The sequence below is a fragment of the Puma concolor genome, chromosome B1 (assembly GCF_028749965.1).
Source record: "Puma concolor isolate L17-30 chromosome B1, mPumCon1.1.hap2, whole genome shotgun sequence".
Taxonomy (NCBI): domain Eukaryota; kingdom Metazoa; phylum Chordata; class Mammalia; order Carnivora; family Felidae; genus Puma; species Puma concolor.
The window spans coordinates 143,018,911-143,076,888 of record NC_141670.1 but is presented as its reverse complement, the minus strand read 5'-3'; the positions used below and the strand labels follow the sequence as shown (position 1 = coordinate 143,076,888).

The 57,978-nt window shown below is 40.8% G+C and overlaps 1 protein-coding gene, 1 non-coding gene and 1 pseudogene across 3 annotated transcripts; 2 read left to right on the top strand and 1 right to left on the bottom strand.

Moving 5' to 3' along the window:
• Positions 1–3,342: 3,342 nt before the first annotated feature.
• On the top strand, positions 3,343–55,833 carry ANXA3 (annexin A3). 2 transcript variants are annotated; one of them, XM_086704781.1, is made up of 13 exons: positions 3,343–3,543; positions 6,743–6,794; positions 23,021–23,108; positions 27,840–27,934; positions 31,069–31,182; positions 34,873–34,963; positions 38,821–38,900; positions 42,014–42,070; positions 42,488–42,581; positions 44,469–44,564; positions 45,492–45,550; positions 47,599–47,721; positions 55,268–55,833. In XM_086704781.1, the coding sequence occupies exons 2-13, from the start codon at positions 6,780–6,782 to the stop codon at positions 55,325–55,327; spliced, it is 972 nt and encodes a 323-aa protein (XP_086560907.1). In that variant the 5' UTR covers positions 3,343–3,543; positions 6,743–6,779; the 3' UTR covers positions 55,328–55,833. The 2 variants fall into 2 exon arrangements, with proteins under 2 accessions (XP_086560907.1, XP_086560906.1); XM_086704780.1 differs by lacking the exon at positions 3,343–3,543 and adding an exon at positions 3,633–3,824.
• On the bottom strand, positions 11,169–11,641 carry LOC112858750 (large ribosomal subunit protein eL28 pseudogene; annotated as a pseudogene).
• Positions 28,366–28,472, top strand: LOC112859121 (U6 spliceosomal RNA). Its single transcript, XR_003223440.1, has one exon. It is a non-coding gene; the product is annotated as a U6 spliceosomal RNA (small nuclear RNA).
• Positions 55,834–57,978: the final 2,145 nt, after the last annotated feature.

Sequence of the window (57,978 nt, the reverse complement as noted above, 5' to 3'; positions counted from 1 at the left end):
CCAACCTCTCCTCAACACCTCTCTGTACCCTGCTAAGATGGACTAGGTTACTGTTCAGAATTATCCCCTGCCCACCCCATCCATCCCACCCAATAGAATTGGCCATCTTATTTGTCCAATAAGTTGTTAGAAGTCATGATACAAGCAAGGGCTTCAGAAGTGTCTGTGCAGTTGAGTGTGTCCTCTTGTACTCTGACATGGCCAAAAGACCTTCCTCCAGGAAGTTGTTCCCCCGCCCTGCCTGGACCCAGAATGAACACAGGGAGCAGAGCCATCTCAGCCATCCTGCAGTTCTGAGAAAATAAATGACTTCTTTTAAGCCCCTGAATTTCAGGATGGTTGGTTATATAGCATTATGGTGGTAGTAGCTGATACAGTTGCCCACCCTCTTATAATTTTTCACAATGTCCCATTTAAAAACTAATCTTTCAAGTAATCTAGTCTGTAATGCTATTCACACCTTCTCCCAGGAGCCTCCTGCTCCTTGTACCCAACATTCTAGTGTTTTCTCTCTTTCCTTTCCTCATTTCATTTTCAAATGATAATGTCATCAACCCAAACACCTGTGAACAAGAAGCTATGTATAATAATGTTCACCAAAGAATTATTCATGGTAGAAAAATATTGAAACAATGCAATGTCCATCCTCAGAAGAATGATGAATCAACCATGATATAGTCATAAAATGAAATACCATACAGCAGTTAAAATGAATGCCTAGCTACTAGAGTAGCTAGCCTTGAACAAAAGAGCCAGTGGAAGTACATACATCACCGTATCATTATTTAAGTTGAAAAGCCTGCTATATAGTGTTCTATAATACTTACAGCTATATCAACATTTTGAAACAAGTATAACAACATGCAAAAAAATAATAACAGTTTATTGTTGGGTTATCTCTGGAGAAAGAGGGAGGCAAATGGATCAGAAGGAGCACAAAAGGAATATCAATTGTATCCATTTATCTTTTAAAATATCTCAAAAACATTCTCAATGAATACAACATAACATTTAAGCTTTGGTTAATCTGGGTGTTGAGTACACAGGTAGTCAATATTACTATAATATAATTTATTCTTGTTGGTATCTTTAAAATATTTCACAATTAAAAATTTTATATAGTAATTTTTAAGTTTATTTATTTTCAGAGAGAGAGAGAGAGAGAGAGAACGAGTGGGGGGGGGGGGGCAGAGAGAGAGAAAATCCCAAGCAGAATCTGCATTGTCAGAGCAGAGCTTGACATGAGCTCAAACTCACGAACCATGAGATCATGACCCAAGCTGAAATCAAGAGTGAGCTCCTTAACTGACTAAGCCACCTGGATGCCCCTATATAGTAACTTTTTCAGAGGAAACTATGGGAGTTGTTGTAAGCTGCTTGCTACGGTCTGAATGTTGGTTTCCTCTCAAAATTAGTATGTCAAAATCCTACCTCCCAAAGCAATGGAATTAGGAGGTGGGACCTTTGGGGTGATTAGGTCATGAGGGCAGAGCTGTCATTAATGGGATTTGTGCTCTATATTTGTGCCCCAGAGAGCTCTCTTGCCCTTTTGGCCATGTGAGGCACAACAAGAAGACAACTGTCTACAAACTAGGAAGGGGGCCCTCACCAGACATGAAACCTGCCAGAGCCTTGGTCTTGGACTTCCCAGCCTCCAGAACTGTGAGAAATAAGTATCTTTGTTTTTATAAGCCATACAGTATATGGTAGCCTGTTATAGCAGCCCGAACAGACTAAGATACTGCTCTTCTACCTTAGGCTGTTCCCAGCCCTCTTGGTCATTGTCTAATGTTGCCTCTTGAACAAATCCCGGAATTGGCTCCACCCTAGTGTGGCACCTGCTTCTTCCTGGGAAAGGGTGCCTGTTCTATCCTGACCTCCATCCTTGGCTTTTGCCCTCAGGCCTTTGCTGTAAAGTCTTGCTCTTTCAGGGGCGTTTCACTAAAGGCAAAGAGACTAAAGACTGTGAAATCCCACTGGGAAGAGCCAAAACCGCCACACTGCCCTCATTCCACCTCTCATTAACTTCATTTGAAGTCCAAATGGCAGAGGATCTAGAGTCTCCCTGTAGGATTTTAATTTTCTCTTCTCTCTTTTGATTCACAGTTTATGGAACCTGCATAACTGCCTTTTTAGAGGATGAGTTGGATCCCTAGACCAGTCTCCCTCGAACATGTTCAGTGCTTCCCCACTACTAAGTTGTGCCCAAACACTCGAAGTGTGTCATTCAAGATTCAGCCCTGCCCAGAGGAAAGGTACATAAGCACTGAGGCCAGCGCTGAGTCCCAGTTATGACACTTTTTACTCCAGTGGCTCTGGATAAATCACTTGGCCTTTCTAAGCTTCAGTTGCCTCTGTTGCAAATTGTGATAAAAATAGCACCTCCTAGAGTTGCCTTGAAATAAAAGAGGGGTTGGGATCAGGCACTTAGTCCAATGCCTGATACCCAATCAGCGGTAGCTGCTAGTGTTCTGTACTACATTCTTCAACACCCAACTCACGATTCCCTCAATGCAACCAGGGCCTTCATTTTTAGCCTCCTTTGTTTGTTTTGTTGTTCCTGATGCCTAGAATGCCCTTCTACCTTCCTATCTCCCAAGTCTGTGGTTCTAATCCTCATACTAGAGAGCCAATAAGCTTAGCAGAGGGATAATACAATTCCCCGGGTTCAAAAATGAAGTTCTGTCGTTTCCTCCCTGTGTGACTTGCTTAAATCACTAATCTCTCTGTCTAGGTTTCCTCATTTATAAAACGGGGGACAGTAACAGTACAGGTATCCCCGGATTTTCCAAAGTTCCTGTGAGGCCACTTCGCTTTCACCAAATGCCGACATCCTTAGTACCTGTTTTTCCTAACTGAAAGAAGAAAGGAAAAAAGGCAAAACCAAAAACAGTCTTCAGCATTTGTTTTGCAGCAGCCCTAATGGAGGGAGGGGACACACCCAAGCCAGAGCGCCCCCCCCCTCAAGCTCCTTCCCCCAGAATTACACTGAGCATCTCATCAGCAAGTCTCCATAGCTTCGAACTATATCTATGAGCACATGAGCTTCCTCTCCATTTGTTTTGTGCATCTGTTGGCAAGATGTTTCTAAGATACCAGAAAGGCTTACGAGAGGTTATTGGGGGAGGGGGGGGGGGAGAGGGGGGCGGGGCAGAATCTGGGAGCGCTCAAAAGCTTTTCCATATAAATTAATGGTGATGGCTTCTTCACTTCCTGCCATTTTGGCTTAGGGAGGGTTTCGCAGGAACACTACTTCCAAATACCTGGGAAACCGGTATCTACCCTATAGGGCTGTTGAAAGATTGGTATTACGGCATCCTCCTAAAGAATTTAGAACAGTGCCCGGCCAAAGTCCATGCTAGAGAAATGTTATGGGCTGCCACTGGTGTGGAGTGTTCGCCCTCCGTTCCAGGCCTGAGCTTCCTGGGAGCCGGGACAGTGTAATCTTTGAATCCACGCGCCTCGAACGAAATAAGCACTGCAGTTAATCTGCAGAGCTTAACGCAAGAGAAGGGGACGTGGAAACCGAGGAAATGGGTCTCGGTGCGAGGGTGTTGGGAGAAGAGGGCGGGAAAGCGTGGCCACCCCGGAACGCGGAGAGCTGCGGCGCCACCGTGCAGAGGTGGAGCCCCAGCGGCCGCGGAGCGCGGCTGGCTTTTCCCAGGGCCTCCGGCGGCGGTCAGGTGGGGCCCGGAGGCCGGGGGAGGGGCGGGAGGAAGGGGTGCGGTCGCGGTCGCAGACCCAGCGGACGCGGAGCACCGGCGGACGGGCGCACTCCCTCTCGCGGTTCTCCCGCACCCCGGGTCCCCGCGGCCCCGCTTCAGGTAAGTTCAGCCTCCCCGCGCCTCGCGCGCGGCTGCTCGGCAGCTGGCAGAGGTGGGCGCGGGGCCCGATTCCCCGCGAGCGCAGCCCACGCCGCATACCAGCGGGCCGCGGGGGTGCGGGGCCTGAGAGGCTTCAGGGAAGAGAGTCCACGACTCCTATTTCAAATTGGAGGAAACTGAGGCCCAGAGGAGCAACTATGGGGTGTTCCGGGGAGTCACCCAGCGGTGGTGAGGGCGGGGCGCAAAGCGACCCCCAGCTGGCCCTGCGCCCTCGACCCTTCAGGTTCCATCACAGCTAGCAGCTTACGGATCCAGCTGGCCATCTCGGCCTCCCAAGTCCCGAACGTGTTGGGGACAGAAAAAGAGCAGGGAGTCACAAATGTCCTGTGGGTCCCTGGGGGCTCCGGAGGGGCTGGCTCGAGCTCCGTTCTGAGGACTTGGAACCCCACCCATCCCTGTGAGCAGTTTCTCCTCTTTAAGTTAAGCCATTTATCCTACTACACTTAATTATTTTTAGGTGGTAGAAGAAAAGTACATTTAGCTATTAAGTATTGGGAATCGGAGGAATTTGCTTTTCCTTGAAAAGACTCCCCTTTTCTTTGATTGCAACAGAGTCCATTTCACGGCTCATGAATCATCCTGCTGGCATTTAACTCAGCAGGTGGGGAATCTGACTCCTAGATTGCAAATGACCGTATATAGGAAACTGTGGTTTGTGCAAGGTCCCAGGGGCTCTGGGTCCCTGATGGCTCCTCTGGCTGCTGATAAGGAGTTACATACACAGCCAGACTTAAATTCTTTCCCAGGATTTGTGTTCTACACAGACCACAAGTCTACCATCAGGGAGAGCTACATTTACAACTTGTTTTATCAACATCGTAAAAACTGTAACTCATTATAATGTTATTCTGCAAAGATATTACCATTGGCTTCATGAAGGCAGAAAATTTCAGACTGGTGAGAAAGGGAATTTAAAGATGTAAAGAAAACCAGAATCTTGTTCTCAGAGCTATGGTGGTTGTGTAGAGCAATCTGTTGAGAAATAGGAATCGGGGATGAAGTAAAGGAAATGAGGGAGGTACTCTAATCCCCTTCTGAAAAGCATCATTAAAGTTCTGTTGTTAGGTCACATGGCCTCCAGTATGGAGTGATTTCTTAAAACTTCAATCAGTAATAATTGTTAATAATTTACAATTCCCAGATTGTACTGGATCAACACATATTGAACATCAGCTTTGACAGTGTTTGGGATAGGCACTTGGAGAAGGCAGAAGCATGGAAGTTAACTTCATACCTTTGGAGTGTCACTGTCTAGATTCAGGAGGGGAACACTCACTTGCTGTGTGGCTGGACCATTGTTGTACCTTCTCTGTGCCCCAGCTTCTTTAAATGCAAAGTGGATAGTATTAATGACACATAGCTCCCTAGATTATTGAGGTTTATATTAAATCATTCATTCATTCAATAAGTGCTTTTTGGGGTGCTGGGTGGCTCAGTCAGTTAAATGTCCAACTTCAGTTCAGGTCATTATCTCGTGGTTCGTGGGTTTGAGCCCCACATCAGGCTCTGTGCTGAATGCTTGCTCGGAGCCTGGAGCCTGCTTCAGATTCTGCTCTCTCTGTCCCTCCTCTGCTTGTGCTCTGTCTCATTCTGTCTCTCAAAAATAAATAAATGTAAATTTAAAAAAAAAAAGGTACTTTTTTAGTGCCTTCCATGCCCCAGAGAACAAATATGACAAAAAGCCTTGCAGAATTGACCTAGTGCTTTTTATATTACCTGGCACATAGTAAGAACTCAAAATGCTAGCTGACATTATAATACATATTACTTCATTCTGTGCTAGCAGCCCTCCTCTTTTTACAGATGAGGAAACTGAAGCTCAAAGAAATTGAGTTTTAAGATACAAAATCAGGGGATGCCTGGGTGGCTCAAGTTAAGCATCCAACTCTTGTTCTCAGCTCAGGTCTTGATCTCAGGGTCGTGAGTTCAAGCCCCATGTAGGGCTCCATGCTGGGCATTGAGCCTACTTAAAACAAAAAAAAAGAGGCAAAATCAGAACTAGGACACCTTGTATCGACTGTGTATACAGAGGGATGCAGTGTTAGACCTGGTAAGTAGAGAGCCCATTGCCCTAGGCTACAGAGCGCCTGAGAAAATCAGGCTAAATATTTCCAGGAACTAATAGTGTTGATTTCCTATGAACTTTGTTCTGGAGCTATCTTTAAATTTTTAGATTATTTTGTTCCCAGGATCAGTGGGAGCAACTTGTATTTCTAAATCCACCATGGAGATATACCAGCATGTTTGAATAGTGTCTACGTATGAAAAGTGCATGGGTTCCTAAACAGGGCTCCACCAAAGAATTGCCCTTTTCACCTCTGGGCCCTACCAGGAACCAGACTGCCTTCTTAAAGAGCAGGCATGTCTGTTTATAACAGGCTGTAGGCTTGGAGCCTTGTCAAATGTAAATGGAGATATCACAATCAAGCACGAAGAATCAAAGTGAAGCCAGCTAGAATTTGTTGACCATTTTTCTGCTGCTGTTCCTTATGATGGTATGGATTCTGGTTAAAAGAACTCAGCAATCAACATAGTTCTATTGGATTTTCAAATGAGTCAAGAATTTGCTTTCCAGGAAACATATGTATAAACCTCTGAAGTGTAGAGATTTTCTTTTTTCTGTCTTGTTTTGACCCCTACCCAGACCCAGCACAATCCCTTGTATATAGTAGGTGCTCAGCAAATATTTGTTTAGCAAATAAGGTACTTGATGTTAGAGACACATCATCTTACTGAGATGGTTTCTCTTTGAATGTTGACTTCTGGTTTGCGGATTAAAGATTAAGGGTTATTCTGAGATTATTGTGTTCTGAATCCCAGATTTATTCTGTTTAGTAATTTTTTTTTTCTTTTAATAGTTTAGTGTGATCTCAATTCAAGCAAAAGTGGGATATCATGGCCTCTATCTGGGTAAGTAAAAACCAAGCCCTCATAACTTGTCTTAGTCAAATCAAAATATAGAAAGTCAAATCAAAATATTAGTAAAAGTGTCTTGAAAGTTGATAAAATGTTCATTGGAAAATATAACATGCCAAAAAAGCTAGACGATGTCTAAAAATAATAAAATATAAAAATGTATTTGTAGAGGTACATAATTAAAATTATTTTTGATGATACCAAATTAAAGATCAATAACAGTAAATTTCATCTGTGATTTGGGAATTTATTATATGGTAAAGATAATGTTTCATATCAGAGAGGAAAAGATAGCTTATTCAATAAATAATGTTAGGAAAAGTTCTAGCCATTTGGGAAAACAGTAAATCTGTATTCCCTCTCCCTTCTTACATTAAAAAGAATTTCAGATGGATAAAACACTGAAATGAAAGAGACAAGATATGAGAGAATTTTAACAATAATCTTGGAGGGCCATCTGGGTGGCTCAGTCAATTAAGCGTGTGACTCTTCATGTTGGTTCAGGTCATGATCTCAAGGTTTGTGAGATTGAGCCCTATGTTGGCAACACAGAGCCTGCTTGGGATTTACCCTCTTTCCCTCTCTCTCTCTGCCCCTCCCCTGTGTGTGTGATCTCTCTCTCACTCAAAGTACATACACATTTAATAAATAAGTAAATAAAAATAAAAATAATCTTGGAGTAGGAAAGGCAGTTACAACTATGACCCAAATCAAAAGCCTAAAAGAAATACATTGATCTACTTAACTGCGTGTAAATTTATGGTTTACATGCAAACAACACTATTAATAGAGTCAGAAGACAACCACAGGGGAATAATATTTACAGGATAACAGACAAAAAACTTATTTCCTTAACATAACAATTACTTGAATAGGGGCACCTGGGTGACTCAGTCGGTTGAGTGTCTGACTTTGGCTCAGATCATGATCTCATGGTTCGTGGGTTCGAGCCCAACGTTGTTGGGCTCTGTGATGACAGCTCAGAGCCTGGAGCATGCTTCAGATTCTGTGTCTCCTTCTCTCTCTTCCCCTCCCCTGCTCGAGCTCTGTCTCTGTCTCTCAAAAATAAATAAATGTTTAAAAAATTGTTTAATTACTTGAATAAATCAATAAAAAAAACTCAATGGAAACATTTGTAAGGGACATGAATAGGACATGAAAAGAATTACAGATGTAATACAAGAAAATATATGAAAAGATGTTATCTCTCACTAGGAAATAAAGAAATGTAAACAACACAGTGAGAAACCATCTCTACCTAAGTATTGGTAGAAGCGAGGAAAACATATAGTAAGACCAATGTCGGAGAGTATGTCGATAAGACAAGTACTCATACTCTGATCATGGGAGATTAAACCTGGCACACTTTTGGATGGTATTTTGGTGATATCTATCAGTGTTTAAATGCACACCCTCTTTAACCCAGTTATTCCACTTCTGGGTACTTATCCTATAGATATACTTACATAAGGCTGAAAAAAATACAGGCTAAAAGACATTCATTTGTATTCATGAAAATATGCAGGCAGCATAAATGGCCATGGGGTATGAAGTGAGTAAGTGACTCATTTGTAACTTACAGCCATTTTTAGGTGATCATTAAAAAGAATGGGAAAAAAGGGGGTCCGGTCTTTATATACTGATGTAAGAAAATGTCCAAAGAGGAGTGCCTGGGTTATTTGGTTGGCTGAGTGTCAGACTCTTGATTTTGGCTCAGGTCTCGATCCCAGTGTTGTAGGATCAAGCCCTGCATCAGGCTCTGCCACTGACAGCGTGGAGCCTACTTGGGATTCTCTTTCTGTCTTTCTCTCTTATGGGGAGTCTGTGTGGCTTTGTTGGTTACTCTTGATTTTGATTCAGGTCATGATCTCATGTTCGCGGGATCAAGCTTCGTGTTGTCATGCTCTGTGCTGACAGCACATGGAGCCTGCTTAGGACTCTCTCTCTCCCTCTCTCTCTGCCCCTACCCCCCTCTCAAAATGAATAAATAAACATTAGAAAATTCTTTCTCTCTCAAAATAAATAAACATTCACACACACACACACACACACACACACAAATTCTCTCTCCTTCTGCCCCTCTCGCCTACTCGCCCTCTCTCTCTGAAGTGAAAAAAAAAAAAAAATTAAAAAGTAATCAATGAAAAATAATCAATTTACAGAATATATCTACAGAATGATTCTGTTTATAAGAAAGAAAAAAAATATCCATGAAGACTGAATTACATGAAAACTTTTTAGAAAGGCAGAATTGTGAGCAAGGGCACATTTATTTTTTAGTGCATCACCGTCCATGCTCTAATTTTTTTGTGAATCATGAACATACATTATATTTCATGAGTGAGGGGCAGAAAGGCCTAAAGAATAGCTTGTATGGAGATGTACCAGCCCTAAGCATGGGTGGTGCTGGGCAGAGGTGTGCTGCTGCAATTGTTGCTTGGCCCCAAGTTATTCCCTTACCATGGCCAGGAGGCCAATCAGTCCTCTTTCCAGATCTGAAATTCCTGCTGCTATTGTAAACACTTGGTGGAATCAGATGGGGAACAAAAAAAAAAAAAAAAAAAAAAAAAAAAAATCTCTCTAGTCCTAGTCCGTTAGTAATTCAACCTGGGATTAGTTGGTCAGGCTCTCTAATTAGTGGGTCAGCTGACACCTTCAAAGTCATGGCTCATTACTGAAGGGCTGGGAGAAACCCAAATGTGTGAGAGAGGGTGTATTTGTTTTCTGTTGCCACCATAACCAATTACCATAAATTTAACAACTTAACACAACACCCATTTTTTTAATCTCACGGTTCCTGTGTGTTAGAAGCCTGAACTTGGTCTCATGGCACTAAAATCAAGGAGTTGGCAGGGCTGTGTTCCTTTCTGCAAACGCTGGGAAGCATCCATCTCTGAGCTTATTTAAGTTGTTGGCGAAATTTACTTCTATTGACAAATGAATGGGTGAATTAAATGTGGTACGCTGTCCCCCTTTTTCGCGGTTTCACTTTGCATGGTTTCAGCTACCCACAGTCCACCACAGCCCAGAAGCAGAACGTCCTCCTTCTGACAAATTGTCAGAAAGTGAACAGTAGTGGAATACTTTCTTTCACTAGTTTCTAGATCTCAGCGCCTACATCATTCACCTCAGTTCATCTCATCACAAAGGCATTTTATCCTCTCACAGCATCACAAGAAAGGTGAGTACAGTTAAGATCTTTTGAGAGAGAGAGAGACCATATTCGTATAACTTTTATCACAGTATATTGTTATAATTCTTTATTAGTTGTTGTTGTTAATCTCTTATTGTGCCTAATTTATAAATTTAACTTTGTCATAGCTATACATGTATAGGGGAAAATAGTATACATAGGATTCAGTATTATCTGCAGTTTTAGGCATCCACTGGGGGTCTTAGAATGCCTCCCAATGGATGGTGGGGAGGTGGCTACTGTATATCCATACAGTGGAGTCTTATTCAGCCTTAAAAAGGAAGGGAATTGTGATACATGCTACAACATGGATGAACCTTGAGAACATTATGCTAAGTGAAATATACCAGTAATAAAAAGACAAAATGCTATGATTCCATTTCTATGAGGCATCTGAAGTAGTCAAATTGATAGAGACCAAAAATAGAGTTGTGGTTGGACCACATAGAGACCAAAAACTCCAATTGTTGGGCTGGAGAGGATTTGCTGCTTGATGGGTATAGAGTTTCCATTCTGCACAGTGAAAAAGTTCTGGAGGTCTGTTTCACAACCGTGTGAATATTCTCACCACCACTGACCTGTACACTTAAAAATCATTAAGATGGTAAATTTTTGTTTTACCATAGTAAAAAAAAAAAAAAAACCCTCAGATTTTTGTAAATATTCTTATCACTAACTTTTATCTGTTCTGTTTTTCCCCCTTACACACAAAAGCACATTAAACACCTAAAAACAAATAAGCAATCAAGTCCATGCTTTTCTCCTAAACTACAGATCAGTTTGCAGTTACCAGTGGATGGTGAGTTTATTGGAGTGTTATGATCAAGAGAGAAGACTTTGGTTGCTATTTTAGTACATTGCCATGGAAGATGAAAGACTAGCTGGTTTCCTGGGTCTATAAATTTGAGGTGTGTTGTGCAACCATCCATTGTATCAGATGAGTCAACAATCTATGTTGCATTACTGTTTCCTTTGGAACTGTTGCATATCTCTGTTCAGGCATGTGTTCTCCTACTTAAAACCCAAGGAAAGGACCTGATATTGTAACAGTTTGTACTCTTTGGACCCAGGGTCCCTTGTCTTCTGTTGCCTTTAGGTCATAGCAAGCATTCAGGCAACCCACAAATTAGAACTAGTCTTAGGAACATAACTTGTGTGTGTGTGTGTGTGTGTGTGTGTGTGTGTGTGTGTGTGTGTGTGTGTTTGATACCTTCATTGCTTTGGGGGTGGGGGGCAGGTGATCAGGAGCTCTTGGGGGGGGTGGGCCAACTGCCTCTTCACCACAGGCTTCTGGCTGTGCAGGATGGCATTGGCTCTGCCAGTGGCAGCCATGCGCACATCAAGGCGGTACTTGTTTTTGAGGACCACGTACCTGATGCTGCTGAGGGCTGCCTGGGCATTCTTGTTAATGGGCTGCACGTAGGAGGTGTCAGGTTTTTGCTGGTTGGATCCCCGCTTCATGACTACCACTAGACCTTTGCCATCCGCTGCGGGTCAACACCCACAGTCTTGCTGTGAATCACCCCATTGTAGAGGAAGGAATTGTGAGCCTTCAGGTTATGGGCTTCATGCTATGTGTCTGCTCACTCCTCTTCATCAGGAAGCTGGAGCAGTTCGGCACCACCATCCATTGAAAGTGGGAGGACATGGCAGCAGAGTCAGAAAGAGCCGGAACATGACTTTATGAAGATGCCATAGCAGTATATTTCCTATACATGCCTTCTACAATGCTGGCGCTCTCGAGCAGATATTCTGGGGTCTTTGCTCCTTGGTCAATTCTAACTTATTTTTACAGAATAAGGAATGCAATCTGCTATTTGTTTGAATCCTCAAATTACCATTTTTATTATGCTGCTAATTTTTTTCTAAACTCATAACCACTGTAATCCTTATGAGCTAGTATAACATCTTAACTTGCTATACATTCTCCCTTCCCCAGTCCAAACTCTACTTTATAAATGAGGAAAACATGGAGCCACTCAGGAACCAAGGGATAAAAGGTATTTTACAAAAATGTAACTTCACATAAATGTGATGCCTGCAAACTTTGTCTTGAAGAAGTTCATCAAAAGGCAGTTAAACAAAGCAGCAGGTACCTGCCACATTGAGCTCTACTGGGAACAGAATGAAGACAGTCCAGCCACAATCCCAGCTCTTCTCTCACATAACCCTTTAATGGGTTAAGAAGCGGGCTCTTGACTATGACCTTGAGCAAGTTACTCTCAGTCTCTTGCTATCTCTGTTACCTCACCTGTAAAATGGGTATAACAGTAGTACCAACATCATTTAGTGCTTGTAAGCATTAACCCAGTTCATGTAAAATTGCACTAGCCGTGCCTGGCATGTAGTGAGCCCTCAGTAAACGTTAGTTGTAATCATTATCATTCCAACGTATTATTTTTTAAAAATCATCTTCCTAGCTAATTAGTATCCCTGCAACTGTTTTTGTAAAGGAGTTTCTGGGGCCTGATTTTATGACAGATCAACAGCATCCTCTTCCCCATTGGAATGATTCTGAGCCATCTGAAAACAGATGGATTTTCCTCAAATAGATTCTTTCTGACCACTCCTATTTTGAAGATTATTTTTAGAGCAGTTTTAAGTTCATAGCAAAATTGAGGCAAGGGTAAAGAGATTTCCCATATACCCCCTGCTCAGACACATGTGTAGGGTCCTCCATTATCCACATCCCCCACCAGAGCGGTACATTTGTTGCAACTGATGAACCTACATTGACTCATCAGAATCACCAGAGTCCACAATTTCCATTACAATTCACTCTTGGTGTTGTACATTCTGTGCCTTTGGATATTTGTATACATTTAAAGATATGAATGTTCTGTTCCCACTCCAAGTGTGTATACTGCAGAACAGTGCTGACGCTCACTACCTGGAGTTAAACTCCAGGTTTAAGAGCCCTGCCCTCACTTCAGACACCAGCTGCATGCCTCAGAGCTACCTGCACTTCTGACCTATACGTTCAGAGATTTCTGTGACCCTCTAGCTTTCAGTAATCATCTAGAACAACTCAGAGAGTTCACTGAAAGTGCTGTATTTGTGATTACAGGTTTTTAAAAAAAAAAATTTTAATGTTTATTTATTTTTGAGGGAGAGAGAGAGAGAGAGCATGAGCGGAAGTGGAGAAGGGGCAGAAAGAGAGACACACACAGAATCCAAAGCAGGCTCCAGGCTCTGAGCTGAAGTCAGATGCCTAACCAAGTGAGCCACACAGGCACCCCATTACAGTTTTATTAGAAAGCCTGCCTACACATAGAGACATAGAGCAAGGTCTGGAAAGGCCCTGTGTCCGTGGAGTCAGGACACATCACCCTCCTTTGCACATCGTGTGTCCACCAGCCAGGGATCTCCAGAGTTTTCACTGGGATTTCATGACATAGGTGTGATTGATTGAATCACAGGCCATGGGACTGAAATTAATCTCCAGTCTCCTTCCCCTCCCAAACTGCCATCCTACAGCTATCTAGAGGCTTACCCTGAGTCACCTTGTTAGCATGATAAAGACACTCCTCTCTCAGGAAATCCCAATGGCTTTGAAGCTCTGTGCCAGGAACCCAGGACAAAGACCAGAGATATTCTTTGTTAAATGAGTATCTATATATGTATATATACATATATCTATCTATATCTATCTATATATGTATATATCATCATACATATATAACTCACATTAAGGCTGCACAGAATTTCCAAATATCATATTCCTTTATCGTTTACTAAAATTATATTAACAATAAGGTACTGGTTACCTTGTGCTGATCAGAACTTCTGCTTGGAAGTTACCATCTTTAATAATAAGGAACACAGGGGAAAATGAGTACATGTTTTGTAATAAATACAGATTAGCAGGCAAAATCACTCAAAGCATGAGGTCCATGGAGAAGAAACACTTAAAGGGATTCTTGATGGTGGAAAGGTTGGGGAAGGCTTATGTAGGGTGGAGACTTACTAACAGGAAAAATTAATCCCTGACAATGTGTTCTTGTGAGGAAGAGAGCACAACTTTTCTTCCCCACCCAACCCTTCCTCTCTTTCCCCGGAACAATATTGGTGCAGTTTGACACATGAGGACACAATGGTTCCATTTCCGCTGTGTAGCCCGGAGTAATGACACCAACAGTAGGGATGCCTAGGAGAGGTGCCATGTGCTAATGTGAGAGAGAATTAGGGAAAGTAATGCCTTTCTCTTCCTTTCCCATGGATGACACCAGCCCCGGGCTGTTGATGCTACTGGTCCTGGGTACAGAGAGTTGGTGAGAGCCCTGTCCAGTTCATGTATCTAATTTTGGTGGGGACATCCCACCTGACCTTTCTTTCCTGGTGTGTTTTCTCTTCCTAACCACACAGATCTAAAACATGTGTGGGAGAACACCTGTGTGACACACATGTGGTTGTGTTGAATTTCTCCTCTGATCTCCCTGCTTACTGCATCTCAGGGCTGGAGGATCTGGCTCTAAAACTGTTTTCATTGAACTAGACTCCTCACATCCCAAGGAGATGGGCATCATGCCTGATTAGGTGCTCTTCAACACGACTGCAACTTCCTGTCTGGTGTGTGTTTTAAGCCATGTTCCCTAAAGCTTCTTTGGATAAATATTGGCACTCAGACAGTTGCAAAAATGGTCCTCTGCAGGAAGTTAATGAAAAACAGGTAAGACCTGGATTTCAAATCAAAACATTAGAGCCTTGTTTCAGGACAGAGTCTGGAAAGAAACACTGTCTAATCTGAGTGAGAAGAGAGAGGATTCACTGGCAATGAATGGACTGAGCATTAAAGAGCTGTCCTTCGCCACCCCCTGGCCCCAGGTCACCCGTGAAGGCCCCTCTTTCACACTTAATCATAATAAAAAGTGTAATTTGCCAAATCTATGAGTCGCTATTGGAGAAGCCTGCTAAATCACAGGCAAAGAGGAAAAGAAAAAGTTTTAGATTGAGAGCAAGCAATGTGAAGGGAAGAGAAAGAGGGAGACACAGAATCTGAAACAGGCTCCAGGCCCTGAGCTGTCAGCACAGAGCCCGACGTGGGGCTTGAACCCACGGACAGTGAGATCATGACCTGAGCCGAAGTCGGATGCTTAACCGACTTAGCCACCCAGGCGCCCCAAGCACAAGCATTTTAGAGTACAGAGCAAGAAGATTAATACAGACGGAGAGGTCTCACGTGCATTAGAAGAGAATAAGTCAAAAGGGCAGAAAATTCTCAATCTGTCCCTTCCTCCATTATCAGATTTTGCTCCTTTGGTTTCTAACCATTTGTGTTGGAGTAAATACTTCACCTGGGTTCTGAAGGCATGTTTAAATAGGTGTAGTGACAGTTCTGTCTGAACAGCATGTACAAAGCTGAAGAATGCATTAGTCAGATTTTTGAGGTATGACATGGAGCTCTGAAAAGGCACATAGTGGCATTTGAGAGTTATCAAAGAAAGCAAGACTTAGAATAAGAAGACATTTTTAATTCACTTATTCACTTAGCAAATATTTGCTAAGCATCCACTACGTGCCAGATACTTTTTTAGGCTCTGAAAATACAGAGAAAGAGAAATTTAAAAAACATGGAGCTTATGTGCCTCTGATTTTTATTAGGGAAGGTAGCTAATAAACTAAGAAGTAAATGTGTATTATATAAAATCGGTTTTAAGTACTCTGGAGGAAAGCAAAGATGGATAATGACAGTGATGGAGAGTGTGCTTTTTCTGCTCAGATATGTGAGCAGAAGTCAACATGGAGTGAGGGAGTGGGTCAGGAGAATATCTTGGGGAAGAGCATCCAGCAGAAGGAACAGCAGGTATAAAGCCTGAGATGAGATGTATCACCCCCTGAGGTGACAGGAGGGGGACAAGGAGTTTTGGGGAGGCATGACACTTCTGTTTTGGGGATCCTTCAAGGACCACAGAGAATCTCAGTAGTCCCAATAGCCTTTGTATAAACTCTTCAAGGAATTTCCATTATGTAGGTTTACTTTGCATTAGGAAGAGTTCTTAGATCTGTAGCAACTTGTTAGGATTGTCACTTCCCAAACACACACTTGTACAAAACTCATAAAATAACGCATGTAGCCATCATGTTATGTGGGCATTAATGGCCTTGGCCACAGACACAAGAAATGTTCTTTCTGTAATATTACAAACAGTAAACGTCCCTGATCTCGGTCCCTCATGGGTGGATTTCCATTCCCATAGAAGTGATGTGGGAGCAGACTGGGTGTCACCACTACATTCCCAACATCCTGCCAAACCAGTGCCATTTTCTAGCTGGGTACCCATTTTAGAAGATGTAGATGATGCAAGATTCCCCAATCCAATAAGTCAGCTTCCCTGTATCTTCCAGAATCTTCCAGAGTTATACGGCAGGTCCCTTTGACAGAAGTGTCTCTCCTGGAGGATGAAGTCGGATATATACTTCATCTAACTGAGGATGTGGCCAGCATAGCCATACTAGTCTTCCACTCTCTGTGGCTCTTGGCCAAGCAGAGTTTGGTCAAGAACTGTTAGCTAAGTTTAAGTTAAACCTGACTGATTGTGGATTAAAAGTGTAATCTTCAAATACTGCTACTAAATAACTCAAAAGAAGATGAATATAAATTATTTATAATCCACTTCAAATAAGGAAAATTATTCTGAGAAAGAAGTTTGTGTTGATAAAGACTTTTGGGAGGCTCAGTGTTTCAGACTCAATCCAGTTAGTTAGGTTTGCTGCCTTCACCAAAGAACCCCTGAGTGCTTGGAGAGACAGTTAGAAAGACATAACGGAGTCACTGGACACATCCCTGGTTCACCAGGCTTCCACCCTGGCTTCTGGAACCAGCTTTGAAAGATCTGGAATAGCCTGTGGTACTGAAAGTGGCCACTAAAATATTTCTAACATATTCCAGATTTCCTAGGATACAATGGTCACTTTGATCTCTGAACTACTGATGATTGAAGGAAGCAATTTCATCAGGCAGCCAATTGTGTTGTGTACATCTTGGAGAAATTCCACACCTTGGGATGTCATCATCTTGCTTCCATTTTCTTCCAGCAAACTCATTCATAGTTATTTATTAAGCCCCTATCTGAAGACTGGTACTGGGCTAGAGCTGGATACAGTGTAGTGAGTAAAACAAAAGGTCTCTGCCCCTTGGAATTTTATGTCAGAGGAGAAAGAGGTGCAGATATAAACGGTGAGAGATAATACTGAAAGCTGAGTGCCCTAAGCGGGGAGGGTTGCTGAGATGGAGACCAACAGGAGAGGACCCACTCAGGTCAGGTGGCCAGAGCTGGCTTGTCAAAGAAGATAGCCTTTAAGCAGAGGAATGAAGGCAGAAGAACATTCCAGATAAAGGGGATAGCACAAACAAAGACAGTAAGATGAAGAAGAATTCAACACATGTCAGCTGGGCTCTCAGAGAACTGAGGTGTGCTAGACAAAGGGGAGAGTAGCTCTGGGTGGTAAGGATGAAGAGGGGAGTTGGGTCAAGCCACGCAGAGCCATGGGGCTGACTGACACAGAGCCCTTGGCTGCTTGTGGGAGGTGGTGGGAGGTGGGCAATGGAAGGAAGGGAGACCGCTGCAGATGTCCATGTCCAGGGCAATGGTGATGGTGACTTGGACAACAGTAGGGGCAAGGAAGATGGGGAGAAAAGAAGGCAGGTATGGATCTTTCCTCAGTTGAGTGAGACAAGTAGAAATGCATACATGTCCTCTGGACTTCTTGGATGCACTTCAGACGAAGCCATGATGTCACTGGCTTCTCTCAATCACCGGAGGCCACCGATCCCTGCTTCTCCCACCCCCTGCTTCTCTCTGCTGCCCCTGGGTGGGAAACACTCCAGCAGTGGTGATGGGGAGCCTGTTGTTTACAGGGATACCTGCTGTATTTGTTTCCTGGGGCTGTTAACAAAGTTTCACAAACTGGGTGTTTTAAAACAAGAGACGTGTATTCTCTCACAGTTCTGGGGGCTGGAAGTCTGAAATCAGGGTGTCCATAATGCCATGCTTTCTCTGAAATCTGAAAGGGGATCCCTCCTTGCCTCTTCCAGTGCCTGGTGGTTTGCTGGCAATCTTTGGCATTCCTTGGCTTTCAGCTGCACAGCCCCAGTCTCTGCCTTCACGGTCACATCACCTCCGACATGTCTCTGTCTTCACAGGGTTGTCTTCTAAGGACACCTGTCATATTAAAGTAGGGGCCCACCCTACTCCAGTATGACCTCATCTTAACTAATGACATTTTAGTCAGCTTACATCCAAATAAGGTCACATTGTGAAGTATTGTGCACTCGGTCCGACACATCTTTTTGGAGGGACACGATTCAACCCATAATACTTGCCTCCCTTGACCATATTTCATCTCAGGGCCCTTTACAATCAGCTTTCTTTGCTTTTGAAAACCAGCTTTAACTAGAAAAATTGAGTGAGAACCCCACATTTTCCAAGTCATGATTGCTTTATTTATTTATTTTTTTAGTCTACCCCACCTTCCTTTCTCTCATAAATCTTCATGACCCCAGAGACTGTTTTGACATTGAGCAAAGAGTGATCATTTCTCCCCAGCTTTTCAAGAGTTCCTGAGTCCTGGAAGTTTATATGAGGCATTTATTTGAAAGTTTAATTTTAGGATATGGCCTTTACAGGACTTTATGAAGTGATGAGTGATTTGGCTCTACCTCACCCTCAAAATGTACCTTGTAACAGCAGCTGTTCTTGCTCTGAAGCATTTGGCTTTAAATATGTTTCCTGTCAACAGGATTGCTGCCTTGTGTTTTTCTCTTTCATTCATCCTTCTGAATATACATGTTAAACTTCTTGCAAACCCAATACACTGGGTTTGAAGAAATAGGTACAACCGGGTTTCATGGTCAAGGACAGACTGACCTCTCTCGGGGCAGTGGGGGGGGAGGGGTGATGGGGGGAGGTGCCAGCAGACAGCTCTCCAGGCCCAGCTTGGCCACACCAATGGCTTCAAAGAATCAGGTGCTCTAGTGACCTCCAAAGGATAGTTCTAGAAGATCAGACAAGATGATACTGACATGAAGAAGACAGTTTAAATGAGATGCAGCCTAGCCTGGTAATCAGGAGCAGAAGCTGATGAGACTGTCCACTTCCTGGCTGGGTGAACTTGGACAAGTCACTCAACTATCGGTTTTTGCATTATCCGTAAATAGTATGTACTACACCTGCCTTACAAGCTAATTGTGAAAATTGAATGAGCTAATGCAGGAAATGTGCTTAGCACAGGACTGGCACACAGTAGCAGCAATTGTTTTTAATGTCAAGACCTCCTGTTATTTTCCCCCCTTTATTTAGACATTCCTTACTTTAATTTATTTTCCAACTGCTTTCAAGATCATTTCCCCTTTGGGGGAATCCGAAGGTCAAGTTTGAGAAAAGGGAAGAAACTAAATGTATTTAAAGAATGCGGAAATCTGATAAAACATTTTTTTTTTTATAAATAAAAAGACTTTGCTAAGTATCCGTGTCCTACACTAGCATGACACTTGGCTAGGGTGTCAGGGTTAGTGGAAATAAATGAAGTCAAGCCTTGAGTAGTAGTTTAAATATTAAGGAATTAAGCCTGCAAGGAAGCAGGCGATGCAAATAGTTTCGGTTGTCTGTAAAAATGCCAGCATTCCTGAAACAGTGAGCTCATCATCAAATTCTTCTTCCACCTCCCAGAAGAGAATCTATGGCTTGTTTACTCCTTTTGCTTTGGTTTTCTGGGCAGCTGAGAATGAAATAGAGCAGTGGTTCTCAAACTTTAGCATGCGTTAGAATCATCTGGAAGGCTTGTTAAAACACAGATCCCGAGTTAAAACACAGCCCCAGGGCTGACTCAGTGACTGAGGCTGATTCAGTAAGTTGATTCAGTAAGACTGGAATGGGGCCTGATAATCTGCATTTCAAACAAGTTCCCAAGTGGTGCAGATGTGGCTGATCTAGTACCTACACTTTGAGAACGGCTAATGTGGAATACTGTGATACATTGCGATATGGTGGAGAGCACAGGGCATTTTAGACACGAAAGCAGGCAGATTCAGATTCTCCAGCTGTCCTTAGCAGCAGTTATGTTAAGCAAATAACTTCTCTGAAATCAAGTTTCTTCCATTTTTAAATGGAAATACTGTAATAAAATCTACCTTGTTAAGGTCATTGTAAGACTGAAATAAATTGTAAAGCACTTTTGTTCATGGGCTGGCATGTGCTGGTTTAAAAGATTCTATTAATTTATTTTACTGTACAATTTTTTTTCATAAGTCATGTAAATATTCTTGAATGTTCCGGGCAACCAAGTCTATCAAATGAATAATACTGCTTATTTAAATAACTGAGGCATTCTGAAAAATTTCACAAAGCTTCCACTTTAGAATTTCTATGCCATTTTTTAATCTGGTGTGTGTGTATGTGTGTGTGAGTGTGAGTGTGTTTGTGTGTGTGTGTGTCTTTTTTCTTTTAATTAAACAAGCAGTTCCTCCCCATTTAATTCTTACTAGGTGGCAAATTACAGAACAGACTGAGAATTTCAACCTTCTCTGATTTTGCGCATTGGAATTTCAGCATATTTTGATGTGTAGGTAGTAGAGGACAGTGAAAAGGTCAAGGCTAGAATGCAAACCTTGAGTTTTCATGAACAATTAGAATCTGGTTGCAGTTTTGCCTTCTAGTTTCCAGAAGCAGACATGTGTGGTACAAAACCACCAGGGAACTTCTTAAACGCATAGAGTCTACCTTAACACCTCATTCCTATATGGTTCAGTATGTCTAATGAGGGACCTGGTCAAATGCATTTTAAAGAATCACCCCAGGTAATACAGACATTACATTTCCAGAAAGACTAGGAGTAGGCTGGAATGGTCATGTCTGCATTCAAATTCAGGTTCTGCTGCTTAATTAGCTGTGTGAGTTTGAGCAAATTCGCCAATCTTCTTAATGTCTTTTTTTTTTTTTTTTTTTTTTTTGAGAGAGAGAGAGGTTGAGGCGAGGGGGGTTAGAGAGAGAAGCTTTTTTTTTTTTTTGTTTTTAACATTTATTTATTTTTGAGAGGCAGAGAGACAGAGCATGAGTGGGAGAGGGGCAGAGAGAGAGAGGAAGACAGAATCTGAAGCAGGCTCCAGGCTCTGAGCTGTCAGCACAGAGCCTGATGTGGGACTCGAACTCACAACCCATGAGATCATGACCTGAGCCAAAGTCAGATATTTAACTGACTGAGCCACCCAGGCACCCCAAGAGAGAATCTGTTTTTTTGTTGTTGTTGTTAATGTTTATTTATTTTAGAGACAGAGTGTGAGCGGGGGAGGGGCAGAGAGAGAGGGAGACACAGAATCCGAAGCAGGCTCCAGGCTCTGAGCTGTCAGCACAGAGCCTAACGCAGGGCTTGAACTCATGCCATGAGATCATGACCCGAGCTGAAGTCAGACGCTTAACCGACTGAGCCACCCAGGTGCCGAGAGAGAGAGAGAGAGAGAGAGAGAGAGAGAGAGAGAGAGAGAATCTTAAGTAGGCTCCAGGCTCAGTATGGAGCCTGACTCGGGGCTTGATCCCACGACCCTAGGATCATGACCTGAGCCGAAATCAAGTCTTAGATGCTCAACCCCTCCAATCTTCTTAAACATTGGTATCTTATATGTGAAATGGGTCATTCTTACTCATTTATCAGAGCTGTTGTGCAGGTCATATTAACATATCTATTAGGTGCCTAGCACAGTGCTGGGTGTGAAGCACTCAAATGCTCCAATATTGTGGTAGATCTTCTAAAATGCCAGATATTTAGATAAGATCAATATAAAAGTTCCTAGATGGATAGAACTGAAATGAAGCCAATTGGTTCTGTGAGTCCCTAAAATATTTACTAAGCCTTGGAGAAATGATTCTCCAAAGATTATATTGAAGTGACTGATTTCTTACAGGTGCCATTAGATCAGATGCATTCACAACTAGTTTCTAACCTGTTATAAACACTCTTTTAGAATTAGAATTCCTTATTTTGGATGCTTTAAGATTAAATAAACAGTGTTTGATCGTATTGAAACAAATTGTTCAACCTAATGTACTGAATCAGTGGCTTCTCATTTTTTACTGTGCCAGAACATTAATTTTCCATTCACTTTAATGTGGCAAGATAATGTCCAATTGTGAAAATATTAAACACTTCAGGAGAGCCTAAATGAAGTCATGTTAGTACAAGACAACAGAACCAATATTATTCAGTAACAGGATAGGAAAATCAACTTAGAAAGAAAACATTATTACTGTAAAGACACGTTTTTATTCCAAGAGTTAGGAAATAACGTATAAATACATGTTTACTTGGATTTTTCTCAACATCTTTGTGGCTGTTGTACAGTCTCTTAAGCAGTTTTAAGATATTTTATCCTTTCTGTAAAATGGTCTTTCCCAGTTTACTGATGTATTTCTAATTTGTGTGTTTAAAATTAGTATCATGGCATTTTTCATTTCCATGCTATTCCTGAAGGTTTATGTTAATGGCTTTCAGAGTTTATCAGCCACAATCCTTTAAACAAAGCTTAAGAACACACAGTCCTAATGGGATTTTCATTTGTGGATCCTTTAGTGTAAGCTTCCCCAAGGACAGTGGTCAGCATTAATGAAAACATCTTGAAGTCTGTAAACCACAGTTACTTCTGTGTTAGATGTAGTGAAAAGCCTTGAGCTATCACTTGAAAACAAAGAGGATGCAGGAAATTCTCTCTCATTGCTTTCACGCAGATGCCACTTTATAGCAAATATTTTTCGGAGTCACCAGGATTAACATAATTTATTGTTCTAGAGAACAAATGTTGTATATTTCTAATTTGTTACACCAGAGGGGAAAAATGAAAGGCTTCTTTGTATATGTAGCAAATGTCACATTGCCTGCCTGTCTGGGGATGGGAGAGTCTCCTGGACCACTCCTGAAGAGAAAGGAAGTTGTTGCAAATTATGGGTTTGTTATGCTTCCAACGTGCATGTGGGAATGTACATAATACAAACAAAGAGGTCATTTTGAACTAGTGGCACTTCAAAATATTTCCTTCCAGGTTGGACACCGAGGGACAATGCAAGATTATCCGGGCTTCAGCCCATCAGTGGATGCTGAAGCGATTCGCAAGGCAATCAGAGGAATTGGTCAGTACTACTTTGTAATTCCTCTCTTTATGTTGAAGCAAATCAAGAAAGTTACAATTTAAGTGCATTTGTTCAGGGGTGCCTGGGTGGCTCAGTCAGTTAAGTGTCTGACTCTTGATTTTGGCTCAGGTCATGATCTCACGGTTTGTGAGTTCAAGCCCCACATCTGGCTCTGTGCTAACAGTTCAAAGCCTCTCTTGGAGTTCTCTCTCTCCCTCTTTCTGTCCTTACCCCACTTGTGCTCTCTCTCTCTCTCTCTCTCAAAATAAATAAATAAACTAAAAAAATATTTTTTAAGATTTAAAAAAATAAAATAAAAAATAAAAGTGCATGATTCAATTTGCCCAAGTTGGGTTACTTGACTATAGAAATTGTAAAGACTGGAGCACCTGGGTGGCTCGGTTGGTTAAGCGTCCGACCAGCTCAGGTCATGATCTCGTGGGCTTGTGAGTTCAAGCCCTGCATCAGGCTCTGTGCTGACAGCTCGGAGCCTGAAGCCTGCTTCAGATTCTATGTCCTGCTCTCTCTCTGCCCCTCCCCTGCTCAGGCTCTGTCTCTGTCTCAAAAATAAATAAACATTAAAAAAAAAATTTTAGAAATCGTAAGGACTTTTAAAAAATGTGAAATAATAAGGAAAAATGTATGGGACACCCAGTTTTATTAAATCTTAATATTTGCCATATTTACTTAATAGGAAACACTACCATCACCATGGACCAACAAGAATGGTCATCGTAATGAATCATTACAGATACCATCCCTGCTGATTCTTCCTGGATCTCTTTCCTCCTCAGTTCCCTTTCCACACTGATTTGTAATGCCACTTCTGTCTTGTAAGTTTCTCTATTTTTCTGCTCATTTTTCTCACCATCCTAAACTAGAGTGTATTCTCATGAAACTTAATTCTGTAACTACATGTGTATGTATGTATTGTTTTCTGTGGTCTCAAACAGTATAAATTGGAACCATGTTGTGTATTATATGTACATTCTTCTGCAACTTCTTTTTGTCTGTTAACATTTTTTTTAATTTTTTAAAAATGTTTATTCATTTTTGAGACAGAAAGAGAGCGCAAGCAGAGGAGGGACAGAGGGAGAGGGAGACACAGAATCTGAAACAGGCTCCAGGCTCTGAGCTGTCAGCACAGAGCCCGACGCGGGGCTCAAATCCATGAACTGTGAGATCATGACCTGGGCCAAAGTCTGATGCTTAACCAACTGAGCCACCCAGGCGCCCCTCTTAATATTATGTTTTTGAGATTTATCCATGTTGATATGTTTAGCTCTGCTTCATTAACTTTACTTGCATAGTAGTCTATTGAATTATTAGATCATAAGATGGGATATTGATGGAACATGTAAACTGCCTACAATTCTTTTCTATTACAGTATAAAAATGCTGCATTGAATATTCCTGTGTACATCTTGTGCACATTTGCTAGCATTTCTCTAGAACATAACAAATGGAATTCAGAGTTGAAGATGTTCATCTTCAAATTAACTAGAAATTTTGCCAAACTGCTCTCTAAAATAATATGCAAATTAACATTCCTAACTAGCAGTACATGAGACTTAGTCGTGCTCCATATTCTCACCAATACTGCTAAGGTCACACTGTTCTGTTTTCCCAACTGAGTGGCTCTAAAATTGTATCTCACTCTGCATGTATGTTTGCTTCCTCTCTTCCCCATCCCCCAAGACTGATATGATTGAGTCTCCTTTCTTGTTCATTTGCTTCTTCTTTCTTGAATTATTTCTTCATATCTATTACCCATTTTTTCAGTTGGATTGTCTTCTTCATGATTGGCAAGATTTTTTCTTTTTTATAAATTCTGGATATAAACTTTTTTTTAAAATTACAATCCATGAAAATATCTTCTTCCAGTCTGTGATTTTCTTTTAACATTGGTTATAGTAATTTATATTGCATAGAAATTTTAAATTTTAGTGAAATCAAGTTTACCAGTATTTTTTATGATATACTTATTATTGTGCCTTTTCTGTAATGGGCTCATAAAGATATTCTCCTGTGTTTTCTCTCCAAAGTTTTACAGTCTTATTTTTCACATTGGGATGTTCAATCTACCTGGACTTAACGTTTGTATATTTAAAGGTATCTAATTTTATTTTATCTCGAGTGGCTAGTTCATTGTCCCAGCACAATTTATTGAAGAATACATCCTTTCCACACTGATTTGTAATGCCACTAGTGTCTTGTAAGTTTCTCTTTTTTTCTGCTCTCTGCTATGCTCCATTGGTCTGTTTGCCTATCCCTGTCTCAATATCACATTGTCATAGTTACTATTATAATTTTATAATTAGTATCTAATAGGGCAAAAGCTTTTCTTGGCCCAATTCCCTCCCCTCTGAATTTTAGGGTCAATTTGTTAGGTTCCATGAAATATACTGTCAGGTTTTTTTTTATTGGTGTAATATTATCTCATTTCTGTCTGTTTGGCTTTACATTTTTCTTTCTGTTTCTAAATGACAGTCATTTCTTCCTTTCTCTCTGTGCTTTCCCTGTTTATGCTCGATGTTGAGTAGACTGTTCCATTAGGTTAATGTCAAATTGAACAAATTAATAGTCTTTAAATTCTATTGCTTGTCTTTTTTTTTTTCTTAATATCATGTTTCTTCACAAATTTTTGCATTTGGGGTTGCAGAAGCAGAACCATTACCTATGTGTTCTCAGTCCAGAATCAGGTACCCTAATGGCATTTGCATTAGACATGTGTCTGATCCCATCTCTGAACTAGGAGGCAGCTGTTTTACTTTCCTGTCTCGAGCATATGCAAAAGCAAGAGATGAAAAACCTCCTAGCATACAAACTACACACAACTGCGAGCAGTAGCTTTGTCTGGAGTCTAGGGCCATAAGGCGTAGAGATGCAGAGAAGGGGTAGAAAATTAGAACAGAGATGGGAGGCAGAAGCTAGACCCTAAAGAGCAGGTGCATGAGCTACGGGGCTTGAGCTTCATTCTGAAGGTTACAGAGAACCATTAGGATTTCAACCGAGGGATTGACATGATCAGGTCCATTTTAAAGAATTTACTGAGGCAGGGGTGGCTGGGTGGCTCAGTCATTTGAGTGTCCGACTTCAGCTCAGGTCATGATCTCACAGTCCGTGAGTTCGAGCCCCGCATCGGGCTCTGTGCTGACAGCTCAGAGCCTGGAGCCTACTTTGGGTTCTGTGTCTTCCTCTCTCTCTCTCCCTACCCCTCCCCTGCTCATGCTCTGTCTCTCTCTGTCTCAAAAATAAATAAAAACATTACAAAAAAATTTTTTTTAAGAATTTACTGAGGCAGTAATTACAGTATGAATTGGAAGGGGGTCAAATCAGGAGGCTATTGACGTTTCTAGATAAAATATGATGCATGCACAAGGGCCAAGGAGAGGGCAAATTCGAGAGATGCTGATGATTGCTACCCTGTAGGGAGTAAAGAAAAGAAAGGGGTAGACCACTAGGGTCTTTGGTTGGGTGACTGTATCCATAGTGATGCCATTGATGAGGGTGCATAGAATGAAACACAAGTTAGAGAGGAAAGAGAATGAATTCAACCCGGAGCATCTGAGATACTTGTGCAGTTGGGGGTGGCTAGTCGCGCCCCAACACAGATGCCATTACAGGTCCAAATCGATCATCAGACTCACAGGACACAACTAGGCTTTAATTGAGTTCCATGTTTACTTAATGCCATAGAAGAATCCAGGACCAGAGATGTGGTAGGACAGCATCTTTCCCTGGGAGGCCCAGCCACTAACCAAGTACATGGTTTGTTTGCCCTATCCTTGATGTATATAGAGTATGTACCATGGCCACTGGCATATATAGCCAAGGAGCATGTGGGTCACCTCAACACTGAGAAGATGAGCCTTGAGTTCCAACTGATTTTTTATACCATGAATCACATAGGCTCAAGAAACATAAGCCAACTCAGAGCTCCCCAACCCAGGGGTAGTCCTCACTGCAAATGAGGTGGACACAACTCCCCATGTTACTTCATACTTTAATTACCAAGAAAATAGTGACCTTGAGGACATTCTCAAACAGGCCAGCATCAGCCCTTTACTTACAACGGGTGCTTAAGTCTATGGGTCTGGGATGTCTGAAAGTGGTACAACTCAGAGAGGGAAATATATGTTTTGGGGTCAGAGATTTGGTTTTACATTCTTGCTACTAAAAAGCTGCATGACTTTGGCAAATGAGATAACTTTTCTAAATATTGTGTTTTCATCTTTGGAACAGCTGAATCCTACCTACCGCCCAGAGCTTCAGTGAATATTAACTATGACCATGAATAAAAGGTATCTAGAATATGGCAGGTTCTCAATACATGTCAGTTCCTTTTTTTTAGAGAAAAATATTTGACATCAAGTATGGAGATAAGAGAGAGATAAAAGGTGATAGGACAGCAACTGAACCTCATAAGGGGGGAAAAGCCCTAGTTCAAAAGCAACACATTCCTCGCACTACTCCCTCGGTCTGATATACAGGGAGGACTATTTGGACAATAATTGTTGTCTTTCCCCCAAACTCCCCCAAATTAATTTTCTTTTCCGAAAGCCTGGCAAAGAAATGCAGATTCCAACCTGGTAAGAACCTGGAAATTAAAAATTAAAATGCCTTCCTCTCTGCATTTGTTTCAAACCATTGATCATTTTTCCTTTGTTCATAACAGATATTAGGCATCTTTGGGTTGATAGTGAGTAATATTCTTTTTGTCTCGTTTAGGAACCGATGAGGAAACACTCATCAGCATTCTGACTGAAAGGACAAATGCACAGCGGCAGCTGATTGTTCAGGCGTATCAAGCAGCATATGGAAAGGTATGATTTGATTAACATGACAACTAGTAAAGAGCTAATCACTATGGATCAGGGATGCTCCCACATGATTATGCCTGCAGATCTTTTGTTTCAGCCCAAGTGTAACAGAAAGTACCCTGTGTATCCAGTCACAGGTAGGAGTCCTGGTTTTGCTCTTAACTGGCTGAATGGCTTTGCATATGTTATTTGCTCTTTCTGGACCTCAATTTTTCCACCTATTGAATAAGGAGGGTTGCCTTAGACAAGTAACGTTAAACCAGGAATGATTCTGCTCCCCAAAAGATATTTGGCAATGTCTTGAGACATTTTGATTATCACACCCGGTGGGAGAGAAAGGGATGTTTCTGGAATGTGGTGGGTGGAGGTCAGGGATGCCACTAAAGATCCTGCAATGCACAAGACAGCCCCCATAGGTAAGAATTATCTGACCAGTGTTCACGTCGACAGCACATATACTAAAATTGGAACGATATAGAGAAGATTAACTTGGTCCCTGTGCAAGGATGACGTGCACATTCGTGAAGCGTTCCATATTTTTCTTTGTGAGTTCGAACCCTGCATCTAGTTCTGTGCTGACAGGGCAGAGGCTGCTTGGGATTCTCTGTCTCCCTTCTCTCCGCCCCTCCCCCAGTTGTGTGCTCTGTCTCTCTCTCTCTCTCAAAATAAAGACATAAATTTTTCAAAAAAAAAAAAAAGGATTATCTGACCAATTATCTGGTAGATCCTGTCTTCGATGATCTTCAATTTGTCTTCCAACTTTAAAATGTTTTTGTAATTGTAGATTTAATTCATTCAGCAAATGAAAACTTACTTGTATACAAGAACATTTTGTGTCTTTTCCACACAGTGTATTTGTTCAATAATAAACTACGACGTTTCAGGAGTGGGATATTTCTCTGTGTCAGGAGATATCCTTGTCTTTGGAGACTCACTGATCTAAAAAGCAGATCCCTCTTTTTCTTATGAGGTTAAAATTTTATTAGAAAAATTAGAAGTAGGGGCGCCTGGGTGGCCCAGTTGGTTAAGCGTCTGACTTTGGCTCAGGTCATGATCTCACGGTTTGTGGGTTTGAGCCCCACATCCGACTCTGTGCTGGAGTCGTGTCTCCCTCTCTCTTTGTGCCTCCCCTACTCAAGCTCTGTCTCCCTCTGTCTCTCAAAAATAAATAAACATTGAAAAAAAAATTTTTTTAAAGAAAGAAAAATAAGTGAATAAAATAAATTCGGATCTTGGTAAGTGGTATGAAAGAATTAAAATGGGATGGTGTGGTAGAGAGTGACTGGTGAATGGCTCCTTGAAATAGGGTGGTGAAGACATATCAGTGACAGGGTGTTACCTTACTCTCAGCTGAAAGTAAACAGTACTAAGGATTCTGGTTTTTTTGTTTCTGTTTTTGCTTTTGTTTTTTTATTTGCTTGATCTGGGGAAGAGCATTACAGACAGAAGGCCCAGCAAATGCAAAAGCCCTGAGGCAAAAACAAGCCAGGGAATATTTAAGAAACAGAAAGACTTCCAATATGGCAGAAGTGTGGAGAATAGAGGGAGCAGATGGGAAAGATGCCATGGGGGGGGGGGCGGGGGGGGGCGGGGGGGGTGGGGGGGGTGGATTTCAAATATGCTGGGCCTTGCCGTCTTGCTACAGAGTTTAGGTTTTACTCTAAGAACAACAGAGAATCATTGAAAGTCTGTAAGCAAGAGAATACTGTAAACTAATTTATATTTTCAAAAGATCATTTTAGCTTCTGTGGCTAACAAACTGTGGTGGGAAAAGAGTGGTAACAGAGCAGTCAGCCTGCTGAGTCCAGGTGAGGACTGAGGGTGTATAGTGACCATCCACAGGCAGCTCAGGCATCACCTCCTGGCAGTGTTTTCCACACCCCCAGACTCTATGAAGACACCCTTCGTAATATTTAACCTTCACACTTTATCAGATACTTAACATATTATACTGAAATTTTATCTTCAAATATTTCTGGTTTTCCTATTAGAGTATAATATCCTAGGAGTAAAGATTTTTAACTCACCTTTAAAAGCCTACCACAGAGCAGGTGCCCAGTAAATGTCTGTCAAGTTTAATGAATTGCCAAGCTTCTCAAAAAGGCAAAACACTCACGTATAGGGAACATGAATGATCCATTGGCCTTTCAGTATTTCCAAAATATGGAGGAAGGAAGGATGGAGGTGAAGGGTGACCCCATTTCTCACAGTGGGATGGAATGAGAGCATGTGAAGGAGGATCCAGTTGGGAAGTCCTGGGTTGAGGACAGATGGTAATAACAGCTTAGCATTTAGAGAGGAAACACCCTGTGGCGATTAAAGTGGAGCTAGTGACCCTTGGCTCTCTCCCATTTGTTTTGCCTGTTCCCCACCCACTGGGCCCCCCAGTGGCATGGTAGATGTTGGTATGTATCCACATTGTCATAGCAGTCTGGGAGGCTGCCAGCCTCTGTCTCAGAGCTGAAAATAATCAGCAGCAAGAAAATAATAATTCAATAACACTCCTTTGAATATTGAAAGTAAAAACCACATTACGTGCCTTCAAACAGGGAAGATGGACTGTACTTATGTAATAAGTGAAAACAGTGCCAAGGGACAATACTAAGTAATAGGTGCCCCATTACATTCAGGGTTTTCCCTGCTGTTGCCAGGAAACTGCTTTTGATGGCTCGTGGTTCCACACTCTTAGCAGAGGCAAGTGACCGCCACTGTCCTCTGTTCCCTTTTCTCTCCAGAGTTCTTTAGCAGTCACTGAGAAACAAGGAATCGAGCAACTACGCATGAATCTGGGTGTGAATTACAGAGCTCCTCTTCCTCTTCTTCCCCCCACCCCAACCCAAGTATTGAGAGCATCTTCGGTGTGGGAAATGCATTGTGATACACAGTTCCTATCAGTGGCACTCATGTAACCCTTTCCATTGGCTTTCCTTCAGAAAACCTATAAAACAGAACAAGTTGGAAGCAGTCACAAAATGCAGATTAAATCCTTAGAAATAGTTCACCATTTCCTTTTATTCCCTGTGAATTGGCATGTTTTTGTTTGAAATGATACATATGTGTATCTTTCACTATGTGACTCTAAAGAAAGAGAAAGGAAAAGTATTTCACACTTTCTTCTTTGGGGTTCTTTATCTTAGGAACTGAAAGATGACTTGAAGGGTGATCTCTCTGGCCACTTTAAGGAACTCATGGTGGCCCTTGTGACTCCTCCAGCCATGTTTGATGCGAAGCAGCTGAAGAAATCCATGAAGGTATGAGCCCAGTCTGAGCCATTTCCACCTGAGATTTGACTATGTCATCAAGAGTAGTGACTTTCTTCCAGTGCACACTTGAGACATGGGTGTAAAAAGGACAGATTGGATGTCATTTTGATGCTATACTATCCGAGTGGTAGAACAATACTGAAATGGGGAATGGTTGTGGAACCTTGAGCCCACATGTTCCTGGGCTGAAAGGATATTGTCATATCCTAATTCTGTTTCCATGGTTTTTGACCCAAAGAGTCAAATTCTCTACTTTGTTGTCATTGAGAGTAAATGGCACCATCATCAACCCCATTGCTTAGGTCAGAAACCCAAAAGAATCTTTGGTCCCTTGCTTTCCCTCACTCTTCAAAGCTCCCAAATCTGTCTGCAAGTCCATCTATCAGAAATGTGTGCAGGGCACCTGGGTGGCTCAGTTGGTTAAGCGTCCAACTCTTGGTTTCAGCTCAGGTCATGATCTCATGATTCATGAGTTTGAGCCCCATGTCGGGTCCTGCCCTGACAGTGAAGAGCCTGCTTGGGATTCTCTCTCCTTCTCTCTCTGCCCCACCCTAGCTCACATGCTTGCTCACGTGCTTGCATGCACGTGCACACTCTCACTCTCTCAAAATGAAAGAAAGAAAGAAAGAAAGAAAGAAAGAAAGAAAGAAAGAAAGAAAGAAAGAAAGAAATGTGTGCATGTCTCTCAGGATTCATTGCTACCATTCTACTTCAACCACCACCATCTCTTGACTGGACCATATCAGTAGCTTTCTAGTTGGTCCTTTTGCCTCTATTTTTGCCCACTTGAAATCCATTCACCACAGAATAGCCAAAATTATTTTTATAAAGTCATTTTTGGAATCATATTATACTATTCACCTGCATAAATCTCCAATGGCTTTGAATACTTAAAATCCAAACTTCTTACCATGACCTTCATCACCCATCACAGTCTGGCTCCTATCTCTTGACTTCTTAAAAATTCTATCTGTGCTGGTCAGGGTTTCCCAGAGAAGCAGAAGCAGTAGGCAGGAGATATATATTACTAGATTTATTGCAAGGAATTGGTTACATAATCATGGAACTGGCTGGGCAGATCCAAAATCTGTAGGGCAGGCTGGAACTCTAAGCACAAGCTGGAGCTGTTGCCCGCAGATGGAATTTCTTCTTCTTCAGAGAAGCCTCAGCTCTGCTCTGAAAGCCTTTCAACTAAGTTGGATCCACCTGAAATATCTAAGATGATCTCCTTTACTTAAAGACACTCAATAATGGACTTTAGTTATGTCTACAGAACACCTTCACAGCAAACCTAGATTTGTGTTTGATTGAGTTAACTGAGGACTGTAGCCTGGCCAAGTTTATAAAGTTCCATAAAACTGCCCATCACATCCTCTCCTCCCTCTCCCCCGATTCAGTACTATAGCTACACCGGCCTTCTCTCTGCTGCTTGAACATTCTAAGCTTATTCCTACCTTGAGGTCTTTATACATGATGTTCTTGGCATCTGGAATGTTTCCCTCCACATATTTTCTATCAATTCACTCAGTTTAATTTTCTTAATTGCACGTAATACCATCTAAAATTATGTCGTTTATTTTTTGCTATTTGTTTATTGTTTTTTTTTTCCATCCAATTAAAAGGTATATCTCCATCATAACAGGTAACCTCATCAGTTTTGGTCTGCATCTTCTGAAATGAAGTAGGTGCTCAATGCATTTGTTGAGAGGAAGGAAGGAGTCTATATCTGAGGCATAAGCTGTATTCTGCCTCCTTATCAGAGATAGGAGATATTTTTCTTTTCTGTGGAAGACGTATAGGCACCCAAGAAGCAGATGCCAAGATGTGATGAGACACACAAGAGATTTCCTGGGGAAAATCTTTTTTTTTTTTTTTTTTTTTTAATGCTTATTCATTTTTTGAGAGACAGAGAGAGACAGAGCATGAGTGGGTCAGGGGCAGAGAGAAATGGAAACACAGAATCTGAAGCAGGCTCCAGGCTCTGAGCTGCCAGCACAGAGCCCGATGCAAGGCTTGAATTCATGAACTGCAGGATCATGACTGAGCCGAAGTTGGCCACTTAACTGATTGAGCCACCCAGCACCCCCCTCCCTGGGGGAGATCTTATGAGGGATAAAGAAGTGTCAGAGCAGGGTAAGTTGGGTGAAGCTTCAGATGGCAATACAGGGCTTACACACATGACAGAGGGACAGAAGTAGGCTCAGATAGGAGGAGCCTCCGTGCACAGGGCAGCTCAAAGAAAACCATGGCAGGCCGATGGGGAGCTCCAAAGCAAAGGACTGCCCTTTGGAGAAGTCCTACACCGGGCAGAAATGGCCCAGCTCCAGTACCCCTTCCATGTTCAGTCACTTGCTGAGACAGCTTGGAGGGAGAATAGCCTTTTTGTGAACCACGTGGCAGATCCAGAGCTATGGCAGTTGAAGGCTATCAACCAACTATGTTCTTTGCTGCAGATTCTCTTAAAATGAAGTCTGAGTGGTGCATTTCTATGGCTGCCACATGGGGGGCAGTTTAACAGGTACAATAATAAGGATTAGATTCACCAATAAAGATTTAAAAAATTTCTCTCTTATGCAAAAGAAATCCAAAGTAAGCAGTCCAGAGCTGATAGTGTCATGACACTAGCATTATCAGGCACTCAGGCTCCTTCTATCTTTAGGTTTGTCCGTCTTCAGCCTGTAGATTCCACTTTTTGGCTAAAGATGGCAACTCAAGATCCAGGCAATATGTCTTTACCCCAGTCAGCTAAAAAGAATAAGAGACAAAGAAGGGTTCATTCCCTCTCTTTAAGGATTCTCACAAATCGTATGTGGTATTTACATATATTCTATCGCTCATAATTTAGTCATATGAACAAACCTAGCTCTAAGGGAGGCTAGAGAGTAATATAGTATCTATTTGGATAGCTATGTGCTAAGTTATAAATTAAGGGTTTTATTATAAGCAAAGAGGGTAAAAGAGATGGGGTCCATTCAGTTTTGCTGTGAACCTAAAACTGATCTAAAAAATAGTCTGTTTTTAAATTAATTAATTAATTAGTTAATTAAAACAGAGAGATGTTGAGAGCAACTAGGAATCTGTGCCACAGAGGGACAGAATTCAGCCTCTTTTCATAAGCTGCATCAACATTATTTGATCAAGTTGCTAGTATAAATGGCTTTTCATAGAGTCACAGTGTGATTCAGTGACCTCAGTATAAATCAAGGCTCAGGGTAACTAGTCCCCAAGTCAACTAGGCCCATGACACACATTACTGAGCCTTTAAAAATCTCCCTGTATGAAGATGATACCTGCTGACCATCTAATGCAATGGTAGAAGGATGAACCCATTCAAAAGAATTGCAGAGCCCTTAATAAACATAATGGTGTGTTCAAATGCTCACTTCTGATCTTGAATGGCATAGGCTTTTCCCTTTGTGCTATTTCTTTCTGCAATTACTCAATTTATTCTTTACACTAGAGTAGGACATTTTCTTGAAAATGTGGGTGTCAGTTTAGATGATTTGTGTTATTTTTGTACTAAAGTATGTGGAAAAATTAGAAAACTATAGCAATATGCAACCTTATGTGGATTTACTAAAACTTCTTTTCATCTGTATAAAACAAGATATCAAGCCTGAAATGCATGAAATTAAGTGTTTTAAGTATTCTAAAAATAGATTTCTTTTTTCTTTTTAGGGTGTCGGAACAAGCGAACATGCATTGATTGAAATCCTCACCACCAGAACAAGCAGGCAGATGAAGGAGATCTCCCAAGCCTACTATACAGGTAGTCTTATTTTCTGCTTACTTTTCCCACTGTCCACACACATATGAGCCAATGTTGCTTTTCCCAGACACCCACCACGCTCTTCTTCGCAAGGCATTTGGGGAAGGCAAGACATAAAAAGGAGGATACATTCTAAAATGGGCTAAATGTGGATTTTCAGAGAAATTTTGAATATGACCCAAGCTAGAAACTGCTGCATAACAATGGCATTGACATTTCTCATTTATAACATTACAGCTATAGAGGATTTTGCCCTTGGCAATCACTATTTATTGAACCAACTATTTTCATCAATGTAAGATTTCATCAAATCATGGTATATTAATATTATATATTAAAAACCGCTCAGATTAGCCTCATGATTTTTGGTGTGGAAAATGAGACGAACCATTTAGAGAATGTGTTGAGCATGTGGATTCAGTATAATTAGCTCAAGTCCTAATAGTCTGTCAGCTGTGACACAGACTACCGAGGGTTAATTCTGACAGACTACCAAGGGTTAGCATGACTACACAAGTTAAAGCACAGCCCCCACAGGACTACCCTCACTTCAGACACCAGCCACAAGCTCAGTGCTCCCAGGCCACGTGCCCTTCTGACCAAACGGCTACACATTTAGGGGTTCTCACTACTTCCTCGGGTTCAATAGCTCACTAAAATGACTCACAGAATTTAAGAAAGCATTATACAGTCAACCCCTGAACAACGTGAGGGTTAGGGGCACCGACCCCCAGCACAGTTCAAAATCCATGTATGACTTTTGACTCCCTCAAAACCTAACTGCTAATAGCCTGCTGTTGACCAGAAGCCTTACTGGTAACATAAACAGTCAATTAACACATACTTTGTATGTTATATGTATTAGATACTGTGTTCTTATAATAAAGTAAGCTGGAGTTAAGAAAATGGTTTTAAGAAAATCACAAGGAGGGGCATTTGGGAAGCTCAGGAGGTTGAGTGTCCGAATTTGGCTCAGGTCATGATCTCATGGTTCGTGAATTTGAGCCCCACCTTGGGCTTACTGCTGTCAGTGCAGAGCCCGCTTCAGATCCTCTGTCCCCCTCTATCTCTGCCCCTCCCCTGCTCACGTTTTCTCTCTCGCTCTCAAAAATGAATAAACATTGAAACAAACAAAAAAGGGAAATCGTAAGGAAGAAAAAATACATTTACAAAATTGTACTGCATTTGTTGAAAACACCCACATATAGGTAGACTGTGCAGCTCACACCCATGTTGTTCACGGGTCAGTTGTATTTACAATTATAATTCTACTTGAAAGAGTAGAAATGAGGACCAGCCAAGTGAAGACATTCAGAGGAGACTTCTGAGAGGGTCCCAAACACAAAGCTTCCGTGTTCTCTGGATGTATCTCCTTCCCGGCACATCGATATGTAATTACCAACCAGGGAAACTCCTTGGATCTTTGGTATCCAGCTTTTATTAAGGATTCATTACATAGGCATGACTGGTTGCATAACTGGCCACACGACTGATCTCCATCTCCAGTCCCCCTCCTTTCACTGCAGGTCAGGCTGACATGTGGCTCAAAGCCCCAACCCTTCTAAATCACATGGTTGGTCTTTCTGGTGGGACCAGCCCCTACCCTGAGTTGTGTCGTTAGCATAAATTCAGCTGTGGTTCGTGGGCACCTGCCACGAATAACAGACATTCCTATTATTTGGGAAATTCCAAGGATTTAAAAGTTACCAGCTAGGAACCGGAACAAAGACCAGCCCAAATTCTGTATTATACAACAGCCCCCTGTAGCCCCCTCCAAGTACCCCAAGGGAGCCACAGTTTCTATGTTTCTGTATCAGAGAGGTTCTGCAGTAGAAGTCCAGAGAAGGCATATACTGGCTCTTAGATGGGTGTCAGATAGGTCACTTTGAGAAATTCTCATTAGAACGTAAATACCTTCACTTAGCTTAATGATAGGTAAGTGACTGTTTTATTCATGTGCTGATAAGGGCTCCATTCAAACGGAATCAGCATTAGGCATTTTAACAGAATTTAACATAGAGAATTGTTTAAACACTTTTTTTGGAGGACTGAAAAAGCTAAAAGGGAACACAGGGAAGACACAGAGGTATAAACAAACCCCAGGGCTGGAACAACAAGGGAAAGAAGTTGGAGTTTTCAGGAACTAGAAGCTCAGGGGAGGGGTATCACCTGGCCAATGTTGGTGCCTCAGGGGCTCAGTGGAGAGATTTAAGGAACCAGAGTTCCGATCTCTGCAAAAGGGCTGCATCTGGCTGGAGCTGGCACCCTCCATGCTAAGTGACTTTTTCTAGGCGCCTGGAGCCAACTGCTGCTGCCAGGATTAAAGACCTTCACTGGTTTGCACTGACATGAGTAGCAAACAACTAACCTGTTCTGCTCTCCCCTGCCTTCCAGTCTCCCTCTACCCGCCCCCTTCCCCAGTGGTGGACCTAACAGGGAGTTGGGGCAGGGGAGAGGGGTACACAAGAGAAGTATAATTTGCAGTGTCCCAATCCCAGCTCCACAAAGTAAGGCATAGAAGGTTGAATTTGGAGTAGATGAGATAATTGCTTAATAATAGCCACAAACAGGTGCATTGTAGGTGTTTAAAATATTTGGTTCTCTGAGTTCAATGAGATTTGCATATAAATCAGAGCCAGAGACTGTATCCCAAGGTGACTTGTCACTTCTGGGTATTTCTTAGAAGAGTTACTACTCCATGAGTTGACTTGCCACTTGATGGATTTCTGGGGTCCAGCGTCTATGTACAAACAACCCTAAGACGTAAGCTCTATGAGGGCAGGAACTTTGTCTGGTTTTGTTCACTGCTGTAGCTCCAGTGACCAGAACAATGGGGAATAAATTCAAATATGCATTGAATGAATATCCTCAAGATTGAGATTGTCGTCTTAAGAGCCAAGTGAAAGTTCTAGCTTTTAGGATTGTTGTTTTGCAGGTATGAACTGTGGTAGTAGTTCAAAGTTATCAGAGGCCCCTATATCTCTGTGAGATAAGCTCTCTAAGGCTATAAGGAATGGGACAGCATTTAGGTTACCTTGATTAATAGGGATTCATGATACATAAGAAGTAAAAGAAGAAAACAGTCTTAATCATGTGTAGCTAAGCTTTACGGAGATGAGATTCAGGACACAGCATTAACCTGGAGACTCAGCCCTCTTGTCCCTTCCTCAATATCAGGCATTCATTGCTCCCTGTGCTAATGTTTCTGGTACAGTAACTCTTTTCCCTTTCTGCTTCTACTGTTCTCGAGAGCACCAAGTAACTTCTCTCCCCTTACCACATGGTGTTTGTCTACGTAGGCTTTTATTTCCTGCATGGTTTATGGTTTTTCTTGACTTCTGTTTTGTGCCTTATTCCTTAGGGTCTTTCCACTTCTCTGTTGTTGTACTGTCTTTGACTCTTTTTCTGTATAGCTCACTCCCTAAGAGAAGATTCAGTGGGCTAAAAGGAGAGCTGAGAATGTAGTCTTTAAGTTGTGTGAATTATGTCCTGTTCAAGGTCCATGTTCTAGTACTGAAGAAGAAGGAAATAGTAATTGGAGGGCAAACTAGCAGCTTGCCCACACTAGCTTTTCCATTATCCATATTTTAATGCCACTGTCAGATAAAATGGACCATGATTTGACCCAAAAAGGCAATTCTTTCTGTTCTTACACATCTGCCACCACACACAACATGGTAATAGTTATGAGAAGAACGTGTCCGTATCAGAAGAGAACCAGCAAGATGAAAAGAAAGAGGTAAGATTTATTTTATCAGGTACTGACTCCTTGCCAAGGTTGACATTTAAGCTTTTCTCTGTTTTGTAATAATGTTTTTCAGTTTGTCAAGGCTTAATTTATTCTTATTTGGTTTCAGTATATAAGAAGAGTCTTGGAGATGACATCAGTTCAGAAACATCTGGAGATTTCCGGAAAGCTCTATTGACTTTGGCAGATGTAAGTTTTTATTTTTTCTTAACTGCCCAATAAGCTGCATGCTTAATGATAATTTCTAGGGAGTTTAAAAATAACCAAACTAAGACAATGAGATTGCAATTCTCCTTATGAAATAATACATTCGTTTTACATTTTCATTTCTGGACTCCAAAGAATATTTATTTCTTTTGTTGGTATTTAAATTAAGTAGGAAGCATGTTACAGAAATATTTTCTTCAGAAATGGGTATATCAGCCTCTGGATTAAAAACAAACAAACAAAAAGACTTGCAATGGGTTGCCTGGGTGGCTCAGTTGGTGAAGCCTCCAACTTTGGCTCAGGTCATGATCTCACAGTTTGTGGGTTTGAGCCCCACGTTGGGCTCTGTGCTGACAGCTCAGAGCCTGGAACCCGCTTTGGATTCTGTGTATCCTTCTCTCTCTCTGCCCCTCCCCCACTTGTGCTCTGTCTCTCTCTCTCTATCAAAAATAAATTTTAAAAAATTAAAGATTTTTTTTAAAGTCTTTAAAAAAGACTTGTGAAAACAAACACAAAAACACGATTGCTGCAACTTTATGTTTGCTGCCTTTGGAAGAGTTGCTAAACCATTCGTCAGTGTGTGACCAAATGAGGCCACATCTAGCTCTCTCTTCTTAGGAGGCTCATGACTTCATAATAAAGGTGGTAAGGTCAAGGGTGAGATATAACCACATATGTGTACATGAAAGGAGGTAATTTAAGCCATATCTCACTGGCCCCTTTCAGCTGATTTACACAGCTCTTTACATGTGACGAAGTCCCAACGCTGGTCTCAGCCTGCGGGTAGAAATAGTACTTGTCGAAGTGAGGCATTATGCCACAAGAAAACAGTTTATCCTAATTATAGTTTCAGTTACTTCCAATGGTGAAAACCTTAAAGGTCGACCCGACAAAGCCAAACTGATGAGGCATTGCTGCAAACATGCACTCGCACAGGTTTGTGTGCAAGAGCGCACACGCATTTGTGCACGCACAGGAGCACACAACCTCCACAGGAGGCAATTGCAGAGTAGGACTTCAGGCCAGGTGTTTAGACTCAAACTGCCCTGGACTCTCACGCTCCTCGGCTGCCTAGTAGCTTTATTTAGACAAGTTACTTTAAGCCTTAAAACTTCTGTTTTCACATCTGTAAAACTAAAATAACAAGAGTACCAACCTCGGGGGCTGTTGTGAAGATAAAGAGAGAGAGCGCCTGTGTGTAAAGTACATAGCACCTAAAAAGTGATCGAGACGTGGTGGCGGTGGCTTATTAGCAGTAGTACCATTGATAGTCAGCATTTTTTTTTTAAGTTTATTTATTTATTTTGAGAGAGCAAGAAAGAGAGCAGAGGAGGGGCAGAGAGAGAGAATCCCAAGCAGGCTCTGCACTGTCAGCGCAGAGCCTGATGCAGGGCTTGAACTCACGAGCTGAGATCATGATCTGAGCCGAAGTCAAGAGTCACAAACTCAACCAGATGCCCCGATAGTCAGCATTTTTTTTTTTTCCTGGAGCAGAGTGCGCAATGAAACGGAATAAAAAGGCAAACTAACAGCGGAGTGGCAGCAGCACTGAAAAGGAAAATGAAAGAAACCACGTGGAAATCAGACAAACACACAAGGACCTAATGTCTGCAAATGGCAATAAATGTGCTTTAAAAATATTACGGCCAAACATGCCATTCACCTACAATTCTCAAAATAATTCCGGCAATCCTCTTTCCTATCTCCCCTCTTTCTGTAGTGTGCTGAGTTTCTGTGCACAAGCACACATGCACTTAGCCACAGAGCCCTCAGTGTTAGAGTTCAAGGGTTTTGTCTTTTTAATAGACTTTATTTTCCAGAGAAATGTTAGACTTCCAGAAAAATGGAGCAGAAAGTACAGAGTTCCCTTATGCCCCTCACAGTTTCTCCTGCTATTAATATCTTGCATGGTGTAGTATAATTGTCATTGAATACTGCTACATTATTATTATTATTGTTATTATTAACTAGAGTCCATAGTGGACATTAAGATTCACTCATGGGTTTGGACAAATGGATGATGCCATGTATCCACCGTTACAGTATCACACAGAATAGTTTTACTGCCCTAAAATTCCTACACTCCAGCTCTTCATCCTTCTCCTCCTCCCTTCAAAACCCTGGCTAACACTGGTCTTTTTACTGTCTCTATTGTTTTGCCTTTTCCAGCATGACATATGATGGGAACCAAACAGTATGTTGTCTCTTCAGACTGACTTCTTACATTTAGTAATATGCTAAGTGTCTTTCATGGCTTGATAAGTCTTTTCCTTTTTATCGCCGAATACTGTTCCATTGTGTGGATATGTGACAGTTTGTTTCACCCGTTGAAGGGCATCTTGGTTTCTTCCAAGTTTGGGCAATTAGGTATAGAAACTTCTGCAAACATCCATGTACAGGTTTTTGTGTGGACTTCAATTTGGTCAGTGTCAAGGAGCACAGTGGCTGGATTATGGTTAAAGTGTGATTGGTTTTGTGAGACATGTCCAGACTGTCAAAGTGGCTGTATCGATTTGCATTCCCACAAGCAAGGAATGACAGTTCCTGTTGTTCCAAATCCTTTGGTGTTGTCAGTGTTTTGGATTTTAGCCATTTTCTAATAGGTATGTAGTGGTATCTCATTTATTTTTTTATTTTCTATTCCCTAATGGCCTATGATATTGAGCATCTTTTCATGTGCTTTCTTGCCAACTGTATATCTGATATCTGGGCAGATCTCTTGCCCATTTTAAAAGTAGGTTTTCATTATTTTATGTGAGTGTCTAGAGCTCTTTATGTTTTCTGGATGTAAGTTCTGTACTAGATGTGTGTTTGTAAGTATTTTTCCCGGTCTGTGGCTTGTGTTTTCATTCCCTTAAGATCTTTGAGTTTTCAGAAGAGGAAAATGAGGCTCAGAAAATTGTGTGATTTGCTACAAATATCATGGCTGATGAGTAGCAGAGCCACAACGGGAGCCCCGAGTGCCTGATTCCTCTGTGTTTCCTGGCCTCTGCTGGAGAAAAAAAATCTCTAAAACATCCTGTTGGTTGGAATACTGAGTCCTAGAGTCTTCTTTATTTAAGAGGATTGCCTTTGTTTGCATCTTCCCTGTTTAGGGCAGAAGAGATGAAAGTCTAAAAGTGGATGAGCAGCTGGCCAAAAAGGATGCCCAGGTCAGTAATAGAGCAAAGAAAACATCTCCTGTAACCTTTGTTCCCCCTTGACTGCCTTTTCATTCATTTGGCGTCACTGGCTGTCCTCTCCTGTCGTCTCTGAAGGAGAAGCCTGAAGGCTGGGCATCACCCACCCTAGCCCTCTACCTTCCCCAGTGGTGGGTATTATTCTTCTGGCTCCAGCCACCCTCTTAGATTCCTAGTTTGCTAACAGTGGAACGGTGAGAGACTTGGAAAAGAGATTATCTCCCTGAATTCTACAACCAAGGACCTCCTCTTGTCATTCCATACCCTCTGAGGAGGAGGAGGAGGAGGGAGGGAGGGGGGGAGAGAGAGAGAGAGAGAGAGAGAGAGAGAGAGAGAGAGAGAGAGATTGTGTCCATAATAACATTCTAGGTCTTCCTTTTTATCCAATAGATTCTCTATAATGCTGGGGAGAACAGATGGGGTACAGATGAAGATAAATTCACCGAGATCCTGTGTTTAAGGAGTTTTCCTCAACTGAAACTGAGTATGCACTCACATTACAATCCTTTTTGCTTTGTGTTGTATTTGCAAATGTTTTTTGGCTTACTATACAAAATTATGTAAAATGAAGTTAAAAATAGCAAAGTCTATTCCATTTGCATGTATAAACACTTCAGGAAAAAAAAAACATGGGGGAGCTGTGTTCCAACTCAAGACACAACTGACACTGCTCTTGTCTTCCCCTCCAGGTTGAGTACATCACCTAGTGAGTGACAGGTAACAGATGGGAGAAGATGGCAAGGAGAAAGAAAGGGGGAGCCCTCTGGGGTGAGAGGAGAGAGGAGTATTCTAGTGGTGTTCAGGAAGCTGAGGCAATGCTTCCAACACAATTAGCCACTTCCCTAGTTAGCCACTTTCCAGAAAAACCAGGCATTGTGGGTGAGGGTATCTTAATGCATTAATGAGAATGAATATTCAGCTCTTTCTGATATAAAGCAAATTGGGGAAAGGGGAGCATAGTTTTTTTGCTTAGACCAACTATTACATGGAACTGCTAAGCACCCACCTCCTCCTTCATGTATCTCCCTGAACCACCTGGAAGCAACAGCACCCAGAAGCCCAGAACTCCATTCGCTGTGAATAGCTGAGTGTGGCTCCCAGGTGTCGGTCAATAGAGCAACCGCAGCACATGACTAGGCTTATGCTGAGTTCATGGAAAAATGAGGAAGCATAAGGATATTATCGTGACTTTTTAATTCTGAAATTGCCCTTCCTTAATTTGGGCATTAAAATTTCACTTATTTTATAAAATAATGGTAATAGTATATTATAGTTCCTTTATTAATATCTTTATTTGAAACATAAAAACCAAACAATCCGAGATTTCTCTCCAAAATTTTTTTTTTCAAAATTTACTTGGCTTACAAAGTATGCCTACATACTTAGGGACATATGTGTGGGTTTTGCTTTGGGGCAAAAACGGATCGAGAAATCTGAATGCCTTCTGGTAAGTGTGAGTAGGCCATGCTGCCTTTGGGGATGATTTACTCAGCAGAAAGAAATCTTCATAATTAAGATTTCATTAGCAGATAAAACATATTTGACTAATGACCACACTGTTGTTCCCAGGTGCTGCTATAATTTAAAAGTAGACCATTGCCCTAGATAAATCATTTTTCATTTAACCTTTCAGGTGATTTTATATTCCATCAGCCTGGGAAGGGGGAGGAGAGAAGACAGAATGAGATCATTGAAGAAAATGGCCAATGAAGTTTAGGTTTTATTGCAGATGATTCTTTTTTAATTTTTTTGTTAACATTTATTTATTTATTTTTTTAACGTTTATTTATTTTTGAGACAGAGAGAGACACAGCATGAACGGGGGAGGGTCAGAGAGAGAGGGAGACACAGAATCTGAAACAGGCTCCAGGCTCTGAGCGGTCAGCACAGAGCCCGACGCGGGGCTCAAACTCACGGACTGTGAGATCATGACCTGAGCCGAAGTCGGCCGCTTAACCGACTGAGCCACCCAGGCGCCCCAACATTTATTTATTTTTGAGAGACAGAGAGAGACAGAACACGAGTGGGGAGGGGCGGGGGGAGGGGGTGGACACAGAATTTGAAGCAGGCTCTAGGCTCTGAGCTGTCAGTACAGAGCCCGACATGAGGCTAGAACTCATGGACCGTGAGATCATGACCTGAGCTGAAGCGGGACGTTTAACCGACTGAGCCACCCAGGTGCCCCAACTGCAGATGATTTTTTTTAAAAGAAACAACAAAAACTTCCATGTTCAAGTTTTGATGGTTTGAAGGAGTTTTTGAGTTTGACATTTAACAACTTGATTTGCTGCATATCAAATTAAAAAAACAGAATATATTCGAGTGTGGTCAACTGGGATGCTTTAAATATTTTTATGGTGTTGCTTTCTAGCATTTGATGAATATAGAAATATTAGCCAGAAGGACATTGAGGACAGCATAAAAGGAGAATTATCTGGGCATTTTGAAGACTTACTGCTGGCCATAGGTAAGCCCTTGCGTGTTTGGAAACTGAGTTACTTTGCACTTGTTTTAAATTGATGTGAAGATTAGCTCCTTTCCTGTAGGAATCCTGAGTGATGCATCTTTATGCTCCCATATCCCCTAGCACAGTCCATGGTACACACGATATGCTCAACAAATATTGTTAAATGGATGCATGAAGCAGTTATCTTTTTAGGTTTTACTTTATCTTTTAATTTTGTATTGGTTTGTCACCACGCTTGGGTTGTAAACTCCCTGAAAGATGAAAATATTACATTTATATTGCCATTTTTATTGGGGCTTGTTGAAAGACTGAGCAACTAAGCCAATTTAGTGATTCATCATATTTGGTTATTTTTGGAAGATACCAGTGGCTTCCCAAAACTGAGCCCCGGTCAGAGCTATAGGTCTTCTCCCTCTTGGCCATGCCAACCAGGAGTGTAGAACAGAAGGTCAGTCACAGACCAAATCTGTTCCTAGAGACATGTGAATTAAGGAGCAGACGCAAAACACTGTTACATAAGTGGATGGGTCTTCTCAATGAGGTCTCTGCCTCGTTGTTATTTATCAGCAGTTAAAGATGCTAGAAGCAGAGCAAAGGTACACCCTAGGGAGTTAGCGGTGTAAGCGTAGGTGTTGCTGTGTCTAGGAGTTGGAGATGAGTCGGCTGCTGTGGGAGTTTCTCTGGCAGGTAATTTTATTTTCCTCATGACTAAAGGTAATTACTGTGCTAACGTTCTGTGCAAATATGACGTGATAAGCCTTTGAAATTCAGGTGAAGCATTCCCCTCTTCATTCTCAATAAAAGCCAGTGGTGATGAGGGGGTAGAGTGGTATGGTTACTCAAAGAATCTTTTTAAAAAATATATTACCATAGATTAACTCAATTTCCATTAAATGAAACTGAACATTACTTTGCTTTTTATAACAGTCCGTTGTGCCAGAAGCATGCCTGCCTTTTTAGCTGAAAGACTGCATCAAGCTTTAAAGGTTCGTCTGGAAATTTCATTTACATTCTTATTCTCCCTCAAGAAGAATATGAAAAGTATTGCATAATATTGATGGAATTTCATGTTTCTTTTCTCCTTTGATGAGTTCTCTTTTGTAACTAAATTGTCTACTAATTTGTCTCATAGGTAGATAGAGAGTATCCTAATCATTATAGAGACAGGTACAGTGACGTGTTGACTAAATCGTTTCCTCCACTTCACAGTATACGCAGGCAGTAAAAGTTGTTTCAGAACACCAAGCCTCAAGCCTGACCCATTTGATCCAGTGGCCTCTCAAACTGCCTTTCTTAGACTAAACCAAGCTGAGTCAGTAGCCTTTCGTGCCATAGAAACCCTGGGTTTCCTTGTCTATTTACCGCTGATAGATAGTGAAGTCTCTGAGTACAGGCGTTTTTCTTGCTCTTTTCTATCTTCAGACCTTTGCACTGAGCCTGGAACTTTAGAAGATGCTTACTTCAGGGTCTTCACTGGAAATTTCCTATAAAGGTCCACATGTGCCTTCAAAGTTATGTTCAGAGTGAACACGCCAAGTCCCTCACCTCACCCCCCACCCAAAGGTGCTTCCTGTCCTGTGTTCAGTCACCTCAGTGGATAGCCCCAACAGGAACTAACCTTGCCCTACTTTCTGAAGTTATACCATTCACCCCATCTTTGTCCCCCATGCCTCAGCCACCTTGGCCTTCTTTCTGTCCTTGACTATGCCAAATGTCTTCCCCCATCAGAGTCTTTGAGTTTGTCGCCCTCTCTCCCTGGAATGTACCTTCTCCAGATCTACCTCTGGCTGGCTCCTTCTCACCTTTCAGGTCACCTCCTGAGAGAGATCTTTCCTGACTAAACAGGTCAGTTTGCTTCCTTTCAGTCACACTCCATTAGGTAATTCTTACTACTATTTACATAAACATGTTAATTTTCTTTACTGTCCATCTCCATCCATTAGAATGTAAACTCCATGCAAATAGAGATATAATCTGTGCTGTTCACTACCATATGCACAGTACATGGAGCAACATCTGATATATAGTAGATGTTCAGTAACTGTTTGTTGAATGAATGAAGAAATGAATAGTGTCAATATCCACCTAACTGCTCAGCAAGAAATTTTACACTTTTCTCCCTCCTTCATTTTCCCCAAATGATACATCCCTAAATTTTGTCAATCTACCCTTGTAAGCACCCCTTAAATCTACACATTTTCTCCATTCCTACCACCATTATTCTAGGTCAGGCCATCATGAGCTCTCTTCTTGTTACACAGTCACCCCTGGATGGGTCCCAAAGCTTGTAGTCACATTCTGTTCTCTGTATCCCACTCTTGCCCTGCAATCCCATCTGCATGCTGCTGTCAAAGGGATTTCCTGAAACACAAATCTGATCTGCTCTCAACACTGTCATGTTCAACAGATTGCAGTTGTTCTCCACATTTGGGGTAAAGTCAGAATTTCATTTCGTGGTTTACAAGGTCCAGCCTTTTCAGACACATTTCTTGCTATGATTCTTCCCCATTATTTATGCATCCTTGAATGTGGCATTCTTTCTTGGCCTGAGCCTTCATGCATGCTGTCTCCTCTCTTGGAACATTTTTCCCCCTCTCTATGTAAGCCCTACCTTCTTTTCATCTGGCTGATTATTTAGGTCCCAGCTCAAATACCACTTTCTCAGACAGACTTTTCCTAATTCTTGATCTATTTTAGGCTCTCCTTACATATGCTCCCATAGTACCCAATATTTCCCATATGTTGGATTGTATTGTAATGGCTTGTTTTCTTGCCTGTATCCTTTACAAAATTGAAAGCTTAGAAAGGGTATCTCGTTTTTGTTTTTGACATTTGGCATGGTGATGGCACAGAGTAAATGCTCAATAAATATTTCTTGAATATATGAATGATAAAGTTTGATGACAAATGAGTGGAGAAGAGTCACTGTGGTTGAATATTTTGTGCAGCATTATCTATTTCTTATAAGTATAGATCTATATATTGTTTTGCGGCCAGTGAGATTTGTATTGTGGACACCTGTATTTCTTAACAGGGTGTTGGAACTGATGAGTTTACTCTGAACCGAATAATGGTTTCCAGATCAGAAATTGACCTTTTGGACATTCGAGCAGAGTTTAAGAAGCATTATGGGTATTCCCTATATTCAGCAATTAAAGTAAGTCTCCCCTTGAAAGTAGTAAAACACATATTGCCTTTTTCTACTCATCTTCTTTCCTGTATACTCTGTAAACATAGAGATATGTGACTCAGTTTTCTTACTCCCTGTCAATGCATGAATGTGTTTTCCGAGTTTAAAATAGTGATAGCATAGGAGGACCTGGGTGGCTCAGTTGGTTGAGTGTCCGACTTCGGCTCAGGTCATGATCTCATGGCTTGTGAGTTCAAGCCCCGCATGGGGCTCTGTGCTGACAGCCCTGAGCCTGGAGCCTGCTCCAGATTCTGTGTCTCCCTCTCTCTGCCCCTCCCCCACTCACGGTCTGTCTCTCTCTCTCTCAAAAATGAATAAATGTTAAATGAGCACTGGGTGTTGTATGTAAGTGATGAACCACAGGAATCTACCCCCAAAACCAAAAGCACACTGTACACACTATGTTAGCCAACTTGACAACAAATTATATTAAAAAAAATAAAAATAAATAAAGTTTACAACTTGAGGAATTGAAAAAAAAATTTTTAATAGTGATGGCATAAATAAACAAATGAGTGAACAAATAAATAAATATATAAATAATAGTGATAACAAAATGTCTCCCAAAGATAGTGATTATTTTTCAGCTCCAAAATCCCAGGCACATAACAGACACTCAACATTTTCTTTTAGGTTTAGTGGCCATTAATTGTTCTTCTTCTTTGGATTATATATGCAAATCAGTTACCTATATTTTATATTGTATTCTTATTTATTTATAGTCTTATTTATTTCAATTTTTCTTTATGACAATAGAAGGATATAAAAATACATGTTTTAAAGTTCCTATTTTTAATGGAAGTATAGTTGGCATACAATGTCCCATTAGTTTCAGGTGTGTGGCATAGTTAAATCTCCTCTTGTTTTACTCAAAATATAGAGAGCATGGTTTTGCACTGTGGAACTCTTTTCATTTCAGTTTATAGGAAGTTTTCTCATTCTTTTTAACAGCTGCACATCATTCCATTGCTTATGTATTTGCACCCACCATATCAATAGATGTTTCCAGTTTTTTGCTGTTACAAACAATTGAATGATGTTGTGCTATGCATGCCCAATTTCATGAGGTGCAAATGTATCTAAGGGATACAGTCCCATACGCCAGTAGCATTGCTGAGGCAGATGTAAATACATTCGTAATCTTGGTAAATGTTACCAGTGCACTTCCCTTTGCACATCATGTAGTCAACTCGATTCATTCACCAAAACGAATCCTATTTTTCTTTCAGCCAGAGCTTTTGTTTTTACACTAAACCTTTGCAGAAGGTGCTGTATGCTGAAGTGGAAATTGAGGAACTTATTCAACAAGGCACCTCTCAGACTGTGCCTGGGGCTTAGCACAGATTTCATCAGTTCACACTCAATGCAATTTGAATCGATTCTGACACATCACAATAGTTTCAATCAACACAGGAAGATTTAATAATGTTAACCATATTGTACTTACTAAGGCAGAAAAGTAGACTCATACATTTTATAAAGATTGCCAGTAACAAGGTTGAAACAGAAAGAAGGCCTTCAGTTCACCCTCAGCAAACTGGGAAATTAAATTAACCATTAGTTCTCCCTCCCACAATAGTCTGGCTAATTGAGGCTTATTATATTAGGAAATATCTAAACTATGCCTGCCTTGATAGAAAAGAAAAATCCCTGACTAAAGAATTCAGTTTGTAATTTAAAATTACATAAGTTTCTTCATTTCTATCACCTAAGGTACATTTTTTAAAATGAAATGTTGGGTTGGATCAGGGAAAAAAATAGAGAGCTTAATTAAACTATTTCAATAATCAATAAGTATAAAACAAATTACAAAGGAGACCAAAGACCTACCTCCCCCAAAATCCCAGGCTCAGATAGACTCACAGGTGAACTTCACCAAACTTTCAAAGAACAAATCTTATACAAGTTGTACCAGAAAACAGGAAAAGTGAAAGCTGCCTAATTCATTTTATGAATTTAGTATAATCTTGATTCCAAAGATATAGGATAAAGAAAATTACAAATTCATGTCGCTTATGAACATAGATAGCAAAGAGTAAAATATTGACTGAATGTATCAGTTTAATTTTTTTTTTTAACGTTTGTTTATTATTGAAAGAGAGAGTCAGAGCGTGAGCAGGGGAGGGGCAGAAAGAGGGGGAGACATAGAATCTGAAGCAGGCTGCAGGCTCTGAGCTGTCAGCACAGAGCCCGACGCGGGGCTTGAACTCACAAACTGCAAGATCATGACCTGACCTGAAGTGGGACGCTTAACCAACTGAGCCACCCAGGCTCCCCCGAATGTATCAGTTTATCAAAAAAAAAAAAAAACCGCATCAAAATCAAGTGAGGTTTAATCCAGGAATGAAAGAATGGCTCAACATCAGAAAATTAATATGATTGCCCACATTGCACACATATAAAAGATAATTATATAATTATTTCAATATTTTCAGAAAAAGCTTTTGAAAAGGGCCAATACCTATTTATGATAAAAACATTTACCAAATTAAGAATAGAAGCAAACCTCCTTAAATTGATAAAGCTTACATACCAACATATTATAACAAATACATATTTATACTCGGTGGAGAAACTTTAGATGCAATTCCTTTAAGATAAGGATCAGAACAATAATATTCCCTACATACTAATACATACCATGCTACTCCTATCATTAATATACCTTAATGCTATCTTACAGAGGACTAGGGGTCCTGGACAGTATTGGAAAGGAAGAAAAAAATACGTGTAAAGATTCAAAGGGAAGTGTTGAAGCTTCCATTATTTTCAGTAGATACAATCATCTTTCTAGAAAAAATCAACAGGAATTATAAATTATTATCAGTAATAAAAATTCCACAGTGTTGCCAGTTAAAGATCAACCTGTAAAAATTAATAGTCCTTCTTAGACTATATAATCAGAATTAAGCTACCATTCATAATAGAAACAAAAACTATATAACTCTATGGAGAAAACTTTAAGACTGTTCTAAAGAGCATAAAATATGTCAGTAAATGGAGAGCTGGTTCATATCACTTGAGTAATATGATAGGATATTGTAAAGATGTCAGTAATTCCTCAAAGTAAGCCATATAAATCAAATGCAATTTCAATCAATATTCCAGCTAGATTTCTTTGAGGAACTTGGTTAACTTACTCTAATATTTATGTGAAGGAATAAAGATTCATGATTAATCAACCTTGAATAAGAGTAAAGGGGCACCTGGGTGACTCAGTCAGTTAAGCATCCCACTTTGGCCCAGGTCATGATCTCACAGTTCATGGGTTCAAGCCCCACGTTGGGCTCTACGCTGATAGCTGAGAGCCTGGAACCTGCTTCTGATTCTGTGTTTCCCTCTGTCTCTCTGCTCCTCCCCTGCTTGTGTTCTCTCTCGCAAAAATAAATAAATAAACTTAAAAAAAAATAAGAGTAAAGATAGGGAAAGGGCTAGTCCTATTAGAGACTGACATGGTACAAAGCCATTATTGTTTTAAGTGTAGTTTTGGAGTAAGAACAGACAAATTAAGCAATGGAACAGAATGGAGACCTTAGAGACAAATTCAATTGTTTGTGGAAACTCATAGGATAGAGGGAACACCATAAATCAGTAGGGAAGGGACAGATAATTTAGTAAAAATGTATTGGGAAATCTGGTCGATTCTACAGTGAAAAATAAAACTGGATCCTGCCCAACCCCGTATCATTGGTAAACTGCAGATGAACTAAAAACCCAAAGATAAAAGATAAAATTAGAAAGTTAATCCAAGAAAATACAAGAGTTACCTTTGTGACTCAAGAGCAAGGAAAGAATTTTTAAATAAAACTTCAGAAGCACAAATCACATTGCAAAAATGACAAACAAAAGAAAATGTGTTATTAAGTATACTATTAAGTATAACATTATTTACTATTAAGTAATCTCATTACATTTTCAATACTGACACATAGGATTTTTTTGATGTTTAAATTTCTATAATTCAAGAGCTAGAGTTCCATTTTGCATATCACCCGACTTTTGGTTCTGCCTCCTCTTCCTTCTGCCTATAGTTTGGACATTTTTCTGCTCATTTTTCTTGCTCACTACACCTTTCTGGTGTTGGTGATTGGTGGGGGAGAGGAGGAGAGAGAGAGAGAGTAGGAAACACAAATGTGTCCCTCTCATTACTTAGTAGTAAGACATTAATACAAAATTTGGATAAAATTACATTAATAAGATGTCACTGAGCAACAAACTAAGTAGCTATTTAATAAATAGTACAATTCCAAGGTCTTTAATGGAAATCATAGTAGCCATCCTCAACGCATAGTCTATGTGGAGATTTGAGGTGAACATAAGTAAGATAATTAGAAGAATATACTATGAAACAACATACAATTAAATTAAATACTGTGGTACAGAGGAGAGCAACACGGGAATTCAGAGTAAAGGAGTTTGGGGTTAGATAGGGAATGTTTCTTGGGGAAATGGGTCTTGAGCCTACCTTTGAGGTTTAATAAGCTTGTGTTGAGTGCCTCCTGTGGGCCAGGTGCTATGCTGCTCAACAGGGATTCAGGTGAATGCTCTAGAAATGTATGTATGGTTAGGAGTAGGAGGGACAGAAGCAGTAAGGCACTTGATTGATGAGGGGATCTACCTTGGGGAATACTGAAAAACAAAATCCAACTGGCAAGATGAATTCAGACAAAAGAGAGTTTTGAGGTCACAGAATTTGTATTTCATTCATCCACTAGAGATATTTACTAAATGCATATTATGTACCTGGTTCAGAGTTACAATTACAAGCAAAGAAAAAAAAAGTTTCCCCGTCCTTATGGAATTACAAATAAATGTAAAGTTACAACTATGTTAAATGTAAAGGAAAGAGATACAGTGCTGTCAGACCATAGGCTAGGGATAGGAAAAGCTTCCAGGAAGAAGTTATGATTGAGTTCTAAAAATGAGTAGACAAAGGTTGTGGGGTTGGAGAATCAGTAAAGCATTTCAACAAAAGGAAAAGGAATTACAAGGGGAAAGACCTCATGGTAAAGAAACATAATGAGAAATAAGGCTGAAGGGACCAGATCACCCAGGACCATTTGTCAACCTTTGAAGATTTTGTCTTGAGCCCAAGAACCTTGAAGAGTTTTCCACTTAAGTGCATAGTGTCATGATCAGAAGTACATTTTGAAAAGATGCCTGTGATCACAGACGATGCATTGGAGAGAAGAAGGAAGAGATTTGGGAGTGTTGAGTTCTTTTATTAGTCATATTGGAGCTGCTACAACTGGGGATTGCGAAGTAATAATGCAAAGAGATCAAAGAGCAAAGGTTCAAAAGATATTTAGGAATTAAAACTTAGGGGACTTGTTGTGTTACCTTGGTAGAAGGAACAACAAAGAAAAGATGTCAAGGATGACTTCCAGGTTTCTAACTTGGGAACAGATAGTGATGCCATTCCCTGCACGAAGGTCAGGCTTTAGGTGTGTTTGTTTGTTTGTTTGTTTTTGTTTTTTTACTTTTCTTTTTTGGGAATGGGGGAGAAGCTCATGAGTTTGGTTTTACACGTGTTGAGTCAGAGATGTCTTCGAAACATGGAAGTGGAATTGTCATGTCAGGAGCTAGTGGTATGAGATACATTTTCAGAGTCAGTTATGTTACTGAATAGCTGGACGTGAATGAAAATCCTCTAAGGAGAAAATATAGGTAAGAGTATAGAACAGAAGAAATATAAAAGAGAAAAAAGCTGAGAATTGAGAACAGTAAGAATTAACAGTGGGAGAATACAGTTGATGAATCTAGAGCCAAGGAAACTGGTGACAAGAGATGGGAGCCTAAAGCAGATTTGTCACGGTCGGAATGGAGAAAGGAATAACGTAAAAACCACTGCAAAGAAATAATTGGCAGGATGGATGAAATGTAGAGAATAAAAGATGGGATCAAAGTTGGGAGAAGAAGGAATCGGTGGTACCACTGTTAAAATGCACCAACACAGACATTTGACTTCTTAAGAGCAATTAATATGGCCTAAGTAGGAAGACATACATTATGTTCAAAGGCTTTGAAAATACATGAACTTTTTTGTGGTTGTAAAATTTCTAGAATAGCCATTTTACTAGAAGGCATAAAGGTATAGAGGTAGAAGAAAGGATGAACATTTGTTTAGTACTGAGAATGGATCTGCATTTTATGTTAAGCTACTTGGACGTATTTTCTTTTTCTTAAAAATTTTTTTAATGTTTATTTATTTTTGAGACAGAGAGAGAGAGTCAGAGACAGAGTGCGAGCAGGGGAGGGGCAGAGAGGGAGGGAGACACCGAATCTGAAGCAGGCTCCAGGCCCTGAGCTGTCAGCACAGAGCCCGACGCGGGGCCCAAACCCATGAACTGTAAGACCATGACCTGAGCCGATGTCAGACACTTACCCGTCTGAGCCACCGAGGCACCTCTAACTACTTGGATGTATTTTCTTGTCTAACTGATAGAACCGCTAATAATTGTTTACAACTTGGTTGGAGAGGGTAAAGGGAGCTGTTTTAATACCCAGTGAGAGCACTGTTGGTTTATCTGCAGTTCCAGAGATTATTACATCTGGCAGAGCAAAACTTGGAAAGCCCAACAGAGGAAGAGCTACAGTCTATATAAAATAAGAGAATGTATATTAACGCCTATTGTGTCTCATTGTGAAAGCAACACATAACCTCTAAATAACCTTTCTTCATTGTGTCTTTTGCATTACTGCTTACTCTAATATTTATCCTGGTGTGAAACTTGAGGGTAAGAAGTGCTCGCTGTTTGAGTTGCCTTGAATAAAATGAGAATAATGTGAGGATTTTAAACAGTCTAGATTAAAAGCCAAGTTTTACCTCCAATGCTATGCAAATGTTTTACCTGTTTTGCCTAGCAAACATGGCATCTTTGTACACAAGCCTGAATCTCACATGTTGTCTGTCTAAACAAAGATCTTTTTCGGCTAGCCTAGGGGAAAGGAACTGAGAAGCATGCACTTTGGGAATGTCAGGCAATGTAGTATGGTGTTAAGGGGCCAGGCCCTACCTGTTCATTAGTCTCTATATGATTTCCTAACCTCTGTTTTTCTCATTTTATCTGTCTATTAAATGGACATACTTAGGCTACCTACTGCATAGAGCCATAAGGGTTATAAGGTTAAAGTAGTTAACCCTTCCAAGAGCAAGTGTTTGATGAATATTAATATGTTATTAAGATTATCATTTTAAAGTTTTGTTAGAAACGTAATATTATGTAATATTACATAATTGATGCAATCTTATTTTTCAAATCCAAATTGAAATTTAACTGCCATGAATCAGGAAGAATTTAAACATTATATATTGTAAAGAAGATGCTAGGCTGGAACATAATCACACTCAGGTATGAATGAATAACAGAATTACAGATGCATTTCACAAAATGGGACAAGTCGTGAGTCTCACCCCACTGAATCACCCAGGACTGTGGGATTTCATTCGTTTTGGTCCCCTCATTATTTATGCTATATCTGTCCTTCTCTCCATCGGTCCTGTTCCTTACAGTCAGATACTTCTGGAAACTATGAAATCACGCTCTTGAAGATCTGTGGAAGAGATGACTGAGTGAAGAACGCAATCTCCGAAGGCCGCTGCTCCCACAACGGGCCTTTCCAACAGCTCTGCTTACTCCTTTCTCAGAGTTTTGAAAACCCCAAGCAAGCATAAACAGCAACCTGTTTTCCTAACAGACACTTCCATCGTTCCATAATAATGACAAAAAGTGATTCTAGTAGAGCATCTCAGCATCATGTAGGAATTCATAAATGAAATTTTTAAGTAGTATTAAGGATCTACTAATACAACATAAATTATATTTCAGCTTAGGAAGTGAGAACCTTTGCAGAATTCTAACACATTGAATGTGTAAGCAGCATTAATAAAAGCTGTTGCCTTTGTTAAAGGTAATTTGTCTGTTTTTTAGCCCGTACCAACATTGTCTTGCTGGTCGCTAACAATTAATGATATTTTAAAACGCATTTTTGTTATAAAAGCTATTGCTGCTTTGCTTTATGTATTACCTTCTTAATCGCATTTAGCTTTAAGAAAGGAATAAAATGAATGTAATCCTGGCCTGCTCTTTCTAGTTGTGATCAAGCTATAGGAGTGGCAGTGCATGATAAGTTATTTCAGCCCCCAGAAAACATCTGCTGAACTATTAATCTAACCACTTCCTGTCAAAATGGCAAGCATGAATTGTGGTTGTTTGATGCTAAATACTACTTTCCCAGAATGGCTATGTAGAATCAATTCTTTAAACTTTCTTTTCCTCTAAAATAAGTTGGCAAAACTATGCATTTAAAGAAAATCCTTCATGTTATCTTTGAAAGGGACCTAATATCAAATACCTTGACTAATATGAAATATATGAGGTAAAACTTTCCAGTTGGAGTTACCAGTCTGGACTTGAATAGAAATGATAAATGTATGAGAACTAAAAATAGGGATGTGTGAATCCAGAGCTTTTAATCAATGCATTCCACTGGCAAACATTCTGAGAACTTTCAGAAGGAGAGCAAATTATTTCTTGTTCTGGGATTTCCCGACTGCATACAGGAAAAAAAGCACAAAGATTTAGAGTCAGGCACACCTGCCAGTTTTGACTTCCTGCCCTACCGCTTACTAGTTCTGTGACCCTGAAAACTTCTAAACCCTGCTAAACCGAAGTTTTCTCATCTGTAAAATGGTGATAATTATAGCACCTACCTTTCTCATAGGGTGTTTAAAAGATTAAGAAAGATAATGCCTTTGAAGCACTTAGCCCTATGGTTAAGTGCTCAATTACCAAGTTATTATTATTATTACCAAGCAACATCAAAACGACCATGACAGCATTGCAGCGTTCTTCAACAGACTTCGGTTTATCTACCACGTGCCAAGCTCTGTGCTAAGTAGGTATTGGATGCACCAAGGGGACTGAGACTCATTTCCTTTCGCCAAGGACCTTAAAATCTGTTCAGGGAGAGTGGCGAGTGCATATAATCACAACCCAAACGTACCACGTTGTATTGAGGGAAATAACATTGTGTAAGAAACGGAAGTGGTATGGAGGCTGGATCAGTAATTCAGCCTATCGAAGGTTACAAACTCCGCCAGTAAAGAAGAAGGAGAGAGGCTCTCCAGATAGCTGAGAGCACTTGCAAAGTCACAGAGTTATGAAGTAGCACAGTCTGTGCACAGCGCTACCCAAAGGTTATGTATGGAGGCTTAAAAAACAAGGTGGGGGTATGATGAAAGGTGATAGGCAGGGGCCAGATCACAACCGTCTCATGCTAAAGAGTCTCAAGTAAGGGAGAGTCATGGATGGAAGGAGCATTCCAGGAAGATTTCAATCGGGGAAATGATGTCAAATTTTTGCTCAAGGGAGAAGGATGTTTGGGAGAAGAAAGCTAGAGGCAGGAGCTCCCTTGGCAAGTTCTCTAATCAAGTCTCGAAGTATCAGCCTGAGCTAAGATAATGGCAAGGGAGGACAAAAACCCATGAACACACTTAAGAAATGTTTAAAAGATAAAACTAATAGAATATGGTAATCAAGGTAGTTAGGTGTCAAGTTTGCTCCATGATTTTGGCTTGATTTAGTGAATGAGTGTCTCACCAAGCAGTAAATCATTACTAATACTCATTGAGTACTTACTATGTATCAGGCACTATGTTAAACAGTTTTGTATATGTCAAATCATTAATCCTGAAGGAACTTTACAATGTAGACACTAAATCACGGATACAGGAATGGAACCTTAGAGAAATTAAGGAGCTTGACCATTGGAAGAGCCAGGATTTAAATCCAGCAGTCAACTCCAGTGTCCAGGCTCTTAGCCACTATTTGCCTTAGAATTTATCCTGCCTTGGGATCACTGTTCCTTTCAACCCTGCAATGTAAGTTATTTGAATGCAGGGATTTTTGTCTGTTACATTCACTGCAATATTCCTAATTCTTAGAACATGCTTGGCACATAAAAGGCACATGATAAATCTTTATTGGGTGAATGAAGTTCTTTTTCCTCTACGCCTTTGACCTATATAAGTGAATTTAGGGCAGTTTTTTAAACATTTGTAGGTATACCTGAATCTCCGCTTCCCAGGCTTGGGAAAAGAAACTAACATCACTACACTAAAGGTAGACTTGGAGAAAAGTTCAGAAATTTTACCCATATGCAGAGCACTTCTTCCACACTACCCATCACTGTAGAAAGGAATATATTATGAAGCTGGCCAGG

Excerpts from the sequence above, each read along its gene's own strand:
- ANXA3 (XM_086704781.1), top strand. Across the intron at positions 38,901-42,013 it reads CTCTATTGACTTTGGCAGAT|GGCAGAAGAGATGAAAGTCT; the intron begins GTAAGTTTTTAT and ends TTCCCTGTTTAG. Across the intron at positions 45,551-47,598 it reads GACTGCATCAAGCTTTAAAG|GGTGTTGGAACTGATGAGTT; the intron begins GTTCGTCTGGAA and ends ATTTCTTAACAG.